General features: G+C 44.1%; 1 protein-coding gene and 1 non-coding gene across 5 annotated transcripts; both read right to left on the bottom strand.

Annotated features, from left to right (window-relative positions):
• Positions 1–2,415: 2,415 nt before the first annotated feature.
• trnaa-agc (transfer RNA alanine (anticodon AGC)) lies at positions 2,416–2,488 on the bottom strand. The gene has a single exon. It is a non-coding gene; the product is annotated as a tRNA-Ala (tRNA).
• A 20,390-nt stretch (positions 2,489–22,878) lies between these two features.
• LOC132387795 (gastrula zinc finger protein XlCGF26.1-like) lies at positions 22,879–42,329 on the bottom strand. Of its 4 annotated transcripts, none has more exons than XM_059960166.1 (3): positions 42,281–42,329; positions 38,296–38,463; positions 22,879–28,535 (listed from the first exon to the last, which is right to left on the bottom strand). In XM_059960166.1, exon 3 carries the CDS (start codon positions 28,126–28,128, stop codon positions 27,493–27,495), a length of 636 nt encoding a protein of 211 aa, XP_059816149.1. In that variant the 5' UTR covers positions 28,129–28,535; positions 38,296–38,463; positions 42,281–42,329; the 3' UTR covers positions 22,879–27,492. The 4 variants fall into 4 exon arrangements, with proteins under 4 accessions (XP_059816149.1, XP_059816150.1, XP_059816148.1 ...); XM_059960167.1 differs by lacking the exon at positions 42,281–42,329 and adding an exon at positions 32,389–32,600 and having other exon boundaries at positions 38,296–39,216; XM_059960165.1 differs by lacking the exon at positions 42,281–42,329 and having other exon boundaries at positions 38,296–39,216.
• Between the last annotated feature and the right edge of the window lie 19,518 nt (positions 42,330–61,847).

Here is a 61,847-nt window from a genome sequence, read left to right as displayed (position 1 = left end):
GAAAGGAAGTAGCGGATTCAACAGACGGTCCACCCAATAAAACCCCTCAAACGATCCCGAGAAAAGAAGTACGGACCTATCGAAACAGACCCAGTGACCACTCACCAACAACGATGCCCATTCCATGTATACGAAATAAAATGGTATGTTTTTTAAACAGAAACCGATCGATATTGCGCCAATCACCAAACCCGCAATTTTTGGGATGCAGTATTTCGTTTTAAAATTAGCGGAGCAAATGGCCACAAAGCGATCGAAAGTGAAAGCGACAGTAAACCACACGGAACAGTCAACGGTCACGTGACACAGGACGTAGTGGACAAGGCAGAACGGAGCGTTGCCCAGGACTCCGTAAGGAAATCTGTATGCTCGACCCATCTGGTAGAACAGGACTTCGATAATCACCACCATTAGATCCGCCGCAGCCATCGCCACCAGGTACCGCGTCACACATTTGGAGAGACCGCAGTTTCCTCGGCTGAGAATGATGATGGCCACAAGGTTAACTGCAGTGAATCAAAAAAGACCAAAAATAAGATTAAAGAAAATCAAAAGCATTTTTTTTTGTAGAAATACAGCAGTCATTTGTTCGATTGAGGTAAAATCCATCGTTCATCTCTGCTGGACGTTATCAGTGGAAGTAAAAAAATACTTTGCTTGTTTCAACACGTGACCGCAGCACAAAGCGTTTGACAGTAGCGCATGCTCACAATAATCTCTTCACGTTCACCGATGCAGCAGCGATGAGCAGAGTCCAAGAATGATGGAGCACAGAAACGGGTCCTTCGGCCCAATATCTCCATACTGACCGACGTGGACATCTGATACCGTTTTCCGTGATTGGATCAGATTCGTCAAACTATTCATGTGTACTTCAAATATTAGTAACGACTCTGTAAGGCCCATTTCCTTTGTCAGGCTGTTCAATGCACACAGCAACTTCTATGTGAGGAAACGTCGCTCGGAATCCAACTACATTTCTGCCTTTTGCAATAAAATGCCACTCGGCCGAACCTCTCCCTGTAACTCAATCCCGCGAGTCCCTGCAAATCTTTGTAAATACCGACTGCACTCTTTTCAGCGGACTTCTGGCTTTCCTATCACAGGGCGACCAAGACTGTTCACAGAACTCCAAGCGCGGTATCTCCAAGGAGAGGGGTAGTGTAATTGAAGTGCGCATATACGCTTCTTTCCGAAAGTCTGAGTTACTATTCGATTGCAAGGTCAGATTCTGAAACCAAGATCTTGCACCGCAGCAACCATCCCTCTGTTTTATTTTACTGCTTCGGGGACAAACCATTGCTCTGAGCAGAACATTGTTACCCGGTCTTAAAAGTACTCGGCACTTGTAATGTTTTTTAAATCTGTAATATGCAAGTCAAACGATGACCAAACATAACACACAACACACGTAGACACTGTCAGGCAGTCACAATTGACAGGGAGGATGCAACAGTGAAATGTCCTGACGGGACGACTTTGGTGGTTTCTTAAAAGTAGGACTTCTATTCTGTCTTTATTGTGACCATCTTTGACAGTGTTGTAACTTCAAACAATGACAATGCACACACGTTGAAGCTAAAATTTTTCAATGTAACTGTTGTACGATTAGTGCTTAGCACATTTATGGTTTGTATTCATTAATACAGTTAAATTCAGTTTATTTCATTATTATATTACCAAAGATGTCGGAACATTTTAGCATAATTTTAAAATGATGTTAACATGGTGTAAAAGAAATTCCAGCTCCTTGTCCACAAATGCCACGTTCGCGGGGGAGTTTCAATCATGGCGAGGCTGTGGTATGGAATTGATGATGGGCGCCGTAAAATAAGTCCTGATCCATCGAGGATCAGGACTTAAAGATGACTCCGTTTCCTCTACAGTCCTCTGCTCTACCAACTGAGCTATCGAAGGAAAAGCGACACCAAGTTTCTCCACGTTGGCTCCTACCGACAATCATGATGCAGATTTCAGACTGGCATCTGTCGACCGATGGCAAAAGCCTGCCTGTGGCAACTATGTCGTCCTTCCAGCACTGGGGGCCACAAGCCACGGGATGACGCCTATCACCGCGCTTCTGACAATTCTCGGGACACTACGATTCCAACACAGCTCTTTGATCGTCCTCGCCCGTTCAAATCAAAGGTTACTCAGCTTTCTCTTTTCACCCAGTAACCAGGGCAATGTCCTTCTAACCACTCACCTGATTTATGCCTGAATCGTCGCCTGCAGCTCATGCATTACTGAAACATCAGCTGCCAGCCGGATTTCCCTCCAATCTGCTTTCAACGCAGCACACCTACGACAATTTCTCCCGGCCCTTTGACAGAGACACTTTCGCACTACCGCATCTTTTGTGCATTCCAAGTTCAGGGATTTGATGCGACGAATCCTCTGAATACAAAATGCCGATGGAGAATGCGAGCATCGATCTCGCTACCTCTCGCATGCTAAGCGAGCGCTCTACCATTTGAGCTAATTCCCCAGCACATCGCACTAGCCTCCTATAATTTGCTCTGTCGGACAAACATCATTGCATGCCTGCCACTGTTCACCGATGCACAATCAGCAGCTCACAGACAGGCACACACACTCACTCACTCATCAGTAGCTGAGCGCGGCGTGAGGTCTCTGCTTCCGTATAAGTAATCGAAAGGTACTTACCCGGGATACCGACAATTACAGTGACTGTGTAACAAATCTCCCTGTCTGGAAACATTGTTGATCCAAGGCTGCTCTGTTTGGAATATTGTCAATTTCTAAATTTCATAAATGTTGTAAATAGCCAGTAAATAAACTCAAACAGTTATAACAAAAGCCAGAGAGCAAATTTCCTTTGCGCCTACTGAGTAAAACACTTCACGGATCACACGTTGTTGAGAGTCCACCGCGTCTGGATGTTTCCGTCTTCAATGTAGCTGAAGCACAGAATGACGTACTTTTATAGAAAAATCGGTCACCAACAATGAAAACAACTTGCACAGTGACTGGTGCTAATTACCGCTAATTAGCAAAAATATCGGTGCTCTAACGAACCGTAATGCCAGTGGGGAAATATTACGCCTTATTTCATTGAACTGAACGCAACACCTGTCATGAAGCCTCAAGAGACGGCCGATGCTGGGATCGCAACACCAGCTGCGATGTTGTCAAACTACCCCGTGTAATGACAGGACATTATCTGACCATCGCTGTTGGCGACAGTAGTCTGTAATCCTGTGGGTGAGTCCACTTCATCAGGGCTGATTCCATTCTCACATTGCGAGTGGAGTCTCTGTCTCGTTAATTCCCCGTGATGACGCACCTTTCATGTGATTCACTGTCACTTTGCTTGCGGTGATTTATTTTTTACTGGACATTAACATGAATGATTTCTGGCGCAGACCCTCACTGTTTGCACTGTTACCGGAGTCAGTCGCAAACACAGATGTTGGCAGGTATGCGGCGCGAAATGCGAACCAATGACCCCAGCATTACAGACATTGTCCGCTGCTGTACCAGACAGTGAAAAACAGAAAATATTGTGTCAACACCGGTCTTAATGCAAATGTAGCAGTAACGATATTACAGAGGCACCAGATGATTTTCGAAGTTAGATTTCAGAAAAAGTGCATATTAAGGTGCTAACCAGAGGTGAACAGCGCAGTGGAACATCAATACGCGTGCACAGCGAGGTATCAGGATATAGAAAGAGAGCTGTTCCTGAAACACGCTGTTCTCGTGTTTGGACAGAGAAATATGGAGAACCAGGGGACAGGGGTTCTTTGGCATTTCATGAAACATAACAGGCCAGTTGCGTCACTTCAGCCACAGCACATCAGGAACAGAATGACGGTCCAAGGAGAGACGCATTGGAAAGAACGCAGCATTATGAACCAGCATCAGTAACTGAGCTTCCGGGCGCGCACTGGCTTCAGATTAGAGCCGCGCAAATATCTGAGTGCCGGGGAAAGCGGATTGATGGTAAATCAGGGAGGATCCTGGCACTAATTGTCGAACCCCTTTCTATGAGAATAAAATTCTGCGTCAATTCAGCCAGTGGACATTAGGAACATCCAGGGAGACGCTTTCGAAAGAAAGCAACATTCTGAAACCAGCATCAATAACTGAGATTTTGGCCGTACAGTGGCTTGGAATTACAGCTGTTTCTATATCTGAGTGCCGGGGAAAGGGGATTAATGGTATGTCAGGGAGCATTCTGGCACTAACGGTCGAACCTCTTTGTGTGTGCATGAGAATGAAATGGTTAATTGTGTGCAGCGCTCTCCTCCTCGAGGACAGGCATACTTTGGATTCTATGAAAGCGAAGATAAGGTGCCTCCACCCAAAAGGTCATCTGTCCATTTTCCTCCACTGACGCTGCCTACATGACTTGTTCCTCCAGCATCGTGCAGGCTCCTCATAGATTCTTTTACAGGAGTTTCTCAGCTTGTTCAAGGCCAAGACAGGAGCCGCGGAATTCAAAAGTTAATTCCAAGTAGCTTTGTGGAATAAAATGTTATTTTGCTCATTCATTGCTTAATTCACTGACAAGAATTGCAGAAAAAAATGAGGTAATTATTTCTGCCTACAGCAGACTATGAGAGAAATGGTTTGTGTCCCACACTGATACCACGCCACACCCAGACTGATGGAAGTACCCTTACCCCGCTGGAGAACATCCCGCAGTTGTATTCGGAAACAGAGTCACAAAGCACAGTTCATGGAGAAGTCCGGCACTGAAACAGGCTCCTATGCTCATCCGCCAGTGCGGAACTGATACTCTCACTAGTCCCGTGGACATTGCACCTGGACCATGCCGTCCATTCATGTAGGAGTCAATTTCCTCTTCAATGTTGCAATCGGTCCTGCATCCGCCATTTCCGTTGGAAGCCCGTTCCACACTCTCGCTGCCTCAAGAAGATGTCCCGCCGCATATTGCCCTGATGTACTTCACCTTACAACGATTGCTCACTACTCTCGTCAAACTTCAGTGAAATACGCCTGCTTATATTTACGCTATCCATACACTTCATCAACTGGAACTTCTCTTACAAAACGTTCCCTCTTCCTTCAACGCTTGGGGGAACCCGAACCTATTCCTAACCTACTTAATCTTTAGCTCTAACTCCCGCCCTCCAGTCCCGGCATCATCCTTCTAACTTCTCTATGTACATTGAAGTCGTCCATGCAAGTACGTGTCTAGAACACACATTCAATACTCGATATAGGACATTGCCAACGCCTTATACAACTTCAACGTAGCATCACAACTCCTATACACCTTACTTTGATGTTTGAAATCAAATGTGTCAGTCGTACTCTTTCCGACCCGATCTGCCTGTGAAGCGAATTTCAGGGAATTATGAATCGGTCTTCCCAGGTCTCTCTGTTATACCACACTACTCAATGCCCTACATTTTACTGCGTAAGTCCTACCACCGTTTGTCTCTCCACCCCCTCCCCCCAAACTGATACACCACGCATTTACCTGTATTCAAGACCATTAGCTAATCTTGTTGTTTACTGCTCATCCAATTTTCAAATATCATTTTCAACTCTGCAGATTCAGCCTATCAGACTGTCGGTCAGATGGTTGATCTATATAACACACAACAATGGACCCAGTGCAACACCTGCGGTACACCGGTAACTACAGGACCAGTTAGAGAAGCCACCGTCGACAACCACTCTTTGGATTCTGCGTCCAAGACAGGGGTTCCCATTATTTTTATTGTTTTTATTTTTTTATTGCGTGGAGGTCTTTCACCATCGTGCCGGTCGCTCAGAGACTCAGTCACCGGAGTTTCTGAGCTTACCCAAGGCCAAATCAAGAGCCGCCAAATTCAGAGGTTAAATCCATGTTGCTTTTTGGAATATAACATGTTGTTTTGCCAAATCATTGCTTAAGACCGACTAGAATTGCACAAATGTGCGGTAATTATTTCAGCCTACAGCAGACTATGAGAGGAATGGTCAGTGGTCCCATATTGATGCCTCGCCACACCCGGCCTGACGGGAGTACCCTTACCCCGCTGGGGAACATCCCGCAGTGGCATCTGGTCGCAGAGTCATCGAGCAGTCCGGCACTGAAACAGGCTCTTCTGCTCATCCTCCAGCGCCGAACTGATCCTCCCCCTAGTCCCGTGGACACTGCACCTGGACCATGCCGTCCATAACCCTCCCATTCTTGTCGGATCCAATCTCCTCTTCAATGTTGAAATCGGTCCTGCTTCTGCCATTTCCGTTGGAAGCCCGTTCCACACTCTCGCTGCCTTAAGAAGATGTTCCGCCGCATATTGCCCAGATATATTTCACCGTTCACCCGCAGCTCACCACTCTCGTCAAACCTCAGTGGAAAATGCCTGATTGTATTTACGCTACCTATACCCTTCATCAATTGGAACATCTCTTAAAAACCTTCCCTCTCACTCCAAAGCTTGGGGGAATGCGAACCTATTCCTAACCTACTCAATCCTTCCCTCCAACTCCCCTCCTCATGTCCCCGAATCATCCTTCTAATTTTTCTATGTACTCAGTCAAGATATTGATATTGTTCATGCAGGTTGGTGACCAGAACACATACAATACTCGACATTAGGCATCACCAACTATACAATTTCAGCATAGCATCGCAACCCCTGTACTCGTTGCTTCGATGTCTGAAGGCGGATGTACCTATAGTTCTCTTTACAATCCTATCTGCCTGCGACACCAGTTGCAACGGATTATGGATCAATCTTCCCAGGTCCCTCTGTAATACCGCAGTACTCAACGCGCTCCCTTTTACAGAATAAATCCTACCACGGTTTGTCCTCCCAAAGTGATACACCACACACTGACCTGTATTCAAGACCATCAGCCACTCTCGCTGTCTACCACTCATCCAATATCGGGATCACACGCAACTCTGCAGATTCAGCCTATCAGACTGTCGGTCAGATCGTTGATCTATATAACACACAACAATGGACCCAGTGCAACCCCTGCGGTACATCGGTAACTACAGGCCTCCAGTTAGAGAGGCCACTACCTACTACCACCCTCAGGATTCTGCCTCTAGGACAGGGGTTCCAATATTTTTATTGCATGGAGCCCTACGGTTAACCGAGGGGTCCGTGGATACAAGGAAGGGAACACTTGCAGTAAGCCAGCGTTGCATCCAATTTACTACCGCATTCACAGTGACAAAAGACGGGACACTCCGGCACAACCTCTCAGGCCCGACATTGACAAAGGCATTAATAAACCTGATTCTGATTCTGGTTTGCTAATCTGGGTTTGGAGTGCTCTATAAATCTCAGCACGGAGTGCAGTATTGAACCGGGTGCATGGTGGCCCGGTGTGGGAACACCAATACCGCAGAACGGAAACACCTGCACAAGGTAGTGGATGCATCCCATCCCATCACAGGAAAAGCCCCACACACCAGACAGGTGAAAACACAGGAAACTAGCGACACAGCTACAACGTGTGACGTCACAAGGAAGCAGAAGGCACAAACAAGAGCGACCACCTTCCAGTTGATTCCCTTTTATCCCGGCTGCCCTCGGAAAGAGACACAAGACCAGGTTTAGGAACAGTTCTTCACTCCTACCTTCAGGCACCTGAAACAACGCGGATTACTTCACTCACAGCAAAACTGAACAGATTCCCCAACCATGGACACAGTTTGAATGGCTCCGAAAGTCATGTTCTCCTAATATTGATGTGATGTATTCATTGATCAAGTTATCTATTTTTCTGTCCTATCGACCTCTATTTACCTATTTATCTATCTATCTATCTGTTTGTTTATTTATTTATTTATATATTTACTGTTTTGCATTATTATTCACTCCCTCCGTTGGCCAGTGTTAACCATGGACGGTGCGACCGGGTTGTCTCCCTGGTACACAAGCCAATATGTCAAGCTATTGCAACAGTATACACAGAGCACGTTGTTGCCACGTAGTTGTTGTTCACAACATTTCCTCGTAGTTTGCTACCGAAGCATTCCCCAGGACTGGGTTTTGTTGTAGGGTGGAGAACAGAATTCTCCATCACAGGATGAGTGCCAACCCCGGCTGACAAGCCCCATCCGTCCGAAGCCATGGTGAGCCGCCTTTGCTCCTCATCCTGTCAATAGAAATGGTTCCGCCGGGCTCAGCAGTTAAACCTCATGTGAAGGTCAGGAGCTGGGCTTGTTCAGACGGGGTAGACAACCCAGAGGTTGTGTGAGAAACACGCCATTGAGAGATGTTTTGTGTAGTGGGGGTTAATCAGCATTACCAACCCCGTCTACAACACGCATAATGAAGCTTTTCATTCTGATGACTATTTAAGTTTTTTTTTCTCAGCTCAAGCTGGTCAAACTTGCGGCATGTCCACAGCCGAGGGCACTTATTTTCTTAATTGCGGGAAGTTTTAGGAGCATTCTAGAGTTGTTTATTATTGTGGCTTTCTGGAGACTTACATAAATATTGCTGTGAAGGCCTAACTGTTTCAAAATACTGTATAGTGTGTTTGGGATGAGACCAGTTGTGAATATTCCTATTGGGACAATGTATACTAGACAATGTATGCTAGAGCTGTTCGGGAGGGTTTAAACTAATTTGCCGTGGGTGGGACCCGGGTTGTTCGTGCTGAGGATGAGGTACGAGGGGTGATTGACGGACGGGCGCCATGTATTGGCCCTATTTGTAATAATGAACCGGCCTTAATGTAATTGTAGGACTCCGACGCTGAAAACTGGATCAGGTTCTATCTATAGTAACGTTACTGCCTTTTATGGGTTAGCATTTTAAAGCAAGAATTTGGTGAATGATGCTTGCCACCTGATTTCACCTGTATCAGTAATGAAACTGAGTTAATCTGCTGCAGGATCCTGTGCTGCGTTCGATTGTTTCTGCTTTCTCGTGACATTGTCGGCTTGAATTTGTTGTTCTTCTGTATTTTATATTGATTCAGAGTTCACCACCTTGTGTTGCACCGTTCCTGGGAAAAGGACTCCAACTCTGAGCCAAACCTTCGCCGTTTCCTTGTCGACATCGGCTCTGTTCAGATCGTCGGGATGTTCTCCACAGAGGGTCATGTTCTTCCATCGGATAACTTTCTGTTCTGAAGTGACAATGTTATTATTTTTTCTATATTGTACTTTCATTTAAGTTTAATGGTGTTGCCTCCATATCAGAATTCCACATGTTCGCGTTGATTACTAAAGCTTGTCTTCCTTGCTGAAAAGTTAACTTTCTAAGTTTCATCTGGGTAGTGTGTAAACTTATTGCGTCTGTTATTTCTCTTCCGCCTCTGTCCGAGGTACCTGCTTTCAAGTGCATGTAGTGTTTTCTAAAATTTTCATTTCAGTTATTATTTTTCTTTATCAGTTTTCCAGATAGGCTTTGATAAACAAATATAATGTATTTGCAGCAAACCTGTGTGTTGCCTTTGTAATATTTTCACTATTGAGCTCTTTCTGGCGCATTTTCTTAAGACCTGAAGTGGTTTATTTCCATTTATTACGCCATGATCTAATTTGCTTGCATTTTGATATCCCAGGTGTTTATATCTTTCATATCCATCCATGGGGAGTATCGGAACTTGCTGCTCTACTCGCTCTATTGCACCTTTCATTATGTTTAATGTTCTGCGGTTATCCAGTCCAAATGACATGTTTCTCTAGGGTGGGGCAGAACTAAATAACCTTTGGTAGTCAACATAACAACATGAAAGCTTTCAGATATTCATTCGGGCTTGATTCAGAATTACAGAATCTATTATCAGTTATCTTTACATATTTTCACACACTCACGGCATACTTTCTGCTCTTTTGTAATTATATTGTGATTACCTAAGTGAGTGTCGAATAGCTATGGGATGCATGATGCTACAATTTTATACCGTTTGTAAACAGGTAAATTATTATCAATGGTATTATTGCAGCCGCACGTTTTTTTTTCCTCTTGCTATCAGCTCCAACCGCTAAATCCTGAGGCACGAGCAAACCGCACACACCTACTTCTCAATTCGTGTGAACTTTCTAGCCACTCTGTTCGTGTGAACTATCATGGCGTTCTGGAGACTGACATCAATATTGCTGTGTAAGCCTAATTGTTTAATGCTACTGTGTGCTGACTTTCGGATGATGCAGATGTAGCTGTCACAATTGAGACAATGTGTTACAAGGATTTCCCATCATCAATAATGATCAGTTAGGTACAGAAGGAGTTTGTATTTATTGATAAGTGCCTTTATTGTCTGAACTAAATCAGCACGTGAACATACACAACGACTACGTTTCCATGAACCTGGGTAAACTGTCAAATAATCGAAACGATGATTGCCGGTGAAGAGTGGGGTTCCACAGGGCTCCATGTTGAAACCGATTCTTCTTACGTTTTGTGCCAATGATTTCAATGATGGAATTTATCGCTTTTATTTGCAATGTTTGCAGACGATATGAAGAGAGGTGGATGGGCATGGAGCGTTGTGTAAGTAGAGAGGATACAGAAGCACCTACATAGATTAGGAAAATGGGTAAGGAAATGGCAGGTGGAAGGTAGAACCGTCTCTGGTCATGCACATTGGTAGGGGAAATGAAATCATTGATTCTTTTCTAAACGGAGGGAAAATGCAAACACAAATCTCAGGGGGAAAGAGACCCGGGAGGTCCTGTGTGACAGTCCATAAAGGGGAATTTACAGGTTGAGTCTGGGTGAAGAAGGCGTGCAGTGTCAGCGTGGATTTCCAGAGAACCAGAATATAAAAGCAAGAAGATAATGCGGACACTTTATAAAGAACTTTATAAAGGAGGGCTATGGGCTGAGTGCGGGTAGGTGGGACTAGGTGAGATTAAGGGTTCGGCACGGACCAGGAGGGCCGAGATGGCCTGTTTCCGTGCTGTGATTGTTATATGGTTATATAACTGGTGGGGCCACACCTGGAGTGTTATGTGCTGTTTCCGGCCCCTTGTTTGACTGGAGATGGCTCAAATCAGTTTCACGAAAGTGATTCCAGGATTGGATGACGTGCCATCTGAAGAATGTTTGATCACTTTGGGTCTGTATTCACTGGAATTCAGAAAAATTAGGAGTGGCCTCATTGAAAACTAACCAATAGTGAAAGGCCTTGATAGAGTGGATGTGCAGAGGATTTTACGGAAGGCAATCCTTTTAAAATAGAGATGAGGAATAGTTCCTTCAGCCAAAGAGTGGAGTCATCAGTGCAGACAAATATGTTTCTGTATATTTAATACACAGTGTGACAGATTCCTGATTGTTCAGGACATGAGTAGATGTGGGTGGAAGACAGAAGACTGGAGCTGAAAGGAAAATTGGATCAGCCACGATGGAATGGCGAAGCACACTCGATGTAACAAATGGTTTAATTCCACTCCTACATATTATGGTCTCATGGTCTTATGCCATTGAATATTAACTGGTTAAACAGCCTCATGAGCGGCACCTTCTCAGAGGCCTTCTGAAAATCCAAGTACACAACATCCAACGATTCTCCTGAATCTAACCTACGTGTAACTTCTTCAAAATTTTCCAGAAGATCTGTCCATTAAAAATCAGAAGATTGAATGAGTAAATAAACTCTTGGGGGATCCGCTGGTGCCGTCAGTCTCACCGGATGATCAGGTCTGTTTGGAAAGTGGATATGCTAGATATGTGATTCCTTTTACCAGTAACTTGTGTGGTTAGACGAATCGGAAAAACAAACAACAAGCGAAGTCAGAATTAGATCCTGGTTTGCACTGTTGAAAAATTATGATCGACACAACCGAGGTAATCCGGACGTGGACCCCGTCCGAAACTCGGGCTACGGGACAGATTTGTGAAAGATAGGTGGAGGCGTTGGTAGGGCTGAGGAAGCAATGTGATTGCAGGAGGACACAGGCAAATTTGAAGAATGAGCAAAAATGTGGCAGATGGAATACAATATTGGGAAATGTACGATAGTGCTTTTTAGCAAAAGGAACAATACTGAACTATTATCTGATGGGGAAGAAGGTTCAAACAACATAAGTACAGAAGGAAATATGAATCATCGGGCAAAACACAGAAGGTTAATTTACGGGACGAGCCTGTGTAAAGAAGGCAAATGCAAACTTGGCAATTATTTAGAGTAAAGTGGAAGATGGCTTGTACACGCTGGAATTAAATTGAGAGGGGATCTAATTGAAACATATCAGATTATTAAGTGATTGGACAAGATAGAGGCAGGAAATATGTTCCAGATGTTGGGAGAGTCCAGTACCAGAGGGCATGGTTTGAGAATTAGGGGTAGGCCATTTAGGACAGAGTTAAGGAAAAACTTCTTCTCCCAGAGAGTTGTGGAGGTGTGGAATGCACTGCCTCAGAAGATAGTGGAGGCCAATTCTCTGGATGCTTTCAAGAAGGAGCTAGATAGGTATCTTATGGATAGGGGAATCAAGGGATATGGGGACAAAGCAGGAACAGGGTATTGATAGTAGATGATCAGCCATGATCTCAAAATGGCGGTGCAGACTCGAAGGGCCGAATGGTCTACTTCTGCACCGATTGTCTATTGTCTATATAAGCAAGGAGATAATGCTAGTATTTTTAAGACCCTTGTAGGCCGCACAGAGCATTTGAGACCCATATCTCTGAAAACGTGTGCTGTCGTTGGAGAGAATCCAGAGGATGTTCAAGATGATGATTCCGGGAATGAAGGGGTTAAGATATGAGGAGCGTTTGCCATCCTTGGGCCTGTACTCCTGCACTGACCTAAGTTTAATGAATGCGGGTGGTGGGGTGGCAAATCGCACTGAAACTCACTGAATGAGGGAAAAGTCTAGAAAGGGTGGATGAGGACTGGACTTTTCGTATGGTGGGGGTTGCGATAACAGAGGACACAGCCTCAACACTGAGGAGCGACCTTTCAGTTTCGTTAAAAAGAATCTTATTCAGTCAGAGAGCAGTGAATCTGTGGAATTCTCTGACGGCGGTGAGGGACACGTCTGTGGGTACATTTAAGGCAGAATCCAGAAGCTTGCTGATCAGTCAGGGCATTACAGGATATGCCGAGGAGGCAGGTGCATAGGGTTGAGTGAGAACCGGGATCATCCATGACAGAACGGCAGAACAGACTTGATGGGCTGAATGGCCTAATTCTGCTCCTATGTCTTATTGTCTTATACAGTGAAGAATGACACAAAATACTTGTTACGTTCAGCTGCTATCTCTTTGTTCGATCGGCAGCATCATCTTCCAGCGGTACAATATCAACTCGCCCCCTTTTACTATTTATATGTATGAACAGCTCTTGATAACTGATATTATTGGCTCACTTACTTTAATTTTTCATCTTGTCTCTCCTGTGTGTCTTTTTTTCGTCGTCTCCTGTTGGTTATGTAATTTCCAATCCTCTCACTTCCGACTGTTTTCTTGCTATATTACGTGATCCCGCCTTTATTTTATCAAAAACAGGAGAAAATCTGTGGATGCTGGAAATCCAAGCAACACAAACACAAAATGCTGGATGAACCTAGGTGGCAAGGCAACATATATGGGAAATAGTAAACAGTCGACGTTTCGGGCCGAGACCCTTCATCAGGACTGGGAAAAAAAAAGATGAGCCGTCAGTGGAAGAAGTGTGGGGCTGAGAGGGAAGAAAGAAGCGGTAGATGACAGGTGAAACTGGGAGAATGGGAGTAATGAAGGAAGAATCTTCTCAGGATATAATTTCCTTAACGATTCTCAAAAGTTCATTGATAATACCTCCACATCTCCTCAGCCACGTCGTTCAGATCTCTGGAGTGTACGCTATCCGTTCCAGATGAACTATCTAACTTCAGACCTTTGTGTTTCCCAAAAACCTTCCCCTGAGTAACGTTACTTTACACATTCTGACCACTGACATCTGGGACTTCGGTATTCCTGGCAGAGTGATAAGAGTGATGTACAATAATTATTCAGTTCATCTGCCATTCCCATGCACCCCCACCACATTACTACCTCTCCAGCATCATTTTTCAGTGGTCTGATATCCACTTCCGCCTCTCTTTAACACTATATGTACCTGAAGAAAAATATGGCATCCTCTTGAATATTACTAGCTAGCTCACCTATGTATTCCATCATTTCCTTCTTAATTATTTTAGCTGCATTCTGTTGGTTTTTAAATGCTTCCCAATCATCTAACTTCCGAGTAATTTTTGCTCTATGCCCTCTCTTTGGTTTTCATGTTGTGTTTGATTACTCTTATCAGCCAGAGTTTGGTCACCTTACCTTCAGAATTCCACTTCCTCCTTCGGATGTATACATCCTGTGCCTTCCCAATTTCTTCCAGAAATTCCAGCCATTGCTGTTCCGTTTTTACCCTGCAAGTGTTCTTTTCAAATCAATTTTGACCAATTTTTCTCTCGTGCATCTCTAATTCTCTTTATTCCACATCTGACTTTAGTTTCTCCTTCTCTAATATCAGGATGAATATGATCATATTAAGATCACTTGTCTTTAAGAGTTCCTTGAACTTAAGTGACCGAATTAATTTAGGTTCATTACAACACACAATCCAGAACAGCTGATCCCCAAGTGGGCTCAACCACGAGCTGCTCTAAAAAAACATCTTGAACACCATCCTAATTTTCCTAGTCACCTGCATGACAATCCTCCATGACCATTGTAACATTGCCCTTTTGGCACGCATTTTCTATCTCCCAATGTAATTTGTGGACCACATACTTACTGTTGTTTGGAGGTCTCTGTAGAATTCCCATCAGGGAGTTTATTTATATTTGCTGCTCGTTAATTCAACCCAAGGAGATTCTACACCTTCCAACCCCATGCCAACTCCTTCCAATGATTTTATTTAATATTTTACCAACAGAGCCACACAGCCCCGATAGCAGCTTGTTTTTGGCTTATTCTTTCAAGAAATATATAAGTATCTGGGAAACAAGAGGACCTGCAAACGCTAGAGAACTACACACAAAGTGCTGGAGGGTCTCAGCATATCAGACAGCATCTGAGGATGGGAATCAACATTTCGGGCCAAGACCCTTTATCGGGACTCTTGATTCCCATGTATCTGGGAAAACTTTGGCAAAATTTAGTTCAAGGCTTAAAAAAAACCCTGTCAAACAGAGCACAATAGTTATCAAATACAACAAATGCAATAAACACCTTCATCAATACCGACATTGATTTTTCTTTAATAAAAATATCCTGGACCCATTTCAATCAGCAAAGTTAAAAGATAAATAGCAACTTTAGAAAAGACTATTTACACACAAACCCACTTAGACTTTGGACAGAAGGAGGAAGAGAAATCATACATATGAAAACAATCACACAACCGTCAGATGAAACTTCCAACAACGTGAACTGACAACAAACATGAACTGGATTCAGCACTCCATGTGTGTATATGCAATCGTTATAAGAAATATAGACCAGAAAACGTACATAAGAAGCCAACTCAGAAAAATGAATCATCACTATCGAAGAAAACATTAACCAGTGGAATGAGTATGACCCTCCATGGGAGACATCCCAACGATCTGAGCAGACTGGATGGTGACAAGGAAGCATCGTGCACCTGACTGAGAGTTGGAAAACTGTTCCCAGAAAGAGAGACATTCCTTGCAGAAATACAGGACAAGGTGGTTAAAATGTAAAAAAAAATCAAAAAAATAAATGAAATACAAACAAACAAGGCAGTAAGTGCACAAAATGCCAAGAGAAACCAGACACAATCCAACACAAACCAGGATCCTGCAGCAGTAACTCAATCGGATTACTTACAAAAGTACAATCAAGTGGCAAATATCATTCACCAAAATATTGCTTTAAAGTACTGATGAATGACCTCCATCACTTCAAAAAGCCATCATAAATTCAAGCGTGAACCAGTTTTAGAGTCAAAATCTTACAAATTACATGATAATCAATACATTATTTCAGACAGGACAACCCATAATAACCATCCAGATATAACATTACAGGATAAACAAGCAGGAACAACTCCCCCAATAGATAAAACCGTTCCCAACACACACGTGTTACTCGACCACTGGAGCACCTCACCACAGGTACTGTTTGTGTCATCAGTCAGACAACCAAATTATTTTCTCTGTCAATCAGCTTCCAAATGTTACTAATCTGTCATTCGGTGCCACGCCTGCTGCTGATTCCCTTCTCCTCATCATACGTTTTTACCCTGATTATCGCCGAGCCCCAAACTCTTCCCTGTGCAGAATTGCCTCTGGTTTCTGACCCTGCTCCGTTGAAAATCCGACAGATGGTTCCCCATTCCGCTTTCAGTCTTTAGAGGAAAGTGCGCTTTCAACAACCCTTTAGAAGCAGGAAAAATGACCCATAATGTGGAAATGAGCCATGAATAAGGAGGTTAACTACCAATGTTATTCCTCCTCAACCCAGAGATTTGAGGGGCGAAGAACATCTCAGACAGAACTGCAGTCAGCTCGACTTCTTCAGTCTGCAGGAACTTCAAAGGAAACCACTTCACCCACAGAGTGGTGACTGCTTGGAAACCATCACCACAGGCAGAGCGAGAGGTGAACAACAGGGGAGGATTTAAAAGGACTCACCTGGAACAGAATCACTGGCAGGGTCCAGCTGGCCTGACTTGACCATCTACTGTACATTAGCAGTGTTATAAATTCAACAGAATCCGAAGACATAGAGTTCAAAATAGAACTGATTTATTTGTCTCAGAGCCAGAATATTAATCTCCAGTTCCATTAAAGGTGAATGTGCAGCAGAAGAAACTCCTCCCATGCCCAGTGACCAGGGTGCAGAACTGGGTGTGGTGAGCAGCAGCAATAATTGCGGAGTTCAGCACCGACAGTCAGTCTCAAAGTTGCATTCAGCAAAAGGGATGGACAAATATCCAGTATACAGCTTACTGAAACTTCTTCCTATTGTGAACCACAAGGTTAATGGTGCCATAAGGTTAATTACTGAGAGAATCCCTTTCACACTCACAGCAGGTGAACAATCACTCCCCAGTGTGAACTCAGTGATGCACATTTGGTGGAGATGACTGAGAGAAACTCTTCCCAAAGTCTGAGCAGGTGATCGGCCTCGAACCAGTGTGAAATCGCTGGTGTTTCAGTAGGTGAGATGACCATGTGAATGCCTCCTCACATTCAGAGCAAGTGAACAGCTTCTCCCCAGTGTGAACTCTCTGATGACCCTGTAGATTGGATGATTGACTGAATTCCTTCCCACAGTCTGAGCAGGTGAACGGCCGCTCCCCAGTTTGAACTGTCTGGTGCGTAATAGGGAGGATGACAGAGTGAATCCCTTCCCACAGACTGAGCAGGTGAACGGCTTCTCCCCAGTGTGAACTGGCTGGTGTCTCCATAGGGTGGAACAGTGAGTGAATCTCTTCTCACAGACCGAGCAGGTGAACGGCCGCTCCCCAGTTTGAACTTGCTGGTGAGCCATTACGTTAGATGACCGAATAAATCTTTCTCCACAAGTTCAGCAGATGACCAGCCTCCGTGCAGTGTAACTGACTGGTGTGTCCACAGGTGGGAGGACAGACTGAATCCCTTCCCACACACAGCACAGGTGAATGGGTTTGCCCCAGTGTGAACTCGCTGATGTACCTTCAGATGAGATGACCGAGTGAATTAATTCCTATTGTCTGAGCAGGTTAATGGCCTCTCCTCTATGTAAAATGATGTGCGTGCCAGTCAGTCAGATGACCTAGTGAATCTCTCCCCATAGCCTGAGCAGGAAGGATGGTTGATTGGATCCCTTGCTCCACTTCTTAAATATCCAGACAGAGGCAGCACAATTGGTTTGTTGTGTTTTAATTCCCACAGAAAAATTCCTGGTCAGATTTAAACTGTAAAAAGATATACAAAATCCATCAGTGGGTGAAGGACAACATTTCAGATGAGATCACTTGAGAGTCAGAGAAGATCTATCAAATGTATATTTCAATAAAAGTACAAAGAAAGGAATATGCACTGTCAAAATCGTGTAGAGTATACCACTCAGCTAATATAAAAAAGGAACCACGACTCCTCTTAACAATTCATAGAAAAAAGTCTCAAAACTTCTATTATTGAGAAAGAAAAAAGCATCACTTCCCAGTATTTCCTTCTTTCGGCAAAAATCTCAGGAGCAAAATCTCCCACTATACCAATTTCAGTTGAATTGTAGATTAGTTGTCCTCTTTTCTAGCCTCTCGGATTATAGCTTTTTTGCTTGTATAACAATGCAAGAAAAGTATGAGTGGTCGTGGACGTAATTCAGATAAACGCCGAAATCTTGGAATTCTATGTGCTCTGTCGAGTAAAGGGTTCACTTCAAGGATCTCACTAAAAAGTGAATGCAGCATATCTCAGAAGAAATTTAACAGGTCACCAGTTTCAGTATTTTCAGGCAAACCCGAAAATTCTTCCGGCGCGCTTTGCTGTCTAAATCAATCATTTATTTCTCTTTGTTCTTGATAATTCCAATGTGACTTCATTAAGTTTCTTTTCCATAGATGACATCTTCAATTCTTGTTTGTTAACTGTTATTGTTCCTTCTCAATTCGATGGGTAGTCTGTTTGAGCATCTGAAAGGTGTTTCAGGAAAGGTCTTGCCGCTTCTCAATTCAAAACCAGATCGACTTCCTGCCATCATGATTAAATCTTAAATCCTTTAACAAAAATAATGAAATTGAAAGTCCAAATTCTTCAGAGATTCTTGAACAGTAGAGATAGATATGTCAAGCTTTCTGTTAGCATCCGTCATCTGTAAGCGAACCAAATTCAAGTTTCATATCATGTATTTTTGCGAAAGTAACAGATTTCTCCGATTTATTTGTTCTGCTATTCCATTTCAGGAAAGGTCTTGCCGCTTCTCAATTCAATACCAGATCGACTTCATGCCATCATGATTAAATCATAAATCCTTTAACAAAAATAATGAATCTTCATTTTCAGAAACTTTTTATTGATGCATAATCTTCTACAGCTATAAAATGATACAAAACTTCAACAAGTTCATATATATACAATTAATAAAGCTGAAGAAAAAAAGCTTATCAAAATATATGAAGGAAAAAAGGAGTACCCCAACTAACTAAAAAAAAGGAACCCCACTAACTACCAAAAAAGGAAAAAAGGAAAACAAACATTAGGAATCAACTCCCACAACAATACATCTTACCATCATATATTCATATTTTCTCTCTCTCTCTCTCTCTCTCTCTCTCACAAAAAAAGAAAAAGAATCATTAACTGCTAATTCATCCTTGTATAAAATAAAATTGGAAGGAAACCATATAAAATAATACAAATTAAATAATTCGGCAAAACAGCCCCATCTTCTCTCAAAGTCCAATCAAGGATCAAAAGTTCTACTTCCATTTTTTTTTCCAAAACCGACATATAACATTACTTGAGAAAACCATTGAATTAATGTAGGGACAGAGGTATCTTTCCACTTTAATAAAATAGCCCTTCTTGCAAACAATGTAACAAATGCAATTACACATTGATGTGAAGATGCAATACCCTGAATATGATGTGGAACTATTCCAATTAGTACAGTCAATATAATAGGTTGTAAATTAATTTTCAGAGCTTTAGAAATTGTAGAAAACAAAGATTTCCAAAAAGATTTTAAAGAAGAACATGACCAGAATATATGTGACAAAGTGGCTATTTTAGTTTTACACCTATCACAGTAATTGTCTATGTCAGGAAATATCTTGAATATCTCACCTTTGTTAAATTATAACGGTGAACAATTTTAAACTTAATTAAACCGTGATTGGCACATATCAAAGAAGAATTTACTATTTTCAGAACTCGCAACCAATCTTCATTAACAAAGGTCATATTAAGTTCTCTCTCACAATCTTGTTTAATCTTTAGTGAGAGGATATCTTTTTATAGTAAACATAAATTATAAATTCTACCAATGGAACCTCTTACTAATGGATTCAAATTCAAAATTGTATCCAACAAATCAGATTCTGCCATATATAGAAACTTAGATAAGTATTGTTGTAAAAAAATGTCAAACCTGAAAATATTGCAGTAAGTGTGTATGAGAGAGAATATTTGCTAATTAACTCTTCAAAAGTCATCAATCGGCCATCACAAAGTAAATCTGCACAAGACCGGATCCCCTTATTTCTCCACAGGAGAAAAATCGGATGAGTTATTGAAGGTTTAAATAAAAAATTTCAATATAAAAAACCATTGTTCTAAATTATTGTTCTAAATAAAGTACAAAATAAGTGAGTCAATTTGATCAATTTTTTTATTTAAAAAGATAGGAATATTTTGAAAAATATATAAAAATCTAAGTAAAATCATCATTTTCACGGCATGGATACGACCTATTAAAGCAAGAGTAAGTGGATTCCATCCAGAAAATAGTTGTTTCATGGAGTCCATTAAAGGAACTACATTATCTTTATAAAGATATATATTTAGTAATTATAATACCTAACGATTTAAAAGAATGAACAATTCTAAATGGAATATCATTATATTTAAACACAGTGGCATTTCATGGAAACAATCCCCTTTTTATTGAAGTTAAGTTTATATCCTGAAAATTTACCAAAATCTTTTACCAAAAGATCATCTGTGTAAAGAGAAATCTTATGTATGGTTCAATTCATAGAAATACCATGAATATTTTTAGCTTCACGGAGTTTTATGGCCAAAGGCTCCAGTACAAGATTAAATAATGAAGGGCTTAATGGAAAACCCTGTCTTGTGCCACTGAAAGTGGGAAAAAAAGGACCTGAAATTATTAGTAATAACTGTGGCAATAGGATTCTCATAAATCATTTGAATCCACCTGTTGAAATTATTACCAAAACCAATTTTTTCCTAAAATTTTAAACAAATATGACCACTCAACTCTATCAAATGCCTGTCCTGCATCGAAAGAGATAACACATTGGGGTTCCTTAGATAGTGATGAATATATAATGTTCATCAATCTCCGAACACTGGAGAAACAGTAACGACCTTTAATAAAGCCTGTTGGCTCCATCGAGATAATTTTAGTTGAAATATTTTCCAAGTGGTTAGCCATTATCTTAGAGAGAGTTTTCAAATCCACATTTAATAACGAAATAGGTCTATATGATGAACGTTCAGTAGGATTTTTATCTTTCTTAAGGATTAAAGAAATAGAAGCTTCATAAAAAGGTAAACTACCCTTCTCAAAGGATTCATGAAATATTTCCAACAGGTAACGAGAAAGTAACCTTTCAATTTTTATGTAAAATCCTACCAAATACACATCAAGTCCAGGAGCTTGACCTGACTGCATTAACAACATAGTTTTCTGAATTAAATGCTCAATAACTGGTGCATCAGGCATCTGTTGATCTTCAACAGTAATTTGAGGAAATTTAATCTTATGTAAAAAAAAGCCTTCACTTTGGAGGAATCTGCAGAAAGTTGAGATCTATAAAGAAAAGAATAAATATCCTGAAAAATATTATTGATGTCTTTATCGTTACATGATATATCTCCAATATTTTTACGAATCTTTAAAATTTGTCTTAGCTACAGCTGCCATTAATTGGGAAGCTAAGTGCATAGTATTTTTATCCCCAAAAATATAAAACTGACTTTACAATTTAAGCAAATATCCTTCAATAGGATATGTTAGTAATAAATTATACTGTGATTGTAATTTAACTCTTCTTTTAAACAAAGCAACATTTGGAGAGGTAGCACTGATGTTATCTAATTCTTTGTTTAGAGATTTTATCTAATTCCATTCTTGTCTGTTTCTTCAGCTTAGCTATATATGAAATAATCTGACCACCTAAATAGTCTTTTAATGTATCCGAAATTACTAACTTTGAGACGTTTCCTGTATTATTAAAGATAAAAAAACTCTGAGTTTCAATAAACTCAACAAATTCAGAACTTCATTGACAATGTTCTGGAAAACAAAGTGGTCCAGTAGAAGCATCATCTTTCAGTTCAATTATTAGGTTTAAAGGAGTATGATCAGAGACAACAATTGCATCATATTCACATTTCTGAACATTAAATATAAATCGAGGGTTGACTATAAAATAGTCGATTCTCGAATATTTATTATGAACATGTGAGGGAAAAAAAAAGAGTATTCTCTATCACTAGGATGCATATGCCTCCAAATTTCAATTAAGCCATAATCAATTAAAAAAAGAATTAATAAGTGATGCAGAATGATTAGGGAGTTGATGTTCGGATGATAGAAGCATAGAAAATAGGTTCAGGGGTAGGTCATTCAGCCCTTTGAGCCTGCACCGCTATTCAGCATGGTCATGGCGAATCATCCAACTCAGAACCCTATACCTACTTTCTCTCCATACTCCCGGTCGCTTTAGCCACAAGGGCCATATCTAACTCCCTCTTAAATATAGCCAATGAACTGGCCTCAACTGTTTCCTGTGGCGGAGAATTCCACAGATTCTCCACTCTCTGTGTGAAGAACTTTTTCCTCATCTCGGTCCCAAAATGCTTCCCCTATCTCTTTAAACTGTGACCCCTCTTTCCAGACTTCTCCAACATCGGGAACAATCTTCCTGCATCTAGCCGGTCCAATCCCTTTAGAATTTTATACATTTCAATAAGATCCCCCTCAATCTTCTAAATTCCAGCGAGTATAAGCCTAGTCTTTCCTCATATGAAAGTCCTGCCATCCCAGGAATCAATCTGATGAACGTTCTTTGTACTCCCTCAACGGCAAGAGTGTCTGTCCTCAGATTAGGGGACCAAAACTGAACACAATACTCCAGGTGTGGTCTCACCAAGGCCTTGTACAACTGCAGTAGAACCTTCCTGCTCCTATACTGGAATCCTCGTGCTATGAATGCCAACATACCATTTGCCTTTTTCACCACCTGCTGTACCTGCATACCAACTTTCAATGACTGGTGTGCAATTACACCCAGGTATTGTTGTACCTCCCCTTTTCCTAATTGGCCACCATGTTTTCCTGCTCTTGCCACCAAGGTGGAGAACCTCACATTTATCCACATTAATTTGCATCTGCCATGAATCTGCCCACTCATCTAACCTATCCAAGTCAGCCTGCATCCACTTTGCATCCTCCTCATAGCTAACACTGCCTCCCAGCTTCATGTCTTCCACAAACTTGGAGATACTGCATTTAATTCCCTGGTCTAAATCATTAATAAATATTGTAAACAACTGGGGTCCCAGCAATGAGCCTTGCAATACCCCACTAGTCACTGCTTGCCATTATGAAATGGTCCCATTTATTCCCACTCTTTGCTTCCTGTCTGGCAAACAATTCTCTATCCACATCTATACCATACCCCCAATACCGTGTGCTTTAAGTTTGCACACTAATCTACTGTGTGGGACCTTGTCAAAAGCCTTTTGAAAATCCAAATATACCAGATCCACTGGATCTCCCCATCCACTCTATTAGTTACATCCTCAAAAACTTCTATAAGATTTGTCAGACATGATTTACCTTTCACAAATCCATGCTGACTTTTTCCGATGATTTCACCTCTTTCCAAATCTTTCACATCTTCGATAACTGTCTAGCATTGTCCCCACCACTGATGTCAGGCTAACCAATCTACAATTCCCCAGTTTCTCTCTCCCTCCTTTTGTAAGAAGTGGGGTTACATTAGCCACCCTCCAATTCTCAGGAATTAATCCAGAATCTGAAGAGTTTTGAAAAATTATCGCTAATGCATCCACTGTTTCTTAGGCTACTTCCTTAAGCACTCTGGGATGCAGGCCATCTGGCCCTGAGGAGTTATCTGCTTTTAATCCCTTCAATTTACCTAACACCACTTCTCTACGAACATGCATTTCCCTCAGTTCCTCCATCTAACTAGACCCTTGGTCCCCTACTATTTCCAGAAGATTATTTATCTCCTCCTTAGTGAAGACAGAACCAAAGTTGTTATTCAAATGGTCTGCCATGTCCTTATTCCCCATGATCAATTCACCTGTTTCTGACTGCAAGGATTGACATTTGTCAACCAATCGTTTTCTTTAAAAGGCTATAAAAGAGTTTACAGTCAGTTTTTATGTTCCCTGCCAGCTTTCTCTCATAATCTTTTGTCCCTTTCCGAATTAATCCCTTTGTCCTCCTCTGCTGGACTCTGAGTTTCTCCCAGTCCTCAAGTGTGCTGCCTTTTCTGGCTAATTTGTATGTTTCTTCTTTGGAATTGATACTATCCCTAATTTCTCTTGTCAGCCATGGGTGCACTACCTTCCCTGGTTTATTCTTTTGCCAAACTGGGATGAACACTTGTTGTAGTTCATCCACGCGATCTTTAAATGCTTGCCATTGCATATCCACCATCATCCCTTTAAGTATCATTTGCCAGTCTATCTTAGCTAATTCCTATCTCATACTTTCAAAGTTACCCTTCTTTAAGTTCAGAACCTTTTTTTTCTGAATTAACTACGTCACTCTCCATCTTAATGAAGAATTCCACCATATTATGGTCACTCTTACCCAAAGGGCCTCGCACGACAAGATTGCTAACTAACCCTTTCTCATCACACAATAATACCCAGTCTAGAATGGCTTGCTGTCTAGTTGGTTCCTCGACATTTTGGTTCAGAAAACCATTTTGCATACATTCCAAGAAATCTTCTTCCTCAGCACCCTTACCCACTTGGTCCACCCAATCTATATGTAGAATGAACTCACCCATTACAACTGTTGTACCTTTATTGCACGCATTTCTAATTTCCTGTTTAATGCCATCCGAAACCACACTAGTACTGTTATGTGGCCTGTACACATCTCCCACCAGCGTTTTCTACCCCTGAGTGTTATGCAGCTGTACTGATATTGATTCCACATCCTCCAGGCCAATTTCCTTTCTTTCTATTGCATTAATCTCCTCTCTAACCAGCAACGCTACCCCACCTCCTTTTCTTTCTTGTCTATCCCTCCTGAATATTGAATATCCCTGGATGTTGACCTCGCATCCTTGGTCACCCTGGAGCCATGTCACTGTGAGCCCAACTATATCAGATTCATTAATAACTATCTGCACATTCAATCATTCACCTTGTTACAAATGCTCCATGCATTGACCCACAATGCCTTCAGTCTTGTTTTTAAACACTCTTAGCCCTTATACAATTATGTTGAAAACTGGCCCTTTTTGATTTTTGCCCTGGATTTGCCTGCCTGCCACTTTTACTTTTCACCTTACTACTTTTTGCTTCTACCTTCAGAAGTGTGAGGTGGTGCTCTTTGGAAGCTGAAATCTCCAAGGCAAAGTACAAAGTAAATGGCAGGATAATTAGTAGTGTGGAGGAGCAGAGGGGTCTGGGAGTACATGTCCACAGATCTCTGAAAGTTGCCTCACAGGTAGATAGGGTAGTTAAGAAAGCTTATAGGGTGTTAGCCTTCATATGTCGAGGGATAGAGTTTAAGAGACGCGATGTAATGATGCAGCTCTATAAAACTCTAATTAGGCCACATTTGGAGTATTGTGTCCAGTTCTGGTCGCCTCACTATAGGAAGTATGTGGAAGCATTGCAAAGGGTACAGAGGAGATTTACCAGGATACTGCCTGGTTTAGTCAGCATGCATTATGATCAGAGATTAAGGGAGCTAGGGCTTTACTCTCTGGAAAGAAGAAGAATGAAAGGAGACATAATAGAGGTATACAAGATATTAAGAGGCATAGATAAAGTGGACAGCCAGCACCTCTTCCCCAGGGCACCACTGCTCAATACAAGAGGACGTAGCTTTAAGGTAAGGGGTGGGAAGTTCAAGGGGGATATTAGAGAAAGGTTTTTTTCACTCAGAGGGTGGTTGGTGTGTGGAATGCACTGCCTGAGTCAGTGGTGGAAGCAGATATAGTGAAATTCAAAAGGCTACCAGACAGGTATATGGAGAAATTTAAGGTGTGGGGGGATATATGGGAGGCAGGGCTTAAGGGTTGGCACAACATTGTGGGCCGAAGGGCCTGTATTGTGCTGTACTATTCTATGTTCTATAATCAGCTGCTTCATCAACTGCCAAAGCAGAATCGGCTTGCTAAGCGTTCTCCTGAATTGCACTTTGTAAGAGAATATGCCAACCCTCTCTTGGCCATTTTAAACTCTGAGCAAACTTCTCAAAATGCCGAAAGTATTTATCAACCTCTACCTCGTCAAATAGAGGAACCAATTTAACTTCTTGACTGGCCTCAACTTAACACTAGAGTCTAACGCTAGACCCCTTTGCTGCAATCTCTCTATCTTTTCCAACTCAAACAGCCGGTCTTTCTGCTTCCTCCCTGTTTTTCTGTCTGTCTAGTCTCAAGCTCCCACTGCCTTTCCGCAGCCTCCATCTTTAATTTTTCTCACTTCTACTGGAGCTCAAGCTCACGAGGTTTACTTTCAGGAAAAAACTCCAACTCCTCCACTTTAAACACTCCCTCAGATACATAATGTTCAGCTATTATCCTCTGCATCTGAGCCCTCCTCATTGTCGATTTCACCTTAGCAAGTTTTAACCTTCTAGCAAGACTCAACAACTCAATCCTACCGGCGTCCTCTAATGCCTCAGAGGCTAGTGCTTCCTGACATCTATCAACATCCATTGCTGCTGATTTTCCACACACAAATAAATCAAAAGGAATTTCCCCAATGAAATCGATAACTAATCAATACACCCCCAAATCTGTTCATATTCCGGTTGCAGGCCCCAATTTTACTCTGAATTGTTATGCTTTAGAAATGAACCAGCAGCAATGGACTACACCTGGAGTCTGTTTTTGATGTTAAAACAATCTTTAATAGAATCTACTTATACAATAACTTAAGGAAGATAAACAAAAGTTAAGTGGCATGAGTGTAAATATAGCTCCCAAACTATTCTCGGGGGAAACAAGGCTTGGAGTCTTGAGATGGTAAAGTATGAATGTTCAGTTCATCCACAGAATAGGTGATGAGAGAGAGATATTTGTAATCTAGGGTAAATGTCGAGAGAAGGCAATTATGTTGAATTCCACAGGTTCCATGGTTGTAAAATGAGAGAATAGTTGCTGTAGATTTTATCTGTCATCATTCCAAATCCACATATGAATTATCACCGAAAGTGACTTGTCACAAGAGGTATCGTCAAGTGAATTACCACACCACATCTAGGCAAAGGTTAACACATCAGTGGTCTTCACAGGATACTCCAAAACAGATCCACCCCTATGGATCAAACAAGGTAACAACCACACATTCGATGTATGCTGAATTGATAATTAACCCACCATTGTGGGCATAGAAAAATTCCAAACAGTGACCCTTGTCCACTAGTTCCCTGGGTTCGATCCTTCCATTTTTCCTCCTTCATCCCCATCTGACTCTGAGTGTCTATGTCCTTGGTTAAACTAAACAAGCTGCGAGCAATGTAAAATAGCTGCAAGTCAGACTGATTCATCTTCTTCATTTCTCTCTCTTAAAATGATAGTCCACAGCAAATGAAACCTAGAGATTCATAACAATGGCCACTCCTCATTGTGATCCGACTGGTGTACCAGCAGTTGGGATGACTAACTGAATCCTGTCCCACATTCTCAGCAGATGAACGGCTTCTCCCCGGAGTGAACTTGCCGATGTCTCTGTAGGCTGGAAGAGCGAGTGAATCTCTTCCCACATTCTGAGCAGTTGAACGGCCTCTCCCCAGTGTGAACTCGCTGGTGACTCTGTAGGCTGGATAACTCAGTGAATCCTTTCCCACATTCTGAGCAGGTGAATGGCCTCTCCCCAGTGTGAACTCGCTGGTGATTCTGTAGGGTGGATGACTGAGTGAATCTCTTCCCACATTCTGAGCAGGTGAACGGCTTCTCCCCAGTGTGAACTCGCTGATGTCTCTGTAGGCTGGATAACTCAGTGAATCCTTTTCCACATTCTGAGCAGGTGAATGGCCTCTCCCCAGTGTGAACTCGCTGATGACTCTGTAGGTGGGTTAACTGAGTGAATCTCTTCCCACAGACTGAGCAGGTGAATGGCTTCTCCCCAGTGTGAACTCGCTGATGTACCAGTAGGGTGGATGACTCAGTGAATCTCTTCCCACAGATTGAGCAGATGTACGGCTTCTCCCCAGTGTGAACTCGCTGGTGTTTCCACAAGGTGGAAGAGTGAGTGAATCTCTTCTCACAGTCTGAGCAGGTGAACGGCTGCTCCCTCGTGTGAACTCGCTGGTGAGCCATTAGGTCAGATGACCGAGTGAACCTTTCCCCACAAATTCAGCAGATGACCAGCCTCTGCCCAGTGTGAACTGACTGGTATGACCACTGGTGGGAAGACCGACTGAATCCCTTCTCACACACAGAACAGGTGATTGGCCTTGCCCAGTGTGAGCTTGCTGATGTACATTCAATTGTGATAAGCAAGTGAATCCATTCCCACTGTCTGAGCGGGTGAACGGCCTTTCTCCTGTGTAAAATGACGGGCATGCAAGTTCGTCAAATGCACGAGTGAATCCCTCCCCACAGTCTGAGCTGGAAGGATGGTCGATTGAATCTCTTGCTCCACTTCTTAAGTATCTAGACAGAGACAGCAAAACTGGCGTGCCAAGTTTGAGATTCCTGGAGACAAATTCCTTCTCATTTTTAACCTGTAAAAAGATTTTCAAAATCCATCAGTGGGTTTAGGACAACATTTCAGTTGAGATTACTTGAGTTGCCAAGGTTTGATCTGGTATCACACAGTTACAGTGAGGTACATCCCAAGTTGGAGAGAGAAATCATCTTCTGACTGGGCAGAGTGCTGGTATCTGGAATGAGCATCAATTCCCTGATGCTCTTCCTGTCTCTATAAGAATGGGGCATTTCTGCCGTCTCAAATTTGTGACTTGGTTCAGTCTGACTCTCTCCATTGGTATTATTCCCTGTTCCTCCTGAGCTGCATGGGTGCCTGGCCCCACAGTAACTTAAACACTCTCACACAAATAGTTTTTCTTGATGTGCAGCTGGGATTTTCTTTTATGTGTTATTAACTTAAAGTGCCACAGTTTTAACGCCATATAAAAATTCCTGCTGAGGTGAATGGTTGGTTCGCACAGCTGTTAAAAGGGCTCAGTGAATTGTTCTAATATTTCAGGTTCTTCTAGAAATGTACAACACAGAAACAGACTAAAATAATCGATAGGGATGGGGGTAAGGGTAGGCCGGCAGGAAGGAGGCTACCTAGGCGGGAGATAAGGTATGGCTCCATCGACCTGTGTCTCCATCTTGATGGCAGAGGAGGCCAAGGACAGACATGGCGGAGTGGGAGTGGTCTGTGGAATTGAAGTGTGTGGCCACAGGGAGATCCCGCCACTGCTGGAGGACCAATGGCTGGTGTTCGGCGAAATGGTCTTCCAGTCTGTGGCGGGTCTCCCCAATGAATAAGTGGCCACATCGGGAGCACCGGATACAGTACATCACCCCAGTTGACTTTCAGGTGAAGTGGTGCCTCACCTGAAAGGACTGTCTGGGGCCTGAGATAGTGGTGACGGAAGAAGTGTGAGGGCATGTGTAGCACTTATTCCGTTTGCAGGGAAGAGTGCCCGGAGGGAGGTCGGTGGGGAGGGTTGGGGGGGAATGAATGGACAAGGGAGTCGCGTAGGGAGTGTTCCCTGCTGAAAGCCGAGGGGGGGGGAGAGGAAGATGTGGTTGGTGGTGGGATCATGTAGGAGGTGGCGGAAGTTACAGAGGATTATGCGTTGGATCTGTACGCTGGTAGGGTGATAGGTGAGGACCAGGGGGGACTCTATCCCTGGTGGGCTGGCGGGGGATGGGTGAGGGCAGAGGTGCGCGAAATATGGGAGGAACGATGGAGGGCAGAGTTGATAGTGGACGAACGGAAGCCACTTTCTTTAAAAAAGGAAGACATCTCTTTTGCCCGAGAATGAAAGGCCTCATGCTGAGAGCAGATGCGGCGGAGGAATTGAGTGAAAGGGATAGCATTTTTGAGGAGACAGGGTGGGAGGAGGAATAGTCTAGGTAGCTGTGGGAGTTAGTAGGTTTGTAGTAGATGTCAGTGGATCGGGTGTCTCCAGAGATAGAAACAGAAAGATCTAGAAAGGGAAGGGAGGTGTTGGAAATAGACCAGGTGAATTTGAGGTGAAAGTTGGAGGCGAAGTTAATGAAGTCCTAGGCCCCAGGCAGTCCTTTCAGGTAAGGCACCACTTCACCTGCGAGACAACCGGGGTGATATACTGTATCCGGTGCTCCCGGTGTGGCCATTTATACATTGGGGAGACCCGCCTCATACTGCGAGACCGTTTCGCCGAACGCCGGCGCTCAGTCCTCCAGCAGTGGCCACACACTTCAATTCCACAGACCACTCCCACTCCGACATGTCTGTCCTTGTCCTCCTCTGCCATCAAGATGGAGACACAGGTCGATGGAGCAATACCTTATCTCCCGCCTAGGTAGCCTCCTTCCTGCCGGCATGAACATCCAACTCACAGACATCCGTTGATACCCCTGCCCCCCACCCTTACCCCCATCCCTATCGATTATTTTAGTCTGGTTCTCTTTCTCTCTCTTTGTCCCCCCTCCCTATAATCTCTCCCCCCAGACCTACCTTTCTTTCTCTTTTATTTCCCATAATTCTCCACCTTCCCCCAGCCCATTTCCCTCCAGCCTATCACTTCCCAGCTCTCTACTTTAACCCTCCCCCCACTTCTTATCCCCCATCGACCATTCCATGTTACTCCACTCCTGATGAAGTTTTTCGGCCCAAAATGTCATTATTACCTCCTCCCATAGATGCTGTCTGACCTGCTGAGTTTTGCCAGCATTTCGTGTTTTTTTATTTATTTCCAGCATCTGCAGATTCACTCATGTTGAACACAGAAACAGGTCCTTTGGGCCATCTAGTTTGTGCTGAACTATTTAAACTGCCCACTCCCACACCTCCACGTACCTACACAAACCTCTTAAATGTTGAAATCGAGCTCGCATGCACCACTCCTGATGGCTGCTCATTCCACACCCGGATGACCGTCTGTACGAAGAAGTTTCCCCTCATGTTCTCCTTAACATTTCACCTTTCACCCTTAACCCCTGGCCTCTGGTTGTAGTCCCACCCAATCTCAGTGGAGAAAGCCAGCTTGCATTTCCACTATCTATTCCTCTCTATCACAATCAAATCTCCCCTCAATCTGCTACATTCGAAGGAATAAAGTTCTGACCTGTTCAATCTTTCCTTATAACCCAAGTCCTCCAGACATGGCAACTTTATTGTGAATTTTCTCTGAAATCTCTGAACCTCTTTTACAGCTTTCCTGTAGGCAGGTGACCAAAACTACACACAATACTCTAAATTAAGCCTCACCAATGTCTTCTACAAGTCAACATAACATCTATATATTGTCAATATTTGGTTCATGAAGGCCAGTGGGCTAAAATCTTTCCTTCCGTCTCTATCTGACTGTGAGACCACTTTCAGTGAAATAAGGACTTGTATTCCCAGGTCCCTTTCTTCCACAACACTCCTCCGTGCCCGATCAGTCATTGTGAAAGGCCTCCCTTGGTAGGTCAGACCAAAGAGGAACACCTATTTTCCATTTCTCAACCCATTTTCCCAGGGGGTCCAGATCGCACTGCAAGCCTTGATAGTCTTCCTCGCTGTCCACTACACCACCAGTCTTGGTGTCATCCACAAATCTGCTGATCCAGTTAACCACACTATCATCCAGATTACTGATATAGATGACAAACAACAACAGACCCAGCACTGATCCCCGTGGCAACCACAAGTAACAGGCCTCCAGACAGAGAGGCAACCATCTGCTACCATACTCTGGCTTCTCCCAAAGACATTGTCTCATCTGATTTCCTGCCTAATCCTGAATGCTGAATGACTGAACATTCTTGACCAACCTCCCATATGAGATTTTGTCAAGTGCCATGCTAACATCCATGTAGACAACATCCACTGCCTTGTCTTCATCCACTTTCCTGATAACTTCCTCGAGAGACTCTATAAGACTGGTCAGACATGATCTACCATGCTGTCTATCCTTAATCAGTCCACATCGATCCAAATACTTATATATCGGGTTCCTGCCCATATGTTCTAATAACTTTCCCACAACTGATGTCAAGTTCACTAACATAACATTTTCTCGTTTTTACTTAGAGCCCCTCTCGAACAGTGGAACAACATTGTCTGTCCTCCAATCCTCCAGTACCTCACCTGTCACTAAGGATTATTTCAATATCTCTGCTTCAACCCTGACAATTTCTGCTCTTGTCATCCGCAGGGTCCCAGGGAACTTGCCGAGCCCTGGGAATTAATCCACGCTAATTTGTCTTAAGGCAGCAAAACCCTCCACCTCTGTAATCTGTCCAGGGTCTCTGAAGTTGTTGCTGCTTTGTGTCACCTCTATCGACTCTGTGTCCATCTCCTGAGCAAATACAGATACAAAACTACTATTTAAAACCTCCCCCATCTATTTTGTCTCCAGTATAGATTACCATTCCGATCGTCCAGAGTGGGCTTGTTTCTGTTCTGACTTTCTCCATGTTTCTGTGACAGAGAAGCTGGCCAAACCTGACTGGAAGGGGAGTCTGGTAGGAGTGACGACGGAGCAGCAATGGCTGGAGTTTCTGGGAGCAACTCGGGAGCTGAGTGATAGACACATCCCAAAGAAGTTGAGCATTGGAAAGGCAGGAGGACACAACTGTGGCTGAAATGAGAAGTCTAAGCCAACATAAAAGCCAAAGAGAGGGCAAATAATAGAGCAAAAAACATTGGGAAGCTTTTAGAAACCAACAGAAGGCAACTAAAGAAAGTCAGATGAGCTCAGGGTGTGGAAATATGATATTGTAGTCATTAATGCATCTTGATAGCACCCAACAGCCTGAGGAATTTAGAGGAACAAAATATCCATGGCCTCGATATCTCTTAAAAACAAAGGTTCCCTGCACCAGTTACCTTTCAACTTTTATTTTGGCAGGCACATACAAACTCTGCACCCTCAAAATTTCACTTCTGAAGAACCCCCACTTACCAAGTGCTCCTTTGCCAGAAAACAGCCTGTCCCAGTCCACACTTGTCAAATCCTTGCAAATACCATGAAAATTGATCTTTCTCCAATTTAGAATCTCGAGAGGTCCAGACCTCTGTTTTTCCATACTTACTTGGAATCTCATGGCATTATGATCACTATACACAAAGTGTTGCCATTCACTAATTTCTGTCACCAGCCCTGGATCGTTTCCCAAAGCTTATTGCACACTTCTACACCGGATGTGTTACGTACTGATTAAGGCTCATTTGACAAACTCTACCCCATCTAGTCCTTTTACAGTATGGGAGTCCCAGTCAATATATGGAAAGTTAAAATCACTTACTATATCAACTATTGTTTCTTGGTATAGTCTGTGAACTCTCTACAAATTTGTTCCTCTAGATCCGTCAGACTGTTGGGTGCAACCAATTCCCAGTAATGCCTACGATATCACAATTCCATTCCCTGGGCTCATCTGGCTTTCCTACGATGCTTCTTGCATCGTGATTTCCACAGCTCATCACATCCATCGCACCAGGCTCAAGCATTTGATGCTGACTCTGTCTGAGCTCTGAACAACATCTGTCTAGTGTCAAGAAAACAACCTCTCCCTCAATGTCAGAAAAACCTCTGATGCTGAATTTTGTGGTGAGGACGCAAGAAAGGTTTTCTTCTGATGACTCTTCCATGAAGGTCATGTTTGTGCAGGTGTCACTGCACAGTAGAACAATGCACCACCACTCCAGAGTCTGCTAAATCTTCCTGAAGGTCTTTTTACAGTCAAACATGGGTTTTGATTTGTCTTTCCAGCAATCCTACGAGTAGTTCTTTCGGAAAGTTTTCTTGGTCTTCCAGACATCAACTTGACCTCCACCGTTCCTGTTAACTGCCATTTCTTAAATTACATTACAAACTGAGGAAACGGCTACCTGAAAACGCTTTACTATCTTCTCATTGCCTTCTCCTGCTTTGTGGGCATCAATTATTTTAACTTTCAGAGTGCTGGGCGGCTGCTTAGAGGAGCCCATGGCTGCTGATTGTTGGGACAAGGTTTGAGGAGTCTGGGTTTGTGATCTGCATAACTTGGCCTGTCCTAACAATGACTGTGAACAAGCCATTGTCCTAACAAGCTAATTCAGGTCTGAGACCTTGGTAAAATTTAACTGAGAGCTCAAATCTCTTGGGGTGCCCAAACTTTTCCATGATGCTCCTTTCCTTTTTTTCCCCACTCTAAAATTGTACAAAACAGAAATAATACACTAAACTGCTGAAGAAGGATTTCAGCCCAAAACGTTGTCACTACCTCCTCCCATAGTTGCTGTCTGGCCTGCTGAATTCTACCAGCATTTTTGTGTTTTTAATAATACACTAATCTTGCTTAAAATGTTGAATGTTTTATCTTTAATTTTATGACTTTTGGAGACCAGTTCACCTTCTACTCACTGAACTATTCATAGTAACAGGAAGTTTGACCAGTGGTGCCCAGGCGTTTGCATACTGGGGTGGAGAGCGCGGGGTGTGACGGGGGAGAGGGGGAGGAGGAGGAGGAGTGGGACTGACAAGGAGCGAAGAGGGAGAATGCGTGGGGTGAGTGGTAGATTTGGAGGGTGAGAAAGAGGGGAAGACACTATGGGATACGGGAGCCAGCAGGGAGAGTGTTTGAGAGAGGGGGGAGGGTGGGATGTAGGGAGAGAGACAGAGAGGGAGAGAGCTGGAAATGGAAGAGGTTACAGAGTGGTGGAGGCGACTGAGTGAGAGAGACGAGTTTGATTGAGGTGCATGAGAGAGGAGGAGATGGAGAGGGGAAGACAGAGGGTGACTGAGATCGAGTTGGTGGGTGATAGGGGTAGGGACAAGGATTGTGGGATGGGAGAGAGAATGGAAGAGTAAGAGAAACAGAGGGGATAGAAGGGGAGAAGAGGAGAGAGTGAGAGAGAAATGAAAAGAGGCATGAGAGAGTGAGGAGATGGACAGGGGAAGACAGAGGGTGACTGAGATCGAGTTGGTGGGTGATAGGGTTAGGGACAAGGATTGTGGGATGGGAGAGAGAATGGAACAGAAACAGATGGAGAGATGGATAGAAGGGGAGAGAGTGAGAGAGAAATGAAGAGAGGCATGACAGAGTGAGGAGATGAAGAGAAACAAGAGAGAGGAGTACGATTTATTACTAGAGGGGTAGAGAGAGTGGCAAAAAAGGAGAGCGCGAGGAAAGGGGTGAAAGAGAGTGGGAGACTGGTCAAGTAGCAGTGCAACTGAGAGGGATAGGGAAGAGAGAAGCGGGAGGGAGAGAGGAGGTGAGGAAGCAAGAATGATTGAGGGGGTGATGATAAGGAAGGGGTGAGGGAGAGTTGAGAGTGTGGGAGAGAGGGAGCAAGAAGGGAGGGCTAGAGTAGAGGGCCCCAATGAGGAAGACTGTGAGGAGTGTGTGGTGAGGGAAGTGGGGTAAGTAGCTAGGGGTGAGGGAGAAAGGCAAGGAGACTGTGTGTCTGATTAGAATTGTTAGATTAACTATTTATCCAGTCCCCAGTTGCAGAGTCATTAATCACGTATGTTCACAAGTCACCGAACAAATCCACCGTGGGATTACGGTTCCATGCTGGGAATTATGAGTGTGAGGGCAGCTTGCTGTTCTCGGTGTCGGATGTGGGAGGTCCCGGAGTCTCCTAGCCTCCCGGACATTCACATCTGCGCCGAGCTGCAGTTCCTAAGGGTCTGTGTCAGGGAACTGGAGCTGCAGCTCGATGACCTTCGTCTGGTCAGGGAGAGTGATGAGTTGATAGAGAGGAGTTACAGGCAGGTGGTCACACCGGGGCCACGGGAGGCAAACAGGTGGGTCACGGTTAGGATGGGGAAGGGGAAGAGTCGGGTACTAGAGAGTACCCCAGTGGCTGTACCCCTTGACAATAAATACTCCTGTTTGAGTACTGTTGGGGGGGGGGGGTGAACAGCCTACCTGGGGGAAGCAACAGCGGCTGTGCCTCCGGCACAGAGTCCGGACCTGTAACTCAGAAGGGTAGGGAAAGGAAGAGGAAGGCAGTAGCAATAGGGGACTCAATAGTTAGGGGGGTCAGATAGGCGATTCTGTGTAAGCAGTCAGGAGACCCGGATGGTAGTTTGCCTCCCTGGTGCCAGGGTCCGGGATGTTTCTGATCACGTCCATGATATCCTGACGTGGGAGGGTGAGGAGCCATAGGTCGTGGTACATATAGGTACCAATGACATAGGTAGGAAAAGGGAAGAGGTCCTGAAAGGAGAATATAGGGATCTTGGAAGGGAGTTGAGAAGAAGGTCTGCAAAGGTAGTAATCTCGGGATTACTGCCTGTGCCACACGGCAGTGACAGTAGTAATGGAATGAGGTGGAGGATAAATGCGTGGCTGAGGGATTGGAGCAGGGGGCAGGGATTCAAGATTCTGGATCATTGGGACCTCTTTCGGGGCAGGAGTGACCTGTACAAAAAGGACGGATTGCACTTGAAACCTAGGGGGACCAATATCCTTGTGGGGAGATCTGTGAAGGCTACTGGGGAGACTTTAAACTAGAATGGTTGGGTGGTGGGAATCAAATTGAAGAGTCTAGGAGAGAAGAGGTTAGTTCACAAATAGAGAAAGCTTGTAGACAGTGTGAGGAAATCTAGGAATAATGGTGCATATTTCCCTGAAGGAGGAAGCTCATGTGGTGGTGAAGAAAGCTTTTGGTATGCTGACCTTTATAAATCAGAGCATTGAGTATAGGAGTTGGGATGTAATGTTAAAATTGTACAAGGCATTGGTGAGGCCAGATTTGGAGCATTATATACAGTTCTGGTCACCAAATTATACGTAAGATGTCAACAGAGAACAGAGATTTACTAGAATGTTACCTGGGTTTCAGCACCTAAGTTACAGAGGAAGGTTGAACAAGTTAGGTCTTTATTCTTTGGAGCATAGAAGGTTGAGGGGGGACTTGATAGAGGTATTTAAAATTATGCGGGGATTGATAGAGTTGATGTGGATAGGCTTTTTCCATTGAGTGTAGGGGAGATTCAAACAAGAGGACATGAGTTGAGAGTTAAGGGGCAAAAGGTTAGGGGTAACATGAGGGGTAACTTCTTTACTCAGAGAGTGATAACTGTGTGGAACGAGCCTCCAGTGGAAGTGGCAGAGGCAGGTTCGATTTTTTCATTTAAAAAAAAATTGTATAGGTATATGGACAGGAAAGGAATGGAGGGTTATGGGCTGAGTGCAGGTCAGTGGGACTAGGTGAGAGTAAGTGTTCGGCACGCACTAGGAATGCCGAGATGGCCTTTTTCCGTGCTGTAATTGTTATATGGTTTTACCGCGTATGATTCTGGTCTCCATATCCGACAGCGGGGAGTTTTAACTCATATGGGGACCAACTGCAGCTCAACCCCAGCTGATGCGGGTGTTTCCCCTGTTCAGGTGGCGGTGAGGAAGGGGTTAATCTCGGGTTGTGTAAATCGAGGGCTGATTGCTGTGGGAAAGGGGTGGGACCGAGCCGGCAGCTGGAGGCTCCGGGCTCTCCAGTCTTGCATCCCTGGTTTTAGTTTTGCACCGTGTCGGGATCGCGGGATCAGTTTGTTGTGGTTCCCCAAGCTGGGAGGGTGGACGTGGGTGAAGGGGGCCTGTCTATGTGTCGGTGTGGGATGAATGGTCAGAAGGGTGTGGGGCCACTGGCGGGACGGAGAGTGGTTGGGGTACTGTGGGTGATATGACGTGGGTGGATGGGCAAGGGGTAAATTACGTTGTCAACGAGGGTGGAACTGGTCCAATGAATCAGACAGCTCAGCTCGCATGTCCTTTCAGGAGGCCACAATTCTCTCATCATCTTAATCACTGACTAATCTTCCTGTTAACATTGAGTTTGTTACAGAGCCCCAGGGTCTGGGAATGGCTGGGTGGTAGGAGGCAGAGGGTGATGATGAGAGGCTGTTTCTTGGACTCGAGTTCCATGCTTCGTGACGTTCCCTGGGGTTACACCCATTGCTACTTGTCATCTATGTCAATAATTTGGTTGAGAAAGTACAGGGTATGGGTAGAGAGTCTGCAGCAAGTTCAAACAAATACTGTTTTTGAAAGACAGTCAGTAAAAACACTCCCCTCTCTTTCCCTCTCCCCACTCAGATCTGACCAAAAGCTACTTCAGAGGATGCAGGATCTTTTACTGAGTAACCACTGTGAGGGAATGGGAGTGGTTTCAAAGGGCCGGGCTGCTGGAAGCACATTACCAGACCTGGAGTGATTGCAACTGGGTCTGACAGAGGCATAACTGGTTCTTCTGGGCACATTCAGTCTCACTCCAACTATTTCCTCCCTTCCTTTGTACAGGTATGTAATGTCTAAAGGACCAGTGTTTGAGTAAATGAGACTCACCAAACTTTCTCCTGACTGAATCACTGGAATCTCCGAGTCAGATGGGTCCTCTCCAGTCGGTGCTCTCAGTCCTCGGGCTGGTTCACTTGTTGCTGTTCCCTCGTCTTCAGTCGTGGTTTGCGTCCAGTTGGGGTTTTCCTTCCATGAAACCTCTCACCACTGGTCGAACTTTAAACAGAGAGACAATGAAGCACATTAATAATGAAAAGGAGAACTAAACATTTCTGTGTAATGTTACTAAGAACAAAACTCACTGAAATTTAAACACTGAAGGCAGATGTAATGATCTCAGTAAACAATCTTTTATTGTCCCTCACATGTCACAGACGATATGGGATAAGAAGGAGCCATCATTCAGTCACGGTAAGACATACGACACAGGAACAGAATCAGGTGATTCAATCCATCTGGTCTGTCCACCATTCAACCAGGGCTGATTTTTATTCCAACAACATATTCCTGCCTTCCTCCTGTAACCCTGAAGCTACTCAGCAATCATCAGTATATTAATCTTCACAAATATACCCAAATGGCAGCCTCAACCAACCTCTGTGGCAACAAATTCCACAGATCAGACATCTTTTGGCCATAAAATGTTTCTCATCTGAGTTTTAAGGGGAAGCATCTTTATTCTGAGACTGTGTTTTCAGATCACAGACTCTGTGTCTAATGGAAACATCCTCTCCATGTCCACTGTATCCAGGCTTTTCAGCATTCGGTAGGTTTATTAACCATACATCCCTCCACCACCCCCACCGTCCCTCTCAACACCATTGAGCACAGGTCCAGAACCATCAAATGCTCCTCATTCATAACACCGATCGTTCCTGAGATTATTCATGTAAACCTTGTTAGGAACACTGTACTGAACACATTTCCAGGAAAAACAGAAAAATCGGTTCCAGGATAATTGACAGGGAAAAGATGTGCTTTCATTACTGTTCTACTATCACATGTGCTGGCGCGTGGCCAAGTGGTTAAGGCGTTGGTCTAGTGATCTGAAGGTTGCTAGTTTGAGCCTTGGCAGAGGCTGCCTGTGTGTCCTTGAGCGACAACACCGGTGCCAAGCTGTATGGGTCCTAATGCCCTTCCCTTGGACAACATCGTTGGCGTGGAGAGGGGAGACCTGCAGAGACTCTAACGGAGGCCTACAAATTATCACAGCCATTTTCATTTCCAGGTTAAAACAGGTCCATTTCATGAAATATAAACCAAGAAATAAAAAGAAACTGGAATTACCAGAAAGACTCTGCAGGTAAGGAACAGCTTACAATACAATTCAATTAATAATATTTCATCAGATTCAGTTCAAACATTTTCAGTTTTTAGTGCAGATCCCCAGCACAGCTGCCTGATTTCCACTGTGTGATTTCCAAACACAGTTTGAACACCAGACTCAGGGACTAGTTCTACTGTTGTAAACACGGAACAGCCCGTTTACTCACAGCCTCTCCCTGTGAGGATGGAATGGGAACTCATCCTCTCTTCAGACTGGCAGTCATTGCTTCCAAAGGAACTCCAGAAACAAACATCTGATCCCAGACCAGAAATACTCGATCAACACCTCACAAGCCCAAACAGCTCGATCCCTGGGTCCACTTTAGCTGGATTAAAAACTATGATATCCCAGGACCCAACCACTCAGAGTCACACAGCTTAATCTGCCACTCACCGACCCTGAGAGTCTCACACATCGTCCCCACATCTCACACTGGGTAGTGCAATCTAGGATTTCCCCACAACCAATGTCCAGCTGCTTGAAATTTCTGCTTCATTGCAGGACGAGCATCCGGCCCCTTCTGTAGAAGCTCAAACCAAAGTCAAAGCTAAAACACCAGCAGTTCCATTTGCCTGGAAAGCCGATCACAGGATTAGAGCCCAAGCACCAACTCTCCCAGTACTCTTTGCTGCCAGCAAAATGCTGCAGTGTGTCAGCCCGTCACTGTTCATAAACGAGCACCTCCACACCAATGCACAACAGAAATGGGACCTGATGACCCTCCGGCATTCCAGCTAACAAAAGCCGATTCTGGAAATGACTCAGCGAGGCCAAAGGTACAAAAGAACACTTCACAATGAAGACAGAGATTGGAAGAAAGATTGCTGATATATAACATTGAGGAGGTGGGATACAGGGTGGACCGAAGATGACCCAGATGGGAGATGTAAATCACTGAAGCAGGAAGATGGGTTTAGGAGACTGCACAGAGGTTGAACAAGATGAGCAGAGATAAGCAGATGGAACCAGGTGGGAGAAGGGATCGTACATTCAGAGGTGCAGTGCTACCAGAGCTCACCGGACAACTGCTCCGATACCTCTGTAAAAAAGTCAAAATAAACAAGCGGGTAATTTAACAGCAGCTACATATTAAATAGAGGGAATTCTACGGAAGCAGGGGGTTGGGAAGTGGGGGTGTTGGCTGGTGGGGAAAAGTACCACTAATAACATTAGGATATTTGATCGTTTTTGGTTTAATCCTGGAGCTGTGACTGTTTTTTATTTAGGTATTTGTGAAATTCCTTCTCGCTCGACCCATTGTCCAAGGAAGCTGGGAAATACCTGTACAGAAGTGCAAGCATTTCCCTGCTCTTTCCAATGGGTACCATTGGATTCCAGGAAGCAGCTATATTAAGCAAGGAATGAACATAGAAACCCAAGTTTAGAAGTTGAAAACAATGAAAGAGAAATTCACTGCTCGCTCATCTTCTTCCTGATTTTGATCAAATACACAAGCTAATCATCCAAAATCCTCTTCTACACCTGGATAAATTTAGTTTTGTTTTACAAGCTAAATGGAAAAAAAAAACATTTCTGGGCTATAAGGTAGTTTTACGTCATTTCAACTATCATTAATAGCGGATCAACCCCTTGGCCTCGCTCCACCAACTGTAGCTAATGGGAAAGAGGCTCTTTTTCTCTTTGTGTTGATAGGAAAAAGAGTAATTTAGTGAGGCAATGAATGAGATGAAATGCATTTCCAAAACTCCCAAATGGTTGCTGTCCTCCCGTTAACATTTGTCACTTCCAAACAACGATATTTTCTATTTGTATAAATGCGATAATAATTTATGTAAAGATTCAAACTTCTTTAACTTTTTATATATTTAAAGACTAAACAGGATCTGTAAAGGTCGAACTATGTAACACCCGACGTGTGAGGAGATTGTATCGACACTCACAGATACACTTCCCGTCCAACCATTTCTGCGAGAGAAATGGTACGAGGCAGATTTACCAACCCACCACTTTTGAGAATAACATTCAGCAATATTCGTGGCTTTTGCAATAGTTCATCAGAGTTTATTTTTTCATACTTGATTACTTGGTTCCAATTTAGGTGGCTAAAATTGTAAAAAATGAATTGCTTTATTTCTGTTATTTTTATACCTCTGAGGAACACTGCTAAACGCTGCAGGCCCTGCCGTTTGCTCTGACTCAGTCGTATTAGTAAGGCTACATCTATGGTGGTCCGTGGATTACTCGCTAATCCTAAAGTAAACTTTTCTCAGTAACAACCCTTTGGCTTCTAAGCAAACAAAGTTATTTTACTTGCTTGATAATTATATTTTATGATAATTGGTTAAGTGCAACAATGCAATATTTTGTCATATTATTAAATTAAGTATTATATGTTTAATTTTACCAGTTATACACTGAAATGTAATGATAGGCTGTCATCTTGTTAATGTCACTATATTTCTGTGGAGCTCTGGAATTCATATATTTCTTTCACCTTGGTTTACTGCTTGCCATTATAGGAAGCCCTATATATGTCACATCCAATTTGTGCACCTGCTCATTGCACGTATGGGGCAAGGCAGTTGCTCAGTAAATGAAATGAGCATGTACACAAATTGGATATCACAAACTGGAAGTGATTGATAAGTTTATGGCCTAAGGTGGAAGGAGTCAATTTTACAAAACCTAGCAATTTTCAATTATCTGAAACAGAAATACCACAAAAGTTATTAACTTCAAACTTACTGCATATTCACTCAAAGAGTTGAACTACACGTGCAGGCACCGAGCGCTGTATAACTTCAGGCCTTCCAACTTAGGCCACGAACTTATCAATCAAACCACCACACCCCCCCCCCCCCCCCCCCCCCACAGCTCCGGCAGCTACACAACACCGGGATCATTCCCGACTCATCCCTGCTCGAATCGGAGAACCGCCAGCAACAGCGGCACTCGGCACCGCGCATGCGTTCAGCAGGCGTTTCTCCGCAGCACCACCGATGGCCGGAGGTCTGCACATCGTCTCCGAAGGCCGGAGATCTGCACAGCGCCACCAGTGGCTGGAGATCTATACAGCGCCACCAGTGGCCGGTGGCCGGAAGGACAACGGAGAGGTAAATCACAAACACGACAAAGTCTGTAGATTCTGGAAATCCAAAGCAACACAAACAAAACGCTGGCCGAACACAGCAGGCCGGGTAGCAGCGGGAATGGAAATCAGAATGAAAATGTTTGGACACCGGGAACTCCCGCACGGAGCGGATAGTTCAAAGGTTAGTTTATTATTAGAGCAGCTATCCATAAATAACACTGAGTTTCTGTTTCTCCATAGAACCACGAAACAAAGAAAGAGCATGAAAGTCGCTCAGGAAGAAAAATCAAACTCCCACCCCACCCCCCGGTTCAAGAAGAACGGGATCCCAATCATCAAACCCCAAAACCCACCCCTCCGCACAAAAGGGAACAATAACATCGAGTCCCACATAAAAAAAAACACTCCTACCCCGCACAACTGCGGTGGAGCCGGTGTCACCAGTGTAGAGGCGGCCGCATCGGGAGCAGCGGACACAACGGGCGACCCCGGAAGATTCACAGGTGAAGTGTCGCCTCACCTGGAAGGATGTTTGGACAGCGGAGAGAGTTCGGCCATCCGGCCCTTTCATTGTGACACCCCAAACTCCACGTCAAATCCGTCCAAACGAATCTGGGTGAATTTTAATGACCAATATATATCGATCAGCTGTCTGAATGATCCCCTGACTCTGAGAGGAAGGGGTATCTATGGTCCACACTGTCAGGGTGTTGAGTTTACCAGGAGACAAAGACTGCAGGGACGAAAGGTTTTCTGTTGGCTAATACACTGTGTGTGGACCCCGCTGGCAATTCTGGTGTTGTGACCCGAATCGGGACAAACACCACGCTGCCCACTCCACCAACAACACGGCACAGCCGGACACATAACAGGGGACTTTACATCCCACAACACTGGATTCAGTGATGAAACCCGTGATTAATGTTGTTGTCCCACTGAAAAGTCCATTAAGGTGCTTTTAAATGCCTGCGCTCTCCCACAGGTGACGTCACATAGCTCCTACCCCCCCACGCGCCTGACGTCACACATGGGCTCCCCACACCGGGATCTGCCCTCACGTGCGCGGTGTCTTACGTCACCCACGCGCTGCTGTGCACAAGCTTCATCGGTTTAACGGCTGGGCTAATAATCACGTGACCAGCCCCTCTCCCACCGCTGTCAACAGAGGATTCAGGAGCTACGTTATTCCCATTGGTGCGAAGCGATGTCAATCACTGGTTACAACCAGTCACGGAGGCGGAAAAGCCGAGTGGGCGTTACCCCGCTGAGTACGTCTCCCGCTCAAGCGCCGACCGCCTCCTCAGAGCGGAGAAAACCTCGAAGTAAAAGTCCGCTTTCTGATTTATTTCCATTTCCCTCCGAGGGCAGTTGGGGCGTTTGTGAAGCGTCTCCTGCGGCCGGAGTCTGATGTATCGCTGAGAGGTAGGAGGAGACCGCTCGGCCCGTCGGTTCGATGCCGGTTCCCCGGGGAGGGAGGGATTTTATTGAAAGGATGAAGATGGTGTGAGAGGGGGCGGACAGGATGTTTGTCCCGGTGGGGACAGGAGGGGCTCATCTGTGGAAATATCTGAGCCCACGGTGGTGTCGAGCAGAGGGATTCACCACATGGGGGGCAAACACCGGCAGACTGTTGCCCTGCAAGCGGGGCCAATGGTCCGGGCAAAGTGACAATTATTTGGGCTTTGTTGAGATTGTACCTGGAATATGGTGTAAAATCCCGCTCCCCAAACTAACACGGGTTATACAGACCAAAGAACAAACTGCCGGAGGAACTCAGTGGGTCGGACACCATCTGTGGAGGGAAATGGACCGTCAACATTTCGGGCCGAGACCCTCCCTCTGGACCGAGAGTGGACGGGAAATAGTCAGAGAAAAGAGGTGAGGGGTGGGGATGCGGCAAGAGCCGGGGAGTGAGAGGTGGATCCAGGTGAGGGGGGAGGTGGGAAGGTGGAAATAGTGACAGGGGTGGGAGGTGAGTGGTTGGGGCAACACGGGGCTGAAGAATATGAAAATTCCATAGAGGATTAACAAAGAGGTTAGAGAGTATTTGTTATAGAGAGTGCAATGAAGATTCACCTGAATGATCCCTGGTGTGGTGGGGTCATCATATGAAGAAAGATCAAATGTGATAACCCTTTCATTTAGAGTATCGAGGACTGAGAGGTGAACATTGACATGCACAACTTCATTACCGGTTGAACTAGGGATCCCAGTCTCTGAAACAGGGGGTGAACTGCCCGGGACTGAGATGAGGGGAATTGTTTCCACTCTGAGGGTGGTGAATGTCTGTAAATCCCCACCACAGGGGGCGATTATTCTACCTAGAGATTCTACATCTTCCAACCCTTTACAACCTCGTTATAATGAGTTTATTTAATATTTTACCAAAAGAGCCACACAGCCCTACTACCGGCTCGTTATTTCAAGAAACATATAAGTATCTGGGAAACGAGAGGACCTGCAGATGCCAGAAATGGAGAGAACGACACATAAAGTGCTGGAGGAGCTCAGCATGTCAAGCAGCATCTATGGATGGGAATCAACATTCCTGGCCAAGACTCTTCTTTATGACTCGATACCCACGTATCTGGAATATCAACAAGCAAAGACAATAGAAAGTAGTGTGAAATCCATAAAACCTTTGACAAAATTTAGTTCATGGCTTCAAAAAAACCTGCCAAACAGAGCTCAATAGGAAACAAATACAACAAAGGCAATAAACACTTGCATCAATACCGAGATTGACTTTTTTAATGAAAATATCTTGGTCCCATTTCAATCAGTAAAATTTACAAAGACAAATAAGAACTGAAGAGACTTTAGAAAAGTCTATTTACACGAAGTCCCACTTAGATTAACGACTACCTTGGACACAAGGAGGAACAGGAATAACACACATGAAAAAAAAATCACACAACAGTCAGATAAAACCTAAATATATATTTTCATCAAAAATAAACAGGATACAGCACTCCATGTGTGTATATGCAATCGTGATAAGAAATACAGACCAGAAAACTTAAATGAGAGGCCAACTCAGAACAATAAGTCATCACTCTGGAAGAAAACATTAACCAGTGGAATGAGTATGACCCTCCATGGGAGACATCCCAACGATCTGAGCAGACTAGATGGTGTGAAGGAAGCATCGAGCACCTGACTGAGAGTTGGAGATCCCTTCCCAGAATCAGCGGGGTTCCTTGCAGAAATACAGGACAAGGTGTTTAAGAAAAAGAAAAAAATCTGAAATACATGGAATTCAAGCAAGCAAGACACTAAATGCAGAAAATGCCAAGAGACACCAGACACAATCCAACACATTCCAGGATCCTACAGCAGTTTAACTCAGTCTGATTACTTATGCAGGTACAATCAAGTGGAAAATGTCATTCACCAAAATCTTGCTTTAAAATACAAATGGATGAATGACCACGGTAACTTCATTAAGGCACTATAAATTCAAGCCTGATTCAGTTAAGGACATAATCTCACAATTTATATGATAATTAATACATTATTAGAGATAGGATCATCTCAAATAACCATTCAGATATAATATTACAGGATAAACAAGCAAGAATAACTCCCTCAATAGGTATAACCATTCTCAACACACACATGTGCCTCGACCAATGGGGCCTCTCACCACAGGCATTGTTCATCAGTCAGATAACAAAATTATTTTGTCTGCCAATTAACGTCCAAGTGTTGCTACTCTGTCATTCGTTGCCATGCCCCACTGTTGATTCCTTTCTCCTCATCATACGTTCTTACCAGAACCATCGTCCAGAGTCCCAAACTCTGCCCTGTGCAGACCCGCCTCTGGTTTCTGACCCTGCTCCTTTGAACATCCTACTTATGGTTTCCCATTCCAATTTAAGTCTTTAGAGGACAGTGGTGTTTCCAACAACCCTTTAGAAGCAGCGAAAATGAGTCATAATGTGGAAATAAGTTGTGATTAAGGAGGTTAACGAACAATGTCATTCTTCATCAGCCCAGAGATTAGAACTGCAGTCATCTCGACTTTTTCAGTCTGCAGAGAATTCAAGGGAAACAACAGGGGAGGATTTAAATGGACTGATGTGGAACAGATTCACTGGCCGGGTTCAGCAGGCCTGAGTACACCAGTTGTGTTATAAATTCACTAAGCACCAAAGACAGAGTTTATAATAGAACTGGTTTATTTGTCACAGATGCAGAATATTAAACTCCAGCCCCATTAAAGGTGAATGTGCAGCAGAAGAAACACCTCCCATGCCCAGTGACCAGGGTGCAGAACTGGGTGTGGTGAGCAGCAGCAATAATTGCAGATTTCAGCAGCAATAGTCGCTCTCGAAATTGCATTCAGCAACGGTGATGGACAAATATCCAGCATGCAGCTCATTGAAACTATCTCCCCAGTTTGAACCTGGTAGTGTGTCACAAGTGTAACACACTGTAAGGTTTCACTGCTGAGGTAATGGCTTCCCTGCAGCAGCAATGTTTAGGTTACGACTAGAGATAACAGGGTTTTGGAGTGTGGGACTATCCAATGAGAGAAATGTTCTTTCTTGTGAGTCTGGAAGAGAGATTTTCATGGCCTTTTGCTGGGGAGAGATGAGAAGACGTGAATGGAGAGACTGGGCCCTTTTTCTTTTTTTTTGTTTTCTTTACTAACCCTCTGGTCAAAGTAAGAATTATAAATCTTAATAGTTTAATCACATATTATGTACAATTTGTTACTTCAGGTGTCACACAGACGCAAACCAATAAAACTACCAGCAACAATTAAACACACTTGGAGTCTAGTTTTGCAGTTAACAAACAAAATTTTATTGGTAACTACTAATAATAGTGAACTTAAACCAGATAATCCAAGGGTTAGCAATGTTATGCATATATAGGTGTGAATACAGGTTTCCCCCGGTATCTAAAGCTAGAGTGTTACTATGAAACCATTTGTAAGCCGAAATGTCATGAAGTGAAGAAGCAATTACCATTAATCTAAATGGGAAAAGATTTTGGATGTTCCCAGACCCAAAGAAAACCGACCAAATCATACCAAATAGCACATAAAACCTAAAATAACACTAACCTATAGTAAAAGTAGGAATGATAAAGTAGAAATATTGTATGTACGGTGTAGTTTCACTGAAAATCAGGAAGATAGTGAACTGAAATCGATTTGGAGAGAAAAAAAATCGGCACGTGCACGCATGCGTACACAACTGCCGCACAAGGCTTCACGGTCACCCTAGTCTTTCTCGGGGTAAACTCACGTATAAAGCAGGCATCATCTTTATCGTAAAAGTGAAAATCCTCTTTGGTTAGCGAAAACAGGTACTAATGTAGGTCTTTCGTAACAGTGAGCTGTCGTAAAGCGAACGTCCGAAAAACGGGAGCCACCTGTATATAAAATCCAAAACCAAGGTGGTAAACGACATTGTCTTACAATGATGTGGTAGATTCAATTTAGTTCACAAGATGGGGGGGAGGGGGGATAATAGACTTCTCTGTAAGAAGTCGCTTGCTTGTTCTGTGTTGGTAAAGGATCATTCTGACCTTGCTTAACCACACAGAACATAAACATTAGCTGGTCACCATAGCAACCCAGCACTTCTGCAGAAATCCAACAGCGTGTCCAAGGTCAGTCTCGGTTCTCTTTGCACTTTAAAGAGACAGTCCACAGAGAGTATGAACCCCAAGGGCAGATTACACAGGGGACACATTGCTCAGTATCCACCCAAACGAGATTCTTCAGTTTGGCCAGACTGGGGGCTATAACCCCCTCTGTTAAGCTGCCAGCACAACTGGAAGCTACATAACATTAGATGACTGAGTGAATTGCTTCCGACATTCACAGCAGGTGAACGGCCTCTCCCCAGTGTGAACTCAATGATGCACACTGGTTGTTTTGGCTGAGAGAATTTCTTCCCAAAGTCCAAGCAGATTGGTCTCTACCCAGTGTGAAGGCGCTGGTGTGCCTTTAGGATGGATGACTGAGTGAATCCCTTCCCACATTCTGAGCAAGTGAACGGCTTCTCCCCAGTGTGAACTCGCCGATGTACCAGTAAGGTGGATGACTTAGTGAATCCCTTCCCACATTCTGAGCAGGTGAAAGGCCACTCCCCAGTGTGAACTTGCTGGTGTGCCAGTAGTTGGGATGACCGAGTGAATCCCTTCCCATACTCTGAGCAAGTGAACGGCCTCTCCCCAGTGTGAACTTGCTGATGTACCTTCAGTTGGGATGACGAAGTGAAACCCTTCCCACAGACTGAGCAAGTGAACGGCCTCTCACCAGTGTGAACTCGCTGATGTATCTGCAGATGGGATGACCGAGTGAATCCCTTCCCACAGTCTGAGCAGGTGAATGGTCTCTCACCAGTGTGAACTCGCTGATGTATCTTCAGTTGGGATAACGAAGGGAATCCCTTCCCACAGTCTGAGCAGGTGATTGGCCACTTTCCGGTATGAACTCGCTGATGTATCTTCAGATGGGATAATGAAGCAAATCCCTTCCCGCAGTCTGAGCAGGTGATTGGCCACTCTCCGGTGTGAACTCCCTGGTGTGCCTTCAGTTGAGATAACTGAGAGTATCATTTCCCACAGTCCGAGCAGGTGAACGGCCTCTCCCCAGTGTGAACTCGCTGATGTATCTTCAGATGGGATGATGAAGTGAATCCCTTCCCACAGTCTGAGCAGGTGAACGGCCTCTCACCAGTGTGAACTCGCTGATGTATCTTCAGATGGGATGACGAAGCGAATCCTATCCCGCAGTCCGAGCAGGTTATTGGCCACTCTCCAGTGTGAACTCGCTGATGTACCTTCAGTTGAGATGACTGAGCGAATCCCTTCCCACAGTTTGAGCAGGTGAATGGCCTCTCTCTGGTGTGAACTCGCTGATGTACCTGAAGTTGAGGCAACTCGGTGAATCCCTTTCCACAGACTGAGCAGGTGAACGGCCACTCTCCGGTGTGAACTTGCTGATGTCTCAGTAACTTATATGTGGAAGTGAATCCTTTCCCACAGTCTGAGCAGGTGAATGGCCTCTCCCCGGTGTGAACTCGCTGGTGAGCCATTAGGACAGATGACCGAGTCAATCCTTCTCCACAAATTCCTCAGATGACCAGCCTCTGCCCAGTGTGAACTGACTGGTGTGTCCGCAGGTGGGAAGACCAACTGAATCCCTTCTCACTCACAGAACAGGTGAATGGCCTTGCCCAGTGTGAACTTGCTGATGTACCTTCAGTTGAGATGACCGAGTGAATCCATTCCCACTGTCTGAGCAGATGAATGGGCTCCCCCCATGTAAACTAATGGGCGTGCCAGTTGGTCAGATGATCGAGTGAATCCCTCCCCACAGTCTGAGCAGGAAGGATGATCAAGTGAATCTCTTGCTCCACTTCTTAAATATCTGGAGAGACAGCAAAACTAGCGTGTTGTGTTCGAGATTCCCGTAGGCAAATTCCTTGTCATTTTTAACCTGTAAAAAGATTTACAAAATCCATCAATGGGTGTAGGACAACATTTCAGATGAGATTCCTTGAGTTGTCAAGGTGTGAGCTGGCATCACACTGTTTCAGTGAAGTTTAACCCAAGTTGGAGAGAGAAACTGGGCACAGTGCTGGTATCTGGAATGACCATCAATTCCCTGATGCTCTTCCTGTCTCTATAAGAATGGGGCATTTCTGCCATCTCCAATCTGTGTCCTGGCTCAGTTTGACTCTCTCCGTTGGTATTGTTCCCTGTTCCCACTGAGCTGCATGGGTTCCTGGCCCCACAGTAACTGAAACAATCTCACGCAAGTAGCCTGCAATCCGTTCCATGCACCCACAACTCTCAGTGTAAATAAAGTTACCCCTGACATCCCCTCCATATCAACTTTCAAGCACCTTAAAACTATACCCCTTCACATTAGCCATTTGAGCCCTGGGGTAAAAGCCTCTGGCTATCCACACGATCAGTGTCCCTCATCATCTTATACATCTGAAAAAGGCTCTAAACATAAACAAAGATATTATACATTTCTTTGAGGATTTGTTGGGAATAGACAACATTATGACAGTATAGATAGGGTACAGGTACGCAGCTTTTTCCACTGAGGATGGGTGCGATGACAACCATAGGTCATGGGTAAGCGGGGAAGTGAAAATTTAATGGGAACATTTGGAAAAGCTCTTTACTGAAATGGTCGTGAGAGCGTGCAGTGAGATGCCAGCACAAGTGGTGAATATGAGTTCAGTTTCACCATTTAAAAGAAGTTTGGATGGGAGCCTGGATGGTAGGGGTATGGTGGGCGATGGTCCCGGTGCAGTTAGTTGCATTAGACAGTTTAAATGTTTGTTTGGCATTGACTGGATTGGGCAAATAGCCTGTTTCCGTACTGAACTTCTCCATGTTTCTGTGACAGAGAAGCTGGCCAAACTTGTTTGGAAGGGAAAAGGTAGGAGAGACAACGGAGCAGCAATGGCTGGAGTTTCTGGGAGAATTCAGGAGCTGAGTGATCGATACATCCCAAAGAAGTGGAAGCATTGAAAAGGCAGGAAGACACAACTGTGGCTGAAATGAGAAGCCAAAACCAACATAAAAGCCAAAGAGAGGGCATTCAAAAGAGCAAAAACTATTGGAAGCTTTTAGAAACCAACAGAAGACGACTAAAAATAAGTCTGATGAGCTCGGGGGTGGAATTATGCTACTGTTGTCATTAATGAGTCTTGGTAGCACCCAACAGTCTGAGGCATTTAGAGGAACAAAATATCGGGGGCCTCAATATCTCTTGAAAACCAAGGTTCCCTGCACCAGTTACCTGTCAACATACAAACTCTACACTCCCAAAAATGTCTCTTCTGAAGGCCTCCCGCTTACCAAGTACTCCTTTGCCAGAAAACGGCCTATCCCAAACCACACTTGTCAGGTCCTTTTGACACCATCAAAACTGACCTTTCATCCCCTCTGTTCTGTTCTCCTAACTAACAAATCCCCTATCACCCGTTTGACTTTCCTCTGCCAGGTAATCCGTCCCTCCCCAACAGTTTGTAAAGCGGCCCACCTGGCTGTTGTGTGGGATGGCAACAAGAGTACTCTGTGATGGCTATTTAACTTCATTCCCCTTCATGTCTCTCAACCAGTCTCCTGTGTCCTGCACCTTGGGTGTAACTCACCTCTCTTGATATCATATCTATCACCCCCTCCAACTGCTGGATGATCCAAAATTCATCCATTTTCAGCTCCAAATCCTCAAAGTGCAGCTGGGTGCACATCTTGTAGGTGAGGGTGTCAGGGACACTGGAGTTCTCCATACCAATGTCCCCTCTAATTTGTAATTACCAGTGTGCACATAAATCTTGTACTGTGCATTCTTTTACCCAGTGACGACATGTGCACTGTAAATTTTATATAGAGAGGTATTCATTTTAACAGCCAGCAAATCACTGTCTGTAAGAACTGTGATCTCCTCTGGGCTCGATCCAGTTCATCTGCCCTCTCACACCATGTCACAGGCCTGTAACGGGTAATGAAGGATTTTCTCTCCAGTGCTTTTGCACTTTGTCCATAAGTGGTTTGCTTGCTAAATTATGCTTTAAAACGTCAGATTTCCAAATATCACTCCAATTCTTCCCTCTTGTAAACTCTCCAACAACTTTTGCATCACCACAATACACACAGGTATCACCAGTTTCTGTATTGTACATAAATATTTCCCCTGAAGTCTCCCCCAATGACTGACGGTGTTGAACTCAGTGAATGAAATCCCAATGAATATGAAGGGAAGGGCAGTAGTCTGTCTCACTGGAGTCTGGCACATTTGTGAGGTGAAAGCTACTTGTTGCCCAGGGCAAAGGTTTTTGATATCATTATCTTCCAGAGAGAATGGTACAAAACATGTCGTCACGGGTAGAAAAGTCCAGAACAAAAGGAGGTGGAACAAGCATCACAAACAAAATGCTGGAGGAACTCAGCAGGCCGGGCAGCATCTATGGAAAAGAGTACTAATGCTGAGTTCCTCCGGCATTTTGTGTGTGTTGGTTGGATTTCCAGCATCTGCAGATTTTCTCCTGTCAGTGATCCGAGGTAGAACAAAGGCGAATTTCTCAACTGGTGATGTAAAAGATTTTGTTCCCTTTCTCCGAGTTCCTAATCCTTGCATTTAGATAGCTGGAGCTCAGCTCTGTCTGAGAGATCCATCGGTTCCCATTCACTCAGCGGCCGGAAGCTCCCCGGGGCCCGTGTACGGATCGTGAGGCTGAGAGAGAGGGAAGAGAGAAGGACTGTCCCGGGATTGCGGACTGTGATGTCCGGATTTCACAGGAATCGTTCTGAAGTCGGTGTTTCAGAGAAAAACTCGGAGAATCACTCTTACCTCCATCCGACATTTTCAAGGCCTTCAGTGTACTGCGCGCATGCGTGATACTCGGTGTCGTCCTCAGCCTGACGCCTGCGCATTTCATCGGTGCCTCAACGACGGCGAAATTTTTAACGCATGGCCCTATGGGTAATCACGGTGCCATTAAAGATTTGTGCAGTTAACGGTTCAAGGTCCATACCTTATTTTTTTCGTGTGTATCGAAAAATCTGCAGCTGTTTTACCGCAGAAAGCGGCTCCCATAAGCAATATACTCAATATCAATGCCTATCGAATGCCAAAGTAAAATGCAGTTATAAAACACAAGAGATTCTGCAGTTGCTTGGAATACAGAGACGCACACACACAAATACTGGAGGAACTCTGCAGTTCAAGCAGCAACTAAGTAGAGGAGTACACAGGCTAGGCATGCTGAAAGGGCTCGGTGTAAACGTTGTCTTTTTATTCCTCTTCACAATTGCTGCCTGACTGTTGATTTCCACCAGTATTTTGCAGAAATTAACCACCTTTTTTTTCGATCAACCAGTTTCCAAATGCTTCTAATCTTTCTTCTGTAGCCACATCCAGCTGGTCTGATTCCTCCTCCTCGTAAACTCTAGACCCCAACTCTCTTTGCAGCCCCAAAGCCTGACTCAATCTGGCAACTCTTTGGTTTCTGACTCTGCACCATCGAAGATTCACTCGCTAGTCTGCTGTCAGACTTTAGAGGTGTATTGTGTTACGAGACTGCAGGTTCGTTTACTGCGAGTGCGTTTTTAGTGCCTGATTGAGGTCTTTGACGTAAAACACAAAGGGTGAGGGGGGCGGGAGAGGGAGAGGGGGAGGGGAGGGGGGGGGAGGGAGAGAGGGAGGGGAAGGGGAACGGGGAGGGGGAGAGATGGGCGACGGGCGAGAACGTCACAACCACAGTGAGCTCATCGTCTTATTCACCCCGGAGACAATCATTCAGGTGTATAAGATGATAAGAGGCATTGGTCGTGTGGATAGCCAGAGGCTTTTTCCCAGTAGGAAAATGGCTAACACGAGGGGGAATAGGTTTAAGCTGCTTGGAAGTAGGTACAGAGGAGATATCAGAGCAATGTTTTTTAAGCAAAGAGTGGTGTGTGTGTGGAATGCACTGCCAGCGACGGTGGTAGAGGCGAATACAATAGGGTCTTTTAAGAGACTCTTGGATAGGTACATGGAGCTTAGGAAAATAGATTTCTGTGATTCTATGAAATTCAAGGGAAATCTTCTATTCCACGGAGTGGTGACTAGTTGCAACCTGTCACCTCAGGGAGAGTGAGAGGGGAACGGCAGGGGTAGATTTTGATATACGGATATGGAACAGAAACATGGGCAGGAACCAGATGGGCCGAGTGGCCTTTCTAGTTGACATTGTGAGTGTGGTAGAGACAGTAAGTACCTGAAACACGGGATTTTATACAAAACTGTTTTAACTTTCACAGATCCACAATATTAAACACCAGTCTAGTTTAAGACTAACATCAGCAGAACAGACTCCTCCAATGCTCAGTGACCAGGGTTCAGTCCTGGGTGCGATGAGCAGCCGCAAGAACTGCAGAATCTGACAGTAACAGTCCCTCATGAACCTGCAGCTGCCTTCAGTCACAGTGATGGTTAGACTTTTAACACAGAGGTGATTTGAACTTCCTCCCTGATGTAGGAGGGTTCAGACCGAAGATGTAGGGGAGAAGGAAAACAAAAAGATAATAAAGTTGCGTGCACCGTGAGGGATAAACAGAGAGGAGGAGGTGGAGAGTTTCTTAAATGCATTTATTTTAATGCTACGAGCATTGTCAGATAGGTTAGAGCATGGATTGAGACATGGCAATATGATGTTGTAGCTATTAGTGAAACATGGTTGCAAGACAGGTGTGATTGGCAACTAAATATCCCTAGATTTCGTTGCTTAAGGTGTGAAAGAATCGGAGGGGCAAGAGGGTGAGGCATTGCATTGTTTGTCCGAGAAAATATTACAGTGGTATTTTGACAGGACAGATTATAGGGCTCGTCTCGGGAGACTACTTGGATGGAATTGAGGAATGGGAAAGGTGTAGTAACACTTATAGTGGTGTATTATAGACCATATAATGGGGAGCGAGAATTGGAGGAGCAAATTTGTAAGGAGATAGCAGATATTTGTAGTAACCACAAGGTTGTGATTGTGGCTGATTTTAATTTTCCACACATCGACAGGGAAGCCCATACTGTAAAAGGGATGGATGGTTTCGAGTTTGTAAAATGTGTGCAGGATAGGTTTTTGCAGCAATACATGGAGGTACCAACTAGAGAAGTGGCAGTGTTGGATCTCCTGCTGGGAATGAGATAGGTCAGGTGATGGAGGTATGTGTTGGGGAGCACTTCGGGTCCAGTGATCACAATACCATTAGTTTCAATATATTTATGGAGAAGGATAGGACTGGACCTAGGGTTGAGATTTTTGATTGGAGAAAGGCTAACTTTGATGAGATGCGAAAAGATTTAGGAGTGGATTGGGACAATTAGTTTATGGGAAGGATATAACAAAGAAATGGAGTTCATTTAAAGGTGAAATTTTGAGGGTACAGAATCTTTATGCTCCTATTAGGTTGAAAGGTTAGAAGTTCGAGTGAGCCATGGTTTTCAAGAGATATTGTAAACATGGTTCGGAAAAAGAGAGAGATCTATAATATAGGCAGCATGGAGCAAATGAGGTGCTCGAGGAATATAAAGAATGTAAAAACAATCTTAAGAAAGAAATTAGAAAAGCTAAAAGAGGATCTGAGGCTGCTTTGGCAAGTAAGGTGAAAATGAATCCAGAGGGTTTCTACAGTTATATTAATAGCAAAACGATAGTGAGGGATAGAATTGGTCCCTTAGAGAATCAGCGTTGACAGCTATGGGGGAGATTTTGAAAAATGATTTTCATTGGTATTCACTAAGGAGAAGGATATTGAATTGTGTAAGGTAAGAGAAACAAGTACGGTAGTTATGGAAACTCTGATAATTAAAGAAGAGGAGGTACAGGAGCTTTTAAGGAATATAAAAGTGGACAAGTCTCTGGTTCCTGATAGGATATTCCCTAGAACCTTGAGGGAAGTTAGTGTAGAAATAGCAGGAGCTCTGACGGAAATATTTCAAATGTCATTAGAAACGGGGATGGTGCCGGAAGATTGGCGAATTGCTCACGTGGTTCCATTGTTTAAAAAGGGTTCTAAGAGTAAACCTAGCAACGATGGGCCTGTAAGTTTGACGTCAGTGGTGGGTAAATTAAAGGAAAATATTCTTAGATATGGTATATAATTATCTGATTAGACAGGGTCTGATTAAGAACAGTCAACATGGATTTGTGCATGAAAGATCATGTTTGACAAGCCGCATTGAACTTTTTGAAGTGGTTACTAGGAAAGTTGACGAGGGTAAAGCAGTGGATGTTGTCTATAGGGACTTCAGTAAGTCCTTTGACAAGATTCCACACGGAAGGAAGTTAGGAAGGTTCAATCATTAGGTATTAATATTGAAGTAGTAAAATGGAATCAACAGTGGCTGGATGGGAGATGCCAGAGAGTAGTGGTGGATAACTGTTTGTCAGGTTAGAGGCCGGTGACTAGTGTTGTGCCTCAGGGATCTGTACTGGGTCCAGTGCTGTTTGTCATATACATTAATGATCTGGATGATGGGGCGGTAAATTGGATTAGTAAGTAAGCAGATGATACAAAGATGGGTGGCGTTGTGGATAATGAAGTAGGTTTTCAAAGCTTGCAGAGAGATTTAAGCCAGTTAGAAGAGTGGACAAAAAAATGGCAGATGGAGGTTAATGTTGTTAACAGTGAGGCGCTACATTTTGGTAGGTCTAATCAAAATAGGACATATATGGTAAATGGTAGGGCACAGAGGAATGCAACAGAACAGAGGGATCAAGGAATAATGGTGCATTGTTCCCTGAAGTTGGAATCTCATGTGGATAGGGTGGTGAAGAAAGCTTTTGGTATGCTGGCCTTTACAAATCAGAGCAGTGAGTATAGGAGTTGGGATGTAATGTTAACATTATACAAGGCATTGTTCAGGCCAAATATGGAGTATTGTGTGCAGTTCTGTTCATCGCATTATAGGAAAGATTTCAATATAATTGAGAGAGTACGGAAAAGAGTTACTAGAATGTTACCTGGGTTTCAACACCTAAGTTACAGAAAAAGGTTGAACAAGTTAGGTCTTTATTCTTTGGAGTATAGAAGGTTGAGGGGGGACTCAATAGAGGTATTTAAAATTTAGATGGGGATAGATGGATTTGAAGTGGATAGGCTTTTTCCATTGAGAGTAGGGGAGATTCAAACACGAGGACTTGAGTTGAGAGTTAGGGGGAAAAAGTTTAGGGGTAACACGAGTGGGAACTTCTTTACTCAGAGAGTGGTAGTTGTGTGGAGGAGCTTCTAGTAGAAGTGGTAGAAGCAGGTTCGATATTTAAAAAAATGTATAGGTATATCGACAGGAAAGGAATGGAGGGTTATGGGCTGAGTGCAGGTTGGTGGGAATAGATGAGAGTAAGCTTTCAGCATGGACTAGAAGGGCTGAGAAGGCCTGTTTCCGTGCTGTAATTGTTATATGGTTATATAATAACCATCCAGAAATTATATTACAGGATAAACAAGCAGGACTAACTCCCTCAATAGATATAACCATTTCCAATACCCTCATTTCCCTTGACCAATGGAGCACTTCACAACAGGCATTGCTTGTGTCATCAGTCAGACAAACGAATTATTTTCTGTCAATCAGCTTGGACATGTCCACACTCTGTTATTCGGTTCCACTCCCTGCTGCTGATTCCCTTCTCATGATCCGTTCTTACCCCAACCATTTCCCGGAGCCCCACACTCTGCCCTGTGCAGACCTGCCTCTGGTTTCTGACCCTGCTCCGTTGAACATCCAACAGATGGTTTCCCATTCTGCTTTCAGTCTTTAGATGACAGTGGTGTTCTGTAACAACACTTTAGAAGCAGGGAAAATGACCCATAATGTGGAAATGAGCCCTAAATAAGGAGGTTAACTCATCCTTATTCTTCCTGAGCCCAGAGATTAGAGGGACAAAGGACATCTGAGACAGAACTGCAGTCAGCTCGACTTCTTCAGTCTGCAGAGAATTCAAGGGAAACCTCTTCACCCACAGAGTGGTGACTGTTTGGAACCCATCACCACAGGGAGAGCGAGAGGGGAACAACAGGGGAGGATTTAAAAGGACTGTCGTGTAGTTGAAACTCTGGCAAGGTCCAGGCGGCCACTCTCTACTGTACACGAGGTGTGTTATAAATTCACTAAGTACCAAAGACAGAGTTTAAAATAGAACTGATTTATTTGCACATATCCAGAATATTAAACTCCAGTCCCATTAAAGGTGAATATGCAGCAGAAGAAACTCCTCCCATGCCCAGTGACCAGGATGCAGAACTGGGTGTGGTGAGCAGCAGCAAATATTGCAGAGTTCAGCACTGACAGTCACTCTCGAAATTGCATTCAGCAACGGTGATGGACAAATATCCAGCATGCAGATTATTGAAACTTTCTCTCCAATGTGAACCCTGTAGTGTGTCACAAGGTTAGATTACTGTCTGAAACCATTCCCAGATTCACAGCAGGTGAACATCCTCGCCCCAGTGAGAACTCAATGATACGCATTCATTTGAGATCACTGAGAGAATCTCTTCCCAATGTCTGACTGATAATGTTTTAAAGGATTTGGGGGATACTCAGATTCATGTAAATAATGGGTTGAGGTTGAGTACCAACTGTGCCTGTGTTTGTGAATGGCTATATTTAAGATGAAGTCTCACAGCTGCTTTTTGGAGCGACATAAAGGTTGAAGCTCATACAGATCCAAAAAAGACGTCTCCTGATAATTCACACCTTTGGTTTCGACAAAAGATGGTTGCTCATGAAGATAAGACAGGACATTCCTTTCTTAATTACAACTTAAAGTTGAAGGTGTCTCTTATCTAAGTTATTAAGCTTTGCTTTATTTGAGCAACTGGAATATCTTTGGAAGTGATTGTTCTTTTTTATCGGTGGCCTTATAAATTGTAGCTATTCTGGAAGTCGAGCAGTGAACTTGTTTGAACCGCCAGAGGGATGAGACGCTTTTCCCCTTGATGTCGGGACAAAGTTACCTAGCCGGAGGAGCTCGAAGAAATAACCTGGTGAACGGATAAGTAACGATCTTTCAGGGCTGTGGTTACTTGATCCGGTGAATTTAAGTCTACACTTATTGCTGTGGCTCGAATCCCAAAATAGGGAATGTCGCTCTGGGCTGAATAGGTGACTGAAGACTTGAGTCGAATCGCAATTGGGTAGCAGGGCGTCCGAGGTACATTTTTACCTCGCCCACGGGATTGGTACCTTGACCAGATCAAAAGAACTATTCGGACCAGGATTTAAGGTAAGCAGTTGTCTCGGTAAGGTTGCTGCGGGTGACATTGGCTATTCTGTATGACGGCCGGAAGCGGGATTGGGGCCCAGGTCGGGAGAAGCGGTCGCTGCTGCCCGGCGAATTCGATAAGGGGTCACGCAAGTTTCAGAATATGGCCGGTTGAAATTTGATAAGGATGCGACACTGGCAGCCCGGTAAATTTCTCACCTCGGCAGCAGAATATGGCCGGTTGAAGTTTAATGAGGCAAGTTCAGAGAAATGAAGGAAGGGAACCTCCCACTCCTCCAGAGTATGTGAGTGTTGTTTTGTGAAAATTAACGGAAAATAGGCTAGCAGGTTTTTGTGATAATTAAAGTCTGCCGGTGACATTGGATATTCAGTATTGTTCCTAAAGAAAGAGTCGGGAATGGGGACCCCGGTCAGGAGAAGCGGCCACCGCTACCTAAGGGATTTGGCCATATCAGCTGCCTCCTGATAATATGGCCGGTTGAAGTTGATTAACGAGGAGGCAGGCTGGCTAAATTTCTCACCCAGCGTCATAAATAAAAGCAACTGATATTTGGGCCCCGGGGGGGGGGGGAGCGGGGGAGGAACTTGTGTTATAGAATCATGTAAGCAAGCGGTTAATTTAATCTGGAAAAAGAACTGTGGAAGGAAATGGAAATTCCTGATTGAGGAGTGGGAAGATAAAGCGGATGTAAAATTGAATAATACTTTACTGGCCAGTTGGAGGAATAATGCATGCAATACAGAAATAGAGGCATGTGCTGTTGTCGGAACTCCTAAGAGTCGGGAAACCCTTAAAGCTGAATGTGAATGGGTGGATGGGAGAGGAAAAGAGAGAAATAGCAACAGTGAAAACAGCAAAAGGCCGACAACGACAGAAAGGAGGGATTAAGGCAACAGCGCTGAACAAGAGCTGAAAAGGGTCCCGGGATCCCGATCCTATTTTTGGCATACAGACCCTGCTTGATGATTCAGAAGACACGGATTGGGATGAGGAATGGGGATTATTCCCAGAGTTCCGATACCTCCGTCCCAAACCAGCGTTCCTCAGCACCCCCTCCGCCTTATAATTCTACATGTCCTTATCAAGACACTAAGGGATCAGGTATAGGGGAACGAGTAAAACTAAATCGAAGAAATAAGGGGCGTAAAGAAACAGAATAGAGATCAGGGTGAAGAATTAGCCTAATTTACTCAGTAAATGGAGGAAGTCCAAATTAGCTCCCCGGGGCAATATCCCACTAGACAACTGCCCAATCCACGAGCAGCAGACGATATTGTGGAATCGACTGTTGAGGTTTATGTCCCTTGGAAACGGCCAGAAATGATCATGATAATGAATCAAACCCCAGACCGGAATGAAAAACCAGCTAAGATTGCCCAGTATGTCCGGAGTACTATTAAAATGTATGTGGCTACTACTAAAGATTTATTTGGATTATGTTGCTTGATTTTATCCCCAGAAGAAAAAGGTAAATGATTGGAACAAATGAATGATGATACGGGGCCGGTTCGAACTCATGACGATTTACAACAAAATATCCCTGATGATCATTACTGGATTAACCATTTGATTCAAGCACTGGAGCGAGCCCTTCAGCGAACAGGGTGCTGGAATGCAACCCAAGCCTGAACAGACAGGAAGTGAGAATTGGGAAAGTTTTGTTGCCTGTTATGGTGCCTTTACCGGAGATTTAGCTTTAAACTAAGGACAAGATTCGCTCCTGTTTAATGCCATGTTATTTTAGTGTGTTCCTCCCATGTTGCAGATATGCCTCGGACGAACAATATCGATTAGTCTGACAATACTCGAAACCAGAGGAGATGAGTTGTTGTTTATTATTGGAGCGGTCAGAATGAGTCCAAATCACGTTTCAACCCCAGGTGAGAACTGAGCATGTTCAACGAACACGAAGGCAGACGGTAGTAAAGCAAGGGAATACTTTGGACGGTGGGGAGGATCCTGGAAATCCTGACCAGAGATACCCGGACTGGCCTTCTCCTCCGTTCCCCAATCCTGATATGGCAGACTGGGGCCAATATACAGGATGGGATAAGTACCTCCATGGAGGGAAGAATTTACCTCAGAGACCGGCTCAGCTGAATCCACCTTCTAACCCCTTCCAGCCGGGACCCTGGAAGGGGAATCGAGGAGGACCTGATAGTAGACCCTGGTCGCAGGGAACCAGACCTCGGGTACCGCCCAGAGATGAGCCTCGACCTGAAGCAATGGCTAGACCCTGTTTTAATTCTGGAAGATATGGCCATTGGTGGGCAAAATGTCCCTATCACTTTAGGGCAGAATCACCCTCCAGCGGACCACCTCGAGCCTCATTCACAATGAACAATCCTTTCGCATGAGGCAAGGGACAAAACATCCCAGTCGTCAATACGTCCCCTAATCAAGAACCACATGCTACGCTACGAGTGGCAGGAACTCCAATTCCGTTTATGATTGATACGGGGGCAA

Source organism: Hypanus sabinus, unplaced genomic scaffold (genome assembly GCF_030144855.1).
Source record: "Hypanus sabinus isolate sHypSab1 unplaced genomic scaffold, sHypSab1.hap1 scaffold_221, whole genome shotgun sequence".
In the NCBI taxonomy this organism is placed as follows: domain Eukaryota; kingdom Metazoa; phylum Chordata; class Chondrichthyes; order Myliobatiformes; family Dasyatidae; genus Hypanus; species Hypanus sabinus.
This window is presented reverse-complemented; position numbering and strand designations above follow the sequence as displayed.

Excerpts from the sequence above, each read along its gene's own strand:
- LOC132387795 (XM_059960166.1), bottom strand. The coding sequence starts at position 28,128 with ATGGCTCACCAGCGAGTTCACACGAGGGAGCAGCCGTTCACCTGCTCA.